Source organism: Solea solea, chromosome 15, assembly GCF_958295425.1.
Source record: "Solea solea chromosome 15, fSolSol10.1, whole genome shotgun sequence".
Lineage (NCBI taxonomy): Eukaryota > Metazoa > Chordata > Actinopteri > Pleuronectiformes > Soleidae > Solea > Solea solea.
The window spans coordinates 22,229,085-22,301,173 of record NC_081148.1 but is presented as its reverse complement, the minus strand read 5'-3'; the positions used below and the strand labels follow the sequence as shown (position 1 = coordinate 22,301,173).

At 41.0% G+C, this 72,089-nt stretch overlaps 2 protein-coding genes across 4 annotated transcripts; both read right to left on the bottom strand.

The window, feature by feature from the left end:
- Window positions 1-19,959: 19,959 nt before the first annotated feature.
- On the bottom strand, window positions 19,960-21,390 carry gnrh3 (gonadotropin-releasing hormone 3). Its single transcript, XM_058652160.1, has 4 exons — window positions 21,241-21,390; window positions 20,857-21,002; window positions 20,574-20,654; window positions 19,960-20,196 (listed from the first exon to the last, which is right to left on the bottom strand). Exons 2-4 carry the CDS (start codon window positions 20,992-20,994, stop codon window positions 19,960-19,962), a joined length of 456 nt encoding a protein of 151 aa, XP_058508143.1. The 5' UTR covers window positions 20,995-21,002; window positions 21,241-21,390.
- A 918-nt stretch (window positions 21,391-22,308) lies between these two features.
- LOC131474458 (receptor-type tyrosine-protein phosphatase epsilon-like) lies at window positions 22,309-47,617 on the bottom strand. 3 transcript variants are annotated; one of them, XM_058652318.1, is made up of 20 exons: window positions 47,386-47,617; window positions 40,898-40,969; window positions 39,435-39,531; window positions 38,946-39,019; window positions 38,365-38,501; window positions 38,108-38,198; window positions 37,857-37,933; window positions 37,729-37,765; window positions 37,531-37,628; window positions 35,092-35,211; window positions 32,440-32,603; window positions 29,508-29,643; window positions 29,185-29,334; window positions 27,943-28,036; window positions 27,591-27,667; window positions 27,243-27,377; window positions 26,541-26,666; window positions 26,251-26,402; window positions 23,557-23,692; window positions 22,309-23,439 (listed from the first exon to the last, which is right to left on the bottom strand). In XM_058652318.1, exons 2-20 carry the CDS (start codon window positions 40,962-40,964, stop codon window positions 23,365-23,367), a joined length of 2,043 nt encoding a protein of 680 aa, XP_058508301.1. In that variant the 5' UTR covers window positions 40,965-40,969; window positions 47,386-47,617; the 3' UTR covers window positions 22,309-23,364. The 3 variants fall into 3 exon arrangements, with proteins under 3 accessions (XP_058508301.1, XP_058508302.1, XP_058508303.1); XM_058652319.1 differs by having other exon boundaries at window positions 32,440-32,600; XM_058652320.1 differs by lacking the exons at window positions 39,435-39,531; window positions 40,898-40,969; window positions 47,386-47,617 and adding an exon at window positions 39,166-39,269.
- Window positions 47,618-72,089: the final 24,472 nt, after the last annotated feature.

Here is a 72,089-nt window from a genome sequence, read left to right as displayed (position 1 = left end):
TATGAAGTCAGAAGGACTGGTTGAGCCGGAGTCGTACTGGTGTGTACCAGCTGCTCCATTGCTTACACCGACCGCCCCCCCATCCTCCCCTCCCACCACCACCACCAGCCCCCTTTTACCCCATGCAAATGTGTCAGTGTGAACGTTCGAGTTCAATTACCTAGTGATGTTTTAAAAATGCACCAAAGCCAGACTGGCAGTCCGGAATTGGAGGGGATCCACCCCAGGTATGTTGTTTATTTAGTTGTTGTCTGTTGTGCTGGCTGTAACCCATTTGCCCTGATTGCAGATGTAAAGGATCGCAGCGATAGGAGGGACCGGGGCCTTCAAAGTGCCATGTGTCAGTGAACACCTCGCACCGGATGGCAGGGACAACTGGCATCTATTCCTCAAACCTTGACCCCCCCCATCTCCAATCTCCCATCTCCCATTACACTGCATCACTACACAAACATAAAATAAGAAGCTATTTAAGAAGCTTTTCTTTTAAAACTAAAATCTTTGTAAATTCATCCTCAAAGTGTCCTCTATTTTTTTAAGTCCTCTTTATTTGCACTTCTGTCCACTTCCTCTCCCCTTCTTAATCAGATTCCCTTGGTATGATAAATCACGGTCTATGTATTCCTTTTGGAGTTGCAGCAACGTATGTGTCCTTCCAGAGCATCTGCTTTGTCAATCTAAAGGACGAGTGAAAATATGTTTAGAGTGAAAGTGTGCGGTAGGACTCAAGAAAGGCACGGGTGAAAGAGATTAGAGACAGAGAGAAGGGGGGGGGGGGGGGGGGATTCAGGGTGAGTCACTCAAGGAAGGTTAAAGTGTGGATGTGTGAGGGAGTGGGGAAGCTGAAGGCGAGAGAGCTGCTACAGTCTAAGTAGAAGAGAGCGTATCTGAGAGAGAGAGAGAGAGAAAAGGGAAAAAAGTGAGAGAAAAACAAAAGAGGACAGCGAGAGGGAGAGAATGAGGCAAAAGTGAGAGACGGTGCAAAAAGGAAACTGTGTGAAAGAGAGAGTGAGAGAAAGGAAAAGTGGGAGCGGAGGAGAGAGAGAGAGAGAGAGAGGGAGTATGATTGATAACGGTGCTGACAGAACCCCTCTGGCCATGCTCTCTGTGGCAGTTTGGGGAGACGGGGCCTCCCCGCGTGAGACCGAGCTGCCCCTCGCCACTGTCCCAGCACACACTCCACATCTGGTGGGATCGCCCACGCTAGGTCAGGGGTCGCGGCACCATGGGGCTACTTTTCGGACTCACATCCCCAGAATGCTCGGAGAAAAACACTGGGCCTTTTGGGTTCGTGCAATAATCACCGTTTTGAAAGTACAAGCATGAGCGTAATCACTCCTTAGCAATATTTTCTCCCTCTGCACTAACCTGGGGAAAACAGGTAAAAATAAAATATATATATATATATATACAGATACACACACAATTTTCTTTTTTCCAGCGTAAGCTCTGTTGAAGGTAAGCAGAGATTAATGTGTTGATGTGCCATGTGTCTCAAGTGTGTGTGTGTGTGTGTGTGTGTTCACAGTCAGTATATGTGTGTGCATTACTGCCCGTGTGCAGGGAGACAACACTGATGAATTAGAGATAAATAATGAAGTAGCTCGGGGACTGATTTGTGATAGCAAGAGGCCCCATCAACAGAGAACACTAATACTTTTGAATGCTATGCCGTTTGATGTTGATCAAGTTCAACTTGGTTGACAGGACGGAGAAGACTGTGGGGAGCGCGGGGACCGTGCGAGAGAACCTACTCAGACAGGTGAAAGAGGAGAGGGACAATACCACTCAGACACACTCACGTAGGCAGCCACTCACACACACACAGGTTCATGCCGCTATTGTTTTAAGGACACCGCACTGACTTCCATTCATTTCGACAGCCCGAGCCAAAGCGTCGACTCTAATCTCAACTATAACCGGTTTAATGCTTCAATTCAAACATTAGCCCTAAACTTGACCACATCCTCAGAAATTAGGTTCTGGCTCATTAGGACCAGGTTTTGGTCTCCATGGGGACTGATGGTCCTGACAAGGTCAGCGTGTGCGCCGAAAGGTAACAAATACACACACACTGGAGAACCCTCATCCAGAGTTATTTAAACAAGAAAAAGTTACACATCACTCATTTATTTTTTATATATATAGGTTTTCCAATTTAATAAAATTCCTTAGATTCATCATCATCATCATCATCATCATCCTTTTTTTTTTTTCTCCCCCGTCTATAGACATTCATGACATGCCACTGTTCCTCCATCGCTCGGGGCACGGGTCATTTTGAAAGTGTCACCATTTAACCAGGGGGAGGGTTGGGTCTCCATACCTCCAGCATTAGCCCATGTGGGCAGAGTTCGGGTGTGTGGAGAGCGTGGCCTCATTATGAAGGAGATAAAGACCGTTAAGGCTGTTTGGTCTTGGGCCGGCTCCAGCCCCTATGGTGAAACACACCTGCTCCCCTCTTTAAAAAGCCCTGCTCCAGTTTAGCTCTTGGCCACGGACGAGTAATGACCTATCCAGGGGGCCGTAACGCCCGCTTCGTTTAGCCTGTCGTTAAGACCCAGAGTCAGCAGCATACTGCGGCACAGTACCGTGCCAAAACTCAGTACAGGGTGTCCTTGCCAAAGATCTAACATCAAACCTACTCTGTTAGAATATGGATAACTAACCAGCTAACCACATTAATGAAACGGCAGAATAGATTTGGCAACATTATTCCAGACTAAGAATTTCCTTTAAACATATTGTCCGCTGGGTTTGATACCGGGGTAATTTGACTGAATCATCAACATGAATTAAAAAAAAAAAAAAGAAGAAGAAGAAGAAGAAGAAGAGGGGAAAAAAAGCCCCTTGTATCTCAGCCAATAGGAGCACACTCAAGAATACAGTACACTTAATAATTAGAGAACATAAAGTTGCAGCTTGACACTGCTTGGTTTCCCCATTGTTGTCTGTCTTTGTTGTTACACGCGCACAAAAAGTACACATGCGTGCCCACACACACACACACGCGCACACGCGTTCTCACACTCACACACACACGTAAAGATTTCCCAGTTTCCCAGTTATGTTTTCATCAAAGCTTTTCTTTGGCACTACAGAGCAGCGTCAGTATGGTAATGTGTTGTGCTGCCTGGAAAGCTGTCAAAAAGCTCCCACCTTGGATGAGAGACCACGGTAATTCAACTGGGCTCCTGTCTTCTGTGTGTTCAGGTCTCCTCATTATTCCGCTTTGCAGGGTAATGGCGTCTTGCACTGTTTTATCTGTCAGCTCACAGCAAACTATAGTTTTTTAGCCCTGTATATTAGATGCTAACATCAAAGGCAGCTGTCTTGACACAGGAGAGGAAGAGAGAGAGAGAGGGGGGGGAATGGTTGCGTTAAAAAAAAAATGGAAACACTCTCCCGGTAGGCAAAAATTGAATCTCTTTACGTCTGGGGTGATGTGTGTATTGAGAATAGATTTGCTGGTTGGCATCTATGTGTTTGTTCTCGAGTAAACAGCAAGGCTTGTTTGGGTGTAACTGTCAGGTATGTGCGTGAGCCCCGTGTGAAAATGGGTTTGTTCGCAAAGTGGGAGTTAGGAGAGGAGGGGGAGAGAGGGAGGAAAAAAAGAAAAAAAAAAAACAGGAACACAAATTCACTCGAGCTGTCTGATCAATGGGGATTTAAGTTACCAGTGACAACTGCATCGCGTATGTCGAGAGAGCACTAGCCGCATATTCTATCAGCAGGTTTGTGACTTGTCTCTTTTCACTCCGGCGAACGCCTCGGAGAAGTGATTTGTTGATGCACTAGTTGGATCATTTGAGTAGACTTCTTCTTCTTCTTCTTCTTCTTCTTTTTTTTTTTTAAGTTTTAAGTTTCAAGAAAAGTGCGGCTCCAAAAACTAAAGTCTGGCACCATTCTGCCCCGCCCCACCCCCACCACTCACCTCTATTTGGGCATGAGGGACTTTTGGCCCCTTAGGTGGTGGCAGATTTGTGTACAGTGTCTGTTTATTACAAGAGTGTGTGTTAAAAAAAAAAAAAGAAAAGAAAAAACAGATCTGTGTTTATAGGAAAAAGGAGGGATGTGTGTGTGTGTGTGTCTTCAGAAGACGTGAGTAGAGCAAATTAAAACTCACCGCAGGAAATGAGCGCCCTTGGCACTCCTCTTCCCAAGCAGCTGCACACACCCCAACCATCATCTGCCATTTTGACACATCCACGGGGCGTAGCAGGCAGCGACAAGGGGGGAGCAAGGGGTGCCAACGCGACACCCACGGCTCCAAGCATCGCCGGGCCGCAGCCTCCAGCCAAACAGGTGTGTGACATCATGCCGCTGGTTCCTCTTCGGGGGCCCGGGGAGCAGGCTGGGGGACCGGAGCAGGGAGGGGGGCGGAGGAGGAAACAAAGGGAGGTTAGGTCTCTACCTGACAAGCTCATTGATAACGTTTGGGACACGAGCCCTGAAGTCGATGGCAAATTGCCTCTAATGTCTCCTGGAGATCACGGGCCAAAGTCAGGTGCTGGGTGCTAAATGGGCTCATTAGTTATGATTTTTTTTCCCGCTGCCTTTTTTTGGACTTTGTAAGGAGTTTTACACACACATGCACACACGTGTGTCAGAGACAGTTGAAGCCAGGGGGCCTTTGCAAACTTGGGACGTCATCATAACTCAAGACACGGTTATAGTTGAGCCCAAGAGTTCAGACCTTTTCCTTTCAGCGCTTGTAGCACATATAAAGCAGGACTTTTTTTTTTTTCCCCCTTTCCTCAGTTTGGAGTTTCCATTCCATTTCAGCGGCGGAGAATCGTCAAAATAATTTGGCAACGTGTCAGATCGACATGATCTGACTAACTAACTATGAGCATTTTTTTTTTTTCACAGCTAATCTGTAACCGGAAAGAGAAGTTAACAGAGAGACAACAAATGAAATCCAAACGCACCTATTTAGAATTCTCTGCACATCTCCCATATACACTCCTCTTCACACTTCAGTCGAATCCCCCAGCGACAGATCCTGTAACAGAGGAGAGGGAGGCTGTGAGTAGCCTGGGGGGTTCCTAAAGGCACCCGTCTGGGACCTGCTTCATAATCAGTGGACAGAGAGGATAGTGGTGGTACAGCTTCCCAGAGCCACTCTCTCCCCCTGGCTGCCCGAACTCTGGTAAGCACCCTAGGGCTACCTGTTAAGGTGTTCCCCGTGGTCCAGTCTCTCTTCCTGGGCAAAAAAAAAAAAAAAGAAGAAGAAGCCCCGTACACACAGTCTGCTGTCTCCACACTACAGTGAATATGATCTGGCTGCAGATCAGATGAAGGCGACAGGAGTTGTGTTTGTGTATTCCTTCCGTACATTTGTACACAAATTGATGTCGATGCACACATGCTTATGCATGCGTGGGCCCATTATGTATGTGTGAGCACGATCACACGTGTGCGCACATGCATGTGTGTGTGTGTGTGTGTGTGTGTGCATCTGCTAATGCGCACACATGTTGGTGTTCTCTGCATGAACAAATGTTGTGCATGGTTTCTCGCGTTGCTAAGAGGAGGTTTATTATTGTTAGTTGTCAAGGAGACATTGCAAGGGAGCTGGAATTACTCACCCACATGGACATTACTGTATGCCAAGTAACAGCCTGGACAATACAAGTCTCTCTGTAGACCTCTTTGGTCCTTATCAACAATAATACTTGTTAATAATGTAAAATGGCTCTAATTAGTCTGCAGCAGAATTAACTGCTGTGGTCTAATAAGCAATGATCTTCGTGATATTAAAGTTCTTAAAGAGACAGCAGCTCACGGATAATTGACTCTAAAGTTGATGTATGGCTTCCGATGTTTGTTGCTGGATTTTATTTTATGTGTGTGTGTGTGTGTGTGTGTGTGTGTGGGTTTCCTCTCTTGTTTTTATTCATGTATACAAATCAGACATATAGGAAAACAAACACAGCAAAACAGAATATTAAAAAACATTAAAAAAAACACACACTGGCATACAGACAAGAAACAAAGCAGCAACATCAACACAATATCCAGAGTTCAATAAGCATTTCCGATCATAAAAGCCCATCATACTGATGCTACTAATCATCTTTAAGCACTGTAGCTCTTTGACTGTTGAGATCATCGCTCTAACAGCAGAAACGTGATTAAAAACCATCTTTAAATTAGCAAAATATGACACATAAGCAGTAACAGTTAGTCTGATTGTTTTCGTTTCATTATCTACATGAAAACAAAGCATATTGTTTCATAAATAAAGGCAGAAGTTTGAATCAAATTCTATTTGTCGGACTGATTTAGTGCAGGAATGATCTAAAATCTGAAGCATTGGTGAGAAAAAAAAACATTTTATGACATGCTGTGTAAGATCTGTTTTATCTGTCTGAGTTCTTTATTGTAGTTAGTGTAAGTATATGTAACACTGGCTGTGTTTCTGTTTCCATAGTCAGAAACAATATTCCCATGACTGCGCCTCGGGGTATATCTCCTCCTTTCCGCTGTTCTACAGCAGACCTCACCATCACCACTGCTGTCTGCAGATGCAGAAAACACTGTAGTGGTATAAGCAAGCAACCAGGGAAGCAGGTCTGGGGCGGCTGCAGCAGCCGTGGACTTTCTAATTCAGGCCGCGGCCAAGGGATCTGGGAGACATAGGATTCTTTTTTAACAAACACACTGGCCATCTCCAAATCTGCCGTGTGTGCTCATCCGTCCATGGTTCTTCAAGATATCTCGACGAGAGGGGGAGAGGGAGAGAGGGAGGGGCGGGCGGGTGGGAGGCTTTGGGGAAGTGGGGTGTACAAGGCAGGGAGAGAGCCAGGACTGTGCCGTCTCTCCAGTTTGGTTTGGTCCGAGCACAGAGCCAGCTGGCCTCATTAGGACTTGATGGGAGGCGGGCTGGCATGAGACATGCACATGCATGCACACATCAACAAATGTAGTGTGAAGCGTGGCCTGATGCCCGTGAAAGACCCACACGAAAGTTTTTCCCCCCCCCTCCGTTCCTGTTTTTTTTCTTCTCTTCTCATTCAGTGTACTGTGGCTCATGGGCAGAGGGAGTGGATGATGTGGAAGAACATGATCATTAGTTTATGTCTCTCTTTAAGGTGCTGCCTTTACCTGGCTCACCTGAGCTACACCTCAGTGCACTTGAGTGCTTGTTTGAGGGAGGCACGAAGCATGAACAGGGGCGCCGAGGGTTGGGGTTGGTTGGAGTGGAGCGGGTATAAAGGGACGCGAGGATATGATTCATGGCGGGATGGGTTCATCACGAGAGACGGCCGCTGACCTACAGTCTGAGGGCTGTTGGACCGGAACCAAGGCCTTGTTCCGACAGAGCGAGTGCAGCGTGAGCTGTGACGGATGGCGCCGGTCTGTTTGAGAGCCCCCCGAGCAGGTGTGTGTCTCGCTCACATCTGCAGGCGAGCACAGTGAACCGAGACCAAATGGCAGACGCACGGGGCCCATCGGGTACCTGTGCACTGAGACACACTAATGATTATGGATGCAGGCCTATTAACGGTCACATCTGTAAGGGAGAACAACAACCAGCGTGCTGGGAGTGAGTCAGCAGTTTTAACTCCCCTCTGGAACATAGACATGCTGGTGTCAATGTTGGGAGAAAAACTCAAGTCAAAATGCTGCCGTTCCTTTTCGTTCAAGTCCAAGTATGGATCTCGTGCAGCTCCGCTCCGACTCCTCTCTCGCCTCCTCGACTGAAGACTTTAGGAAGTTGAACTTGAAAACTTGACAAATACTTGAGCTACATTTCTGGGGCGGAATCGGAAAGGACACTATAAAAAATAACGATAATAATAAAATAAGAAGAACTCGCAGCTCCAGCTTAGTGCTAAATTATCAAATGAGTTCATCAAATTAAAAACAGCATGAAATATTCATTCTAAGAGTATAGGTAATAAATTAAATATTACTCATTGACTCATTATTTAAAAATGTATAATATGATTTGCATAGTTTTATCCTGATAGGAAATAATAATGGGTAGTTGTCTTGTAGCGTCTTTCATGACGGATGAAGCCGGCGTCTTTTTGTTCCCTCATCATCCCTCTCTCGTACTTGCTTCTCATTAAAGTTTTAACAGAGGCTGTTTTAATTGTCAATCCTTTGACAGGTTGATAAAAGCAACTTGACAATTAAGTTCATTGGCTCCGCTATGCATATTAATTAGGTCTTATTTGGGTTTCCATTGTTATTGGAAGGAGCACTCATGGTGTAGCAAAATGTCATCCATTAACTTCGCTCTTCTCAGAACTTAATGTAATTAAGCTTGCTATTGTATGACTGCGAGAGGGGGCTCTAGAGAGAGGAACTTTTAGTATTCATTGTATAAATGAGTAATGCCATTCCTGTGACACCGCAACAACGCTATTTCTCCAACAAAAATAATAAAAAATCAGCCATTCACAACTTGATTATCTGTAACAAGTGCTGCCTGCTCTTGTTTGCTTAATGGACAAAGGAAGACTTTGTGTACTGTACAAGTGCTTGTATTGTGTTAATAAACACTGACCTTATCAGGACCAGGGATCCTTTACGGAGACCAAAACCTGGTCCGTGCGCTAATGAGGCAGGACCTCATTTCTGAGGAAGTGATTAAGGGTTAAGGTTAGGGATAATGCTTTGTTTACGCTGTCGGGAAACCAGTGGAAGAAAGTGCCGTGACCTGAAGGACAATATATGTGTGTGTTAGTTTATGTATGTGTGAAGCGCAGATGAGGCAAGACAGGGCGTGAGACAGGGGGAGGGAAAAAAAATGAAGCAGGACATAAAGGGTGGAGAAAAAGACTCAGCACTGGGAGGGAGGGAGAGAAAAAATGAAGAAATGCTGGTGCTGGAGCCGGGGTGGGAGTGTTCAAGCAGATTACCCAGTGCACCTTGCTCAACTCTGCAGGCCCACACACTCACATCAAAGTGGTACCCCCTATCTGCCCGAGGCTTAGTCGGCCCCTGTCCACCCCCCCATGTCACTCCATACATCCTCCTGTTCATGTTGAATAATTGACAGTTCTGTTTTACATGCTCAGCATTTGCCAGGACATGGAAGTGTGACTCCAAACAGGGCATGACTCGGAGATGTGCTGTGCGTTGGGTCGGGCTTCATTAGAATGTGCCCTGCTAATGCTCCGCACGCAGCCCGTCCTGAATAATGCCGCCACGCATAAACTATGGAGGAAGTGTCCGTCGGAAAAAAAAAAGAAAAAAAGAACAGAGATGTGGTAATAAATGCACTTTTTTCTTTTTTTTTTTGCTGCAGTTTTATCTGAACTTAATTGTCCACATAGCTTTAAGAGTTTCCCTTCCCCACATGTGACTTGACAGCAGGTTTAATCTCCCAGCCAGGTTTATGAAGGGAGCAACAACTCCCTTCATTACAATAAGACTGTTTTCAGCGCCTTCTTTGAAGACACTACGCGCTGTCTGGTGTGCACTTACATCCCAAATCTGCTGAACTTGTTGGATGTCACTCAAGATCGCCAGAATGGTCGTACATAGCAAAGGACAATGACTGCCATGGGTGCGTGAAGGGGGCCAGAGTGTTTGTGCCAGGGCGATCTCTAAAGTCAAATAAGCCATTATCAGTCTGTCAAGCCAGGTCTCATTTGAGGTCTCTTAATAACAGTTAGGCCGTTTTGTGAAGTCTCTATCAATGCACTGGTAATAGCTTTTTACAACTACTGAAGAGAAATTGGACAAAGAACTGCAGCGATAAAGTCAGGTTGCATCAGGGCACCGAGTTTATCCAGTTAAAACTAGTGATAGTGTCTGATGTGATCCCAGTATACTGTAACTTTCTTGACTATCTAGCATAGACCATATATAAATAAGTGGATGTAATCTTCTGTTTTTTTGAAGCCACGATATTTGTGAATCGACTGACGCATGACAGTTTTTTTTAACTGGAAGGTCACAAATGTCACCTGCAACTACAGACACCTATTGGGCGGGACGAGCTGTCAATCATGTGTCATACTGTATTACCACTACAGCCCACCACGTCATATTAAGTTATGATGACCTATTGATGCATGTTTTCTTTAGCAATATATTCATTTTTGCATCACAAAAATGTTTTTTATTGTGAATTATATACAAGTCTTTTTGAACGCAGACACTTTTATTTTGAAATTCTGCAAAACTGCCAATCCCTGAACAGTTGCTTTTTCATTTGATTGGCCCATTACTGACTAGATGCTCATTGGTCCCCAGGTTATTTGACTTTTTTGAGACCCTGGATCTAAATCTAAAAAAACCTCCAACATTAACATCCTGTCCCATTGAAGAACTGCTGAAACTAGTGATTGAGAGCTTAACTGGTCAGGAATATCTTTACTGATGCTGTAATTTTAAAGAAGTAGATTTTCATTTTCCCATAAACTTCCATCCAATAAATTCAATAAATCTTTAATTCCTTTTATTCCTCCTTAACCCTGGCAAGTGGTAAACTATATCCATGTTGTATATGTTCTACAGCAGTGGTTCTCAGACTTATTTTTACCAATGGAGAAAATACTGAGCTTTTGGATGAACACCATTATCACTGGCGTTAGTGGTGTAAATAAGACGAGCAAAGTCTGCTACGGACTTCTCACAGGAGGCAGATTTATTCCCAAAAATTCATAATTTGCTCCCTCAACATCCTCCTCTTCCTCACATATACTTCACACACTGGTATAGTGAGATTAGATTAAGATGTAGTGAGAAATAAAGTGACTTTTAAGGTGAATTTGATCTCTGATGACATACCCTGGTATATACAGAACTTTCCCCCCAAAAAAAAGCACAAAGCAACAACAGATACACAACAAGTCAACAGGCTAAGATCTTAAACTTGGGCAAGGATGCGTACTGGCAACAGACGCAGGCTAAATACCCAGGTGGAGGGGCGGGATAACGATGAACAGGTGAAACACATCAGGGCGGGGCAGGTAATCACAGAGGCGGGAAACTTTACAGGAAGCAGACACTGAAACGAGAGGCAATGGCAATTATTTCAAAATAAAACAGGAAACACGACGTAAGACCACTTTGCATCACTTTATATCAGACCAACACTGCTACTGAATCATAACATACTCATGTTTACGTGCTGGAATCACACACACAAAAACACATATACATTAAAGAGACTGGAGGTCTGCTTTAGTGTAGTATGGTCCGGTCCTTAAAGCGCAGGAGTGAAAAGGCCTGGCTGTTCATTTGATAGTTTACCTTGACCCCTGAAGTGTGTCGCTCGCACCCTGAGGGCTTGGGCTGGCAAAACCTTTCTCAGTCCCCCCCTGGGAATGATAATCTCAACGTGGGCGTTTACCACGGACACCAGACACAACACCATTAGCCACAGCTCCGCTGCTGCTCATTAGGGCCTTCCGATCGATACAGGCGGCCACAGGAATCGCCAGTGCTGCGGAACCAGCTATCACTCTTCAGAGTTATTATCGTAAACAGCACTGGCCAAGATTTAGGGCAGTACCCCACTTTCGCTGCGTCTATTAGGAAATAGAGGGTTGGAAGGGTAATAACTGACAGACTGAGGGCCTTTTTCTTTTTTTTTTTCCTCCCTTTCCAGGACGCTATATTGGATCACTTGTCCTGAAACTTTGTGCTGTGTGGAGTCATCGCCTGGCAATGAAATTAGAAGCAGTCAGGAAACGTTCCTGTGAACGCTGCTCCGCTCTCCAGGGTTCGGTGTTATGACACGGACGGAGCAGAAAAACACTGACACGGAGGAAGTTCACTCATTACTGCCGAGATATTCAAGTGCTGATGTCTCCCCCAATGAGTGTCGAAAACAAAGTATGATTACGTTTAAGCACAAGTACGCGCGGACAGCCGACGCGGTGATTTGCTGAAGCTGCAAAGTGACGCCGCGCGATGACATTAAAATGTGCTGTGGGGAAAAAAAATAAAAGATGCTGGAACCTACAGGGAATCTGAATGTGAGCAAGTAAATGCAGATGACAGTGCTATTTTTAAAATGTTTCAGTGCACCAGGTGACCAACCCCGACACCACCCCCCATGGATGATATCACCACGACTGGACAATTTAATTATTTTCCAATTCTTCCCCTCTGAAACATGAGGTGTGCAGACATTAGTCAGAGGAAACTGTAGATGAAAAGACACACACACACACACACACACACACACACAAAGACTAGTCCATCGGTTTCTGGCAGAGAAGAGAATAATATTGAGGCAAAATTGTGAAAATAAGAAAAAGGGGAGATGTATTGATTTTTGGTGGAGCCAGGGAAAGAAAAGAGAGGGAATAAAGAAGTGCTCTTTGGCCGATGTGTCCAAATGATGTCTCAGGGGAGGTTCTTAATGGTGGGGGGAGGGGCGGAGGGGGGTTATGGGGGTGAGGTGGGGGTGACTGGGGCAGGTGCCTACCCTGACTAAGGCATGGAACTGCCCTTAGGCTAGGGCTAATGGTATTGGCTGAGCTTACTTTAAGCAGCTCTTTCCTAATGGCCAACTATGAGTGTGCCACAGGATAGACAGGTATTGATTGGTTCAAATGCTCTTGAGTTGACAAGAACTGAAAGTCCCTCAAGCATATACAATCTCGCAGCAAATTATGTCACACGGAAAGGTGATTAAAAACAGAGGCTCGGGGCAGGCACACTCATTAAAAGTGTATATGATATTTCTCGTGTTGTCCTTGTAGCCTATTGCTCTCTCTCCCTCTCTCTCTCTCTCACTCGTCTTTGTGTGTTTTTGTTTTTTGTTTTTTTTTTTCTGCCAAAGCTTTTGTCTTTCCTTTCTGGTGTTTGTTTTTTGAGTTTTCCTGAGTGAGAAATGTCTCTTTGTGTATTCTATAGCAACAGAACACGCTGCAAAACTTAGTTTGGTGTAACTTTATGTTACTGTAGCAACAGGAAGGCAATAACCTCTTAATTATCAGGCAATTTCCTGTTTTCTTTTCCTGTAATATTACAGTAATAGCCTGTTAATGAGCATTACTACAGGCTAATATCACTTTCACATGAAAATATAAGTTGAAATTCATCCTCCCTCAGGCCTATGCGCATTTTCTTTTGTTATTACTAATCCATTAATTAGTAATAACTATAGAAATGAGAAGGTTTAACCCTAATATTTGACAGTTTTGCTATAGTATTGCATATCAGAATCTGTTTTATTGCCTAATATGTACTGACATTCAAGGAATTTGCTTGTGTATTTTGGTGCAGAACAAACACAGTAATTGAATAAAGATTAAAAAAAAAAGCTCAGTAGAAAATAAAGTAGATTGATTTATGTTAATAAAAGTGCTTCATTTACAAGAATGAGCAAAAAAAAAGGAGACTCTGTAATATAGAATTTCCTGTGGAGATTCTCATTCATCCACGTCACCGCTCTCCAGAATTAGCAGCAAACTGGACTCGTAGTAGATCATATTGTATCTGTACACTGCTAATGTAAAGTGATACCTTTATTATCTTTAGCAGGGATCAATTACATTGACATCTGTGCCCGCGTGCAATCAATCAATTGTGCAAAACAAGCATTTGAATGGAGTCAAATGCTCTCCTTTAAAAAAAAATGAATACTGGTTATAGGTATTTTCTCCTTTTTCTAAACAAAAAAAAGAAAAGAAGGTGCATCATACGGGTACACAGTAGTACAGAGAACAATGCCATATATTTGCTTTGTTGTCATGCCCCCCCCCCCCCATACACACATACAAAAAATGCTGTGTACAAGATTTTCTCTTATTCACAAGGGGCGCTTTCTAGACTGCTTGAGGCATCTGCTTTGATTGCATAATTCCCACGAGGCGAACAACACAAAACAAAAATACTGACTGAATTCAGACTTATAATATACCGAACAAATAACATACCAGCCTCACTCTTCAAAACCATAGTTCTCTAAAGAAAAGGAATTGGAGAGTAAATTCAAAGTTGAAAGCTTAGCTGTTTTGCGGTGAAAGCGAGGATGAGGGTGAGAGATGAAACAAACTTTTTTTTTTTTTCTTGCCCGGCTGAAAATGTGCAGCATTACCAAAAACAAATAGGCCGTAGCGTTCGCATTTACGTACACTTGAACTTAAGTGGCACGTATCTGAGGTGACTTACAGCTTTTTTTCTCTTTCTGAGGCATAAATGCTGCCTATATTTTCAGGGACGACCGTGTGTGAGGAAATGTTTTATTAAGCAGAGGTTCTACAGCAGGTCTCCCATGTCAACTGGTGCTGTGCCAAGTGTAGCGTGACAGTTTCCAGCAAAGTAAACAGCGCTGAACAAATGAAAGTTAAATAAAATGACGGCTGCTTTTCCTCAGGAAAACAAAACACGGGAAAAAAAGAGATTTTCTGCATCCAAATGATAGGGGCTGCACTCAAAGCTCACAGTTTTCTTCTCTTTCGATTAAATGCTCTTTCTCTGGCTGTTTGTGCTTTACAGTGGAGTGTGCTACATCGCTACTTTCTTCTCTACAGGGGCCCCTGGGCTCCCCAAGCAATAGGAGTAAATTAGAGTGCACCTGTTCCAGCTCCAAGATAAGCCATCTCCAGAGGATTTCCTCTGAGTAAAATGAAGTGAGTGAAGAATAAACAGAATATCACAGCATTACTCCGCCAAGGTGAAGTTGCTGCTGCTCTGGGGACACGGTTCGTTTTGCACAACACCCAGCAAAATATCCTCCATAAACCTCTGGATGTAAGACTGTAGGAATGGTCTCTGCTCACAGCGGAGAGAATAGGTGCTGCACTTTTTTTTTTGTGCGTGTTGCAACCGAGGCTGCGAGTGAGTCTGCTTCTCGTCTGGATCTGCTCACAACCTTGACTTGAAATGCTGTTATTTGTGGTCTGGGTTTTTTTTTTTTTGTGGGTTGTTTCCAACATGTTTTGACTCAGTGTCAACACATCTGTGATAGTGAAACATCAAACCATGTACCCCCCCCCCCCACCCCCAACACACACACACACACCACACAACACCCCCCAACTTTCTTTTCCTATTGCTGTACCACTGCCAAACATTTCTCAAAGTATCTAATTAAGTCAACTAAGAAAATTGTTAGTGCATCACTCTCCTCTTCCCATCAGCTTAGCCACATGACTAACTCCTTGTATGTTTTCTTAGAGGAAATAAAAGATGTAACCCCAGTGTGCTGCTCAAAGACCACTGACCGGAGATGTCTAGAATGCAAAATTCACTCAGTTGGTTCACACATAAAAGGCATGGATAATTAGAGGAATAATGTAATTCATCATACGTTTGATAATCAGTCTGATTTGGACTCCTGTCTGCACCAGGGCCTTCAAATAACCCCCCCTACTATTAGCACCCCACTCTCCCTCACACCAGTAGTCTGTTTTACCCTCTCTTTGTTTCCCTACAACACATTATCATTATTGTGGCTAATTGCATGCTTTGCCTTGAAGTCGTGCTGGAGACTCGTGATCTGGGGTTGAAACGTGGACAGGGATCCAGTCTTCTCCACAGCTTGCTTTACACTGCTAATTGCCGTTACCACAGGATAAGGCGTGCTCCTCGCTGTGGCCAGGCGGACGAGGCTGGAACGAGCGCGGCGCAGGGGTGGTGGGATGCTCTCGCGCGGGGGGCGGCAAGACGTGGGAGGGGGGAAACCGAGGGTGGCATGACTGAGGTGGGATGGGCACGCCAGATTGGGGAGGGAGAGGGTTGTGGTTGGGGGGTAAGCAGGGGGGATGAAACTGGCGTTAGATGTAGGTCAGTGGGAGTGGAGGACCCTAAAGATTACAGTTGGTTAGCGCGACCCCTCTCTGACAGGATCTGAGCCCTTCCTCCCAACAGAGGTGGACCCTGGCTTTTTGGGGAACTCAGCTATTAGTGAGGCTAATAAAGCCCAGGCAGAAAGTTTTGAACCTCTGATAGTCCAGAGACTCTGTCCTGCCACAGGTCCTGGCTGGATGTTAGTTAATATAGCCCTAAATGACTGGAGGAAGTCTTTAAATGATTGCTAATAAGACGGTGCAGCGCCGGTGCGGTGTATTAAACAGAACTATAGGCACCAATTTTCATTTTACAATCTCCCCTAATGATTGCGTTTTTTACGAGCTCATCTTTTTATTATCTTTGTTTATTAAAGAAGCGTAATGCGAGCGATGAGTTCATCTAACTCTGAAAATCTGAGATTTGTGCGAGCTCTGATAGTTCCCCAATTCAGCTGGGAGCGTTAGTTTTACGCCACAGTATCAACTTCCAACTTCAAAAAATGAGTCACAGCTCCCCGATGGGGCTTTAGGAGAGGAAATGGAATCACAGACATAACTAGTGACAAAACCTCCATCACCTCATATAAGATCTCATTCCATCTGTGAGAACTTTGGGTCTAGCCTAGAAAAATAATAAATATCCTCCTCTCATAGCAGGCGCTCCTTTTGTTAAAAAAAAAAAAAAAAATTGGTTTCAAGCCCAAACAAAGGAAATGGTGTCATTAATGATACATATTATGAACTAGGGCCTCTTAGAACGGTTCCCTACAAATGCATGGATGAGGGGTTGATCTCTTTCCTAACAAAGGATCTCTGAAATATGAAGTGAAAAGCTACCCAAGATGAAGCTGCTAGAGAAACAAGCGAGGAAGAGCCTATTTCCACAACACAAACAGATTTTCCTGGCCTTTAGCAGTCTCTTACTGGGATACTTTGAGACATATCCATCAAAACACAGCTGTAGTCATTCATATTTCATACCACCTCCTTCTCCCAGTGCTTTAACACTGTTCTTTGATCAAAGGAGAAAAGTCGGATCACAACAGGAAGGTTCCCTGCCAGCCAACAAGGAGATGGAAGGCCAATTCGCTGCGATGCTACTGTACACGCTAACGTATATAGCTCACTGTACTTCAGCCTCACTCCGGGAAAAAAAGGGGAGGAAAATTAGAATGAAATAAACGAACACCTTGAAAATACTAAACTATAAAAAAAAAATGTAATATTAATCACTTTCCACAGATGAAATGCTTTTGTGTGAACATTTCAGCGTGTTTTTTTTTACACTGTGCTTGCGTTCAGGGCCACGTGCTGCTCTGGTGCAAAATTGTACAAAACACTTTTTTGTTATAAAGACAAACTCCATCAGTCAGCATGCTGAATAAATTCATAATTTTTCCCTCTTTTTTTTTTTTGTTGCAGAGTTTGAGATGACTGATGGAAGTCTTTGTTGGATTTATAAAAGAATAACTGTTTCTGCAACTTAAGTGATGGAATCGCTGAGACCCGGGAGTCGGAGCGCGCAGCTCAAGAGTGTCACCATGTGGAGACGCGTGCACATGGCAAAAGAGTGAGTGAGAACTGCTCAGAGCAAATGGCTTCTTACCTGAGGACGCAGCTCAGTCAGAGCACTCACATTATCCTCATTTCTTCCCCCGACTTTCTCTTCCTTATAGTATTTTTTGGTGTTTTTCAATTAAGTTTAACATCAACTGCTTTACATTAGGCCCTCATCCTCACCCACCTTCACTGCATCAATTCCAAGACACAAGCACTTCCAAAGATCCCTTTTTCCACCAAGGCTCTGGGAGGAGAGTGTTTGAAGACCTCCCTGACATTTAGACTCTCTCTGAAGATGACTTTGCCTTCTACTATAGCCTGCGGGAACGTAGTAAGACCCACACTAAAATTCAATTGATATGCGGCGCCTGATTCCTCCAGGGGAAATTATCATTCTGTTCATAATAAGAGCCACAACAAGCACCTGGAAAATGACTTTATTACACACTATGCTTCAATAAAAGTTTCCCATGACCCACTGGAAGCGCACATGCTGCGCGGCGAGTGTATAATTGTGAGGAAATGAAAACTGTATTATGCATATGATAAGATGCTTCTTGGATGCACATCTGCTCGGGTGATTGGCAGGTGTGTTAATGCGGCGGTGGCCTTGGATGGAGCTTGCTCCGAGACCCCCTTCTTTTCTTTTTTATTAATTTCCCGGAGCCATTATCCAAATATGTTCTGTGTTTTCAGACAAATGAGTGGCAAAAAAAAATAAAAAATCAAAGAATCAAAAATGTATCGCCCTTCATAATGGAATTCCCTCAGAGCAAGGACACGTAACAATGGGCCATTCTCGGCTTCCTGTCCTTTCCTTCTCTCTGTGTGCCAGTGGATGTGTGACCTCCACACTTTCAACAATGGGGCATCCAGCAACACAAGCACTTGGCTTCTCGCCACGGCAACTCTAAGGTTGCTTTCATCGTTGTTGTTATATTTAAGGGTGACATCCTAGCCTTGTCGGCCTCGGCTATTGTCTCCGCCGTGATTATTTTCTACCGTTGTTTAGCCCCAGTTGCGGCTCTTTGATGAAAAGGTCGCCACTCAATTGGAAAACAGTCATTAAAATGCGGTGGGTACTATTCACCGCCGTTCATGGGGGAACCAACTCAACTGAGCTGGTTAATCAAAAGTTAATTATATAATTTTCATGCAGATGAGGGAAACATTCAAATGAATCCCCAACCCTACAATCATTACGAAAAATAAATAAAGAAATAATTCTAAAATGCTATAAAATGTTCAGGGACCGGGAGGCTGTAAACAATATGAAGTTTAATTTGAGGTAAACAAAGTGAATATCCACCAGGGGGTCTGGGAAGGAGAAAGTGAGGTTAAATCAAATTTGGAAACATAGATACCAGCAGGTTTTGTTGTCCTGATATACGTGCAATTAGGCGGGTCCTTGATGAGGACACTGGGAGGGAGAAAGTTGGCTTTCACAGCAAATGCTCTGGGATTATTTAAAAGGGAATTTATGGGATTTTATGCTTTATCTGTAAACATTAATTATCCTCGCACAAGTGAAACCAAATTGAATTAAAACCATATTTTAGGAAGTGTTATAAAAGCATAATTATCTTTTATGGGCGTGTTGTAATATTACCCAAAACTCCATAAAGATAAGTACAAACTGAATTAAATCAATTCACCGAAGGTCTCTCCCTCCGCGGTGACTTTTTGAAAAGGGAAAAAGCTCCGGACAAACATCTCCTTCTTCTTCTTCTTCTTCTTTGGAAACTTTGTCGAACACGTTTCAGTGTAACAAAAAAAATAAATTCTAAAGTCTTTCGCGCCCCCTCGTCAGAGGAAATGATTGTGTTATGCAAATAAGCAGCGGTGAATATTAAACCGACGACGACGAAGTTTCACAAATGAACGAGCATTGTTCTTGGAGGTGCAATGGAATGTGGTTTAATTTCTCTTTAATTCTATGTGCTTTATAACGTTCACCTTTTTATTTTTTTCCCTCCCCACACTTGTGCCGGTGGGTCGGGGTTCATTGGTGTGCATTACAACCACGCTCTAACAATGCGGGCCCTCCCCGGTGTCAGCACAGTTCATGAATCCCGGCCCCTTATGCACCGAGCGATTAGTATGGTGCTCCGTCTGTGGGGCTTTGCCAGAAAATGAGTTCTCTTTAAAACATATGCCCCCTGCTGATTCTTTCCCTTTCCTGATATGAAATTCCAATTTTTATAATGAACACCAATTTCCTTTAACAGAGAGGGAGGGAAGGGGGGGGGGAGAAAAAGTTTGGCACTTTTGTCTGTTTTGGATGAATGCAGTTATGAAAGCTGCTGTGGACATCACACACACACACACACACACACACACACACACACACACAAGACCAAATATTTGGATGAGTGTCTTTTTTAATTTTGAGGGATAATCAACGTTCACGAGCCAGCGACGGAAATCAGCTGGCGTAATTTTCCACATCGCGTGCGCACGTGACCGCTGTGGCAGAACATGGAATTAGCAAAAGTGCAGCAAATTCAATTAAGTCATTGATTTCTAATAAATTGGCTTAATCACCAGCTGTTGTCATGCTAGGATTGTTGTGTCACGAGTTTGTCATGCTTGTCGGTCGTGCGCCCGCTCTACAAAGACGCATTAATCAATTTAAAGTCATTAAACTGTGTTCTACAACTTAAAGAAACACATCAATTTGGCCCTAATGACCAGATGTAGAAGGGAAGAAAAAGAAAAATGCAATAATTGAATCACCTTTCAGGAAAAACTTTATTACAGATTCATATTTAAGTGTTACAGACACAATATTTTGTAGTAAATGTGATATTTGTTGAAGTTTTCGGTGTCCCGTGGGCGCTGTTGTGGAGGATTCAATTCCACTTTCTTTTCTCTCGTCCTTAAACTCGTTTGTGTTGTTGTCGTCGTCGTCGTCGTCGCTCTTTAATTGTTGGGGAGCCTTTTCTTTCGGTCGAACTGTCTGGAATCGCCATCAATCTGAGGAAATTAAATCTCAGTTAGTGGTTCTAACTGCCCCGCTTAAATATTTAATCCCACAAATATTTAAAATCTTCATTTATGGATACGATATCAAATCGCGCCGCCCGAGCAAGTTAGCTACACATCTGAGAAGAGATAAAAATTAGACGTGCGCACGCTCAATCATGCAAAATGGGGAAAATAAAAACAGTCATTGAGCAGTTTTGTATATTGTCATTGCTGCTGTGGAGCACGGCGGTGCACAGTGGTGTAGTGTACATTAATATTGTACAATTGAAGTAGACATTTGGTAATAAATTATGTATAATAAGCACTTACTACACTGTATGGTCGGAGTCTCTCTTGGGTTTGGGCACTCGCCTCTTCAGGAAGAGACAGCACTTCTCCAGTGCCCATCATCTAAATACAATAAAAGAGATTTTACCATGAATGACATTAAACCAAACCCAGCATTTACAGTATGTGCTGTAAAAAAAAAGAAAAGAAAAGAAAAGAAAAGAAAAGTGCAGGATCAGGTTGATTTGACAAGGTATTTCCGTTTAATTTCATAAAGGCACATTTCCTGAAACTGTAGACTTATTAAAAACACACACTCACTCACCCTGATTGTTGCCTCCAGCTCTCCCACACTTCTCTTTCCACCTGGTAGCCATCCATAGGACCAGTGCTGGGACAGAGTGACCTGACCCACCAACGCCAACAACAACACCTGCACCATCACTCTGCTGCCTGTTTCCATTAGAGCTGCTGTGGAGGAGGAGGACGAGGAGGAGGAGGAGGAGGAGGAGGAGGAGGAGGAGAAGGAAACCACATTTGTAATAAAAGAAAAGAAAACTGTAACGGCTCCACAGCCTCACACACACACGCTGGGAGTTATAAACCATCACCCAACATTAATACACAACATGTTGGGACAGTAATTAATGAGAAGAAGCAATTGTAACTTAATGAACGCTGAAGTCAACTTCGCCGACGACTCACTCACCTCTGTGTTTGCCTTGTTAGCATGTGGTGCATTAGCGGAGGAAAGGGGGTTTTATAGGTGTTGCACAAGGCTGCTGTCAGGATTATAATCCCCACTATGCAGGTGTGACACACTAATGGGACACAGAATAGCACTAATGGAGGTGGCTAAGTGCTCAGATATACGGACGTCAACATGGGAGCTCATGCAACATTTTACATATATATATATATATATATATATACATACACACATAGTGTGTACATGTACACACGGTAACATTAATTCAGGTTCTGCTCCAGTTTTTAGAGCTTTTCTTCAAATACTTGACACCTTCACCCTTATTTTAAAATAATTGAGAATAATCACACTGTACGGTCGTTATAGCGTGGCTAAAACAACAAATCTAATTGTGTGTGTGTGTGTGTGTGTGTGTGTGTGTGCTGTATCAAGGGAGACAAACAGAAGAAGAAAAAAAAAAGCCAAGATGCAATCTGACATTTACCTTCATCTATAATTTATTGGTATCAGCTTTTAGCAAACAAATAGTACTTCAAATCCATACAGATTTTTTAAAAGGCAGAAGCATCGTCGAAACAAGATGCTTGTGCGTTTATACATGAGCTGCAAGGCCTCTTTGTCATTATCCCTATGATGTCTTATCCCATCAGCATGACAATACATTTAAAAAAAGAAAAGAAAGAACCTTAGTGATGAGTAATGACCACAACCAGAGTTTATGTACAATATATAAAGGAAGAAACGATCATTGTGTCATATACATATATCTATATTTATATATCTATATATATATATATATAGATATATAAACCCATCTCATGACTTAATAGCAAGTATAAACACAGTCCAGACTTAAGACTCTACAGTCACCGCAGCCTCGCAAATAAAAAATACACGCTTTTGAAATGTTCCCTGTTTAAATATGAAAGTAAGACTAACTATCATAGTCAAAATATGTCCACAAAAAAAAAAGAAAAAAGAAAAAGCCTGCATGCATATTTTATACTTTTGGCTGAGCACTAGTTCTACTTCATCTCAATATTTGAGACTTTTTTTTTTTTTTTCATCTCATCTCATCTCATCTCATCGTCCCCGGAGACGAGCAAAGTTCGGCCGCATCAATTAACAGTTTCCATTCACTCCTCTGCAAACTCAACTAAAACTTATAGATGTGTATATATTACCCATATAATACTCTTGAGAGATGATCGTACAAACAATGAAGTAACCTTTTTTTTAAAAAAAAAAAATCTAAATTCAACATAAATATCTTGACTAAAAATGGTGTCACTCGGTGACAAGGATTTCATGATTAGAACGGCTCTCTAATCCTCATGGCACTGTTTTGTTGTTGTTGTTTTTTTAAATGCGAAACATGCAAAGTGTGTAAAATTATATGTACATTTTTGACACTTGTGGCTGCAAAACATGGGACACATATCATTTTCTGCCTGTTGCATTTTTCAGTCGTATAAACTCGCACCAGGCAGCAGCTGCTGAGTTATTCACACATAAAAACACACTGAAGGTAAATCACAAATATTATCCACACATGTCAGACGCAGAAAGGGGGGGGGGGGGTTCCTTTTTTTTTTTTTTTTGGAAAAGCATTAATGTTGTTGTTTTTTTTATTCTATATATCAAACATAAAATTTATTATCCTCATGGCAGTGACATAAGTTAAGTAAGCAGCATGAAATACAAATAATATTTACAGTAAAATAAACCAAAGGCATTGTGGTCAGTGACAGAATAAAGCAGCCACACAGTGGTACGAATGAAAAATGGAACACAAGTAAATTCAATGTTCCCTCTTAAACACTTTATTGGACCAAACCATAAAATTATTAGTTCCTATTTTTCTATTTTTTACATTATGACATTTGAAGGTCAAGACACCTGAAGCGCAGATGCTTTAAATTATATATTATATAGTTATGTTACAACAATTATTTCCATTTTTTATTATTATTATTATTATTATTGTTATTTTTAAATCTGTGCAAAAATGTAAAAAGAGCATTGCTTTTAGAAAACAACATTCAGGAAGAAGAAAGAAAAAGAATTTGCATAATAAGTTAATTTGACCCTAAAATGAGACAGCAGAACAGTAGATCTGGTGTGTTATTTAAAATTGGCGTAGTCGGAGAAAATGTCAACAAAATCCTGAACCACCCTGTAGCAGAAGTCGTATTGCTCCTGGAAAGAGAAGCGAAACAGAAAAGTGTTATTGTACTTGTGCAATAACACAAAGACGTGAACAAGCCGACAGTTTTCTGCACAGCGGGGTTCGACATTAACTTGTTTTCCACCTACCACAGTCTGAACCATGTGTGGTCTCTGCATGCGTAAACTCTTGACGGTCTGAAAGACGTCCAGGAGGCCCTCCGCCTTCACCCTCTCCAGAATATTACTGAGGGCGATGAAGGTGCCTGTTCGACCCGCGCCGGCACTAGAACACAAAAAAATCACATAACACTTGTACTTATAAAGAGTGGATATAAGTTTAAATGTCTTGCAGAACTGCACTATCTATACATTCGAGGCGCCTGTGTCTGTCTAACTGCTCACTGGTTCACTGGACAGGATTCAGTGCCCAATGTGACGAATATATCGCTATTCATCACTAATTTGGCTACTTTTTTTCCGATTTAATAACAAATCTTTCACATAAATTGAGGAAAATAGAGACTTTTTCTCTTTTATATGCAACAGTGTGCACAACGCTGACTTTGACATGGTTCGGATAAGAAATAAGGATGAGCCCATACAATACTTGTCGGGTCGATACTGGTCAAGATCAATTGATCGGATATTGGAAAGATACAAATGTAAAAGCCGATACGTTCTGATATACACACCTGTTATAAAACGTAAATATTTCAGAAATCTATTTAAAAACTATTGTTATTCATTTGGCAAAAAACAAGCTGAATTCACCTTTTTGTGCCCAAATTTCTTCTTCTTCTCTAGGAAGTCAGAAATGAATCATAAAGCATATCAAGAAGATATAATAATTAAAAAAAAAATTGTAAAGCAGTACATTTGAAAATTCCACAACAATAATAATTATAGTTAAGCATTAAAAATATAATTTCAGCTAAATATCTTCTACAAACTGGTGTATTAACCATTACAGAAACATGAGAAATGATGATTTTGATAATTACCATTGCTGATAATTTAGGGTTTTGCACACGTCAGGCTTCAAACTCAGCGTGTGCGGGGCTAATTGTGACGCTGTTTGGATAAGAAATGCAGGAGAGCATGTACGGGTACAAAGAATTTTAAGAAAAGAACAAAAACGCCTCGCTGAGACTCTTGCAATCCCATTTTTTTGGGTGAAAAAGTTTGCAAGAGAAAAAGGTGACCTTTGTTTCATAGTACTCATAATCACCCTCACTTAAAGAGAGGCTAATCCAAACGCTAACACTAATCAGTGTTTGACTGAGTCAATGTTTACAATGATGGCGGGATGGAGAGAGAGAAAGAGAGAGAGAGAGAAATGCACAGAGAGAGATGAGGAGCGAGAGCCGAGTGCGATGTGGAAGAGAAGTGTGCAGAGACGTTGGGGATTGCATCGGGTTAGCCCCGCTCCCCCGAGGCTGAGAAAAAGCTTTAAAAAGCCCCTCTTAGACAAGTGGTGATGAAGGAATAGCAGAGAGTGATGACACCATTTCCTGTCGTTAGCTCATCTTATCAGATTAATCATAGTGGGAGTCAGAGGAGATTTCACTTTGAGAGGTTTTAATTGACTGTGAATCAGTGGATTGGATCAATCCCACAGGGGCGCGCTGCTTTAGAATCACTTCACCTGAAGCTAGGTTCTGATCAAAGCTTTCACAGCTAAGTCTTTATAAGGGATCACAAAAATGGTTGAGGCACAGAACAGCCGGTCTACTGAGGCAAACTGTACCATTTATTGTAACAGGCGTTTTGGAGGAAAGAGAAAACGCATCCATTAAAACTCAGATTCACCTCCACTATCACAACGCAAGATGACGGCAATCCAGTGTGTATTGCAGAGTGTGTCATTTCTGCCCATAGGGGTCTCAAAGAAATGACAAAAGACAGCGTGTGATGACGTCGGGAGGCAGCGTGGAATCATGGGAAGTGTATTATTGGGTTTGCAGGGAGAACTTTCAGCTTCTTCCTTTAGAATGTCACTCTGGTTCGGCTATAAAAGCGCAGCTAAACAAAAGCATCCCTGAATTTTTCAAACTAAAACAGAGAGGGACTGGACGTTTGGAGAGGAGTTATAGTAAAGTAATGAACGAAATCACACAGGGACGAAGTCACACTGAAGCTGAGACACAGAGACGTCCCCCATCTGTCACACACGCCTTTTACTGCTTTGAAACACAGGGTTTACAGCACAGGTCTCAAACTCGCGGCCCCTCAATCGAGTACATATTTGTTTTTAAACATAAACTATACGTTGTTCGGCATCAAAACAGGGACTTTTATTTTGAAATGATGTGAAATACTGTCACAAATGTTGTTATTGCCCCCGTCAATTTGAGTTTTTGACGTCTGGTTTTAAAAAAAATAGGTATACTTGCTGAATGTATTTCAATGTAAAAGCTCTATATATATCCAGGAGCGTGTCGATGCACGTCACACATGGTGCCCATAAACACCTCTGTGTCAAGGTCTCGCGTCAGTATAAACAAGGCTTCAGTTACAAATACATACATATTATTTTTTAAAAACTAGTAGAATATTTCCTTCCTCCTTGTTTTTTTTTGCCTGGGAAGTTAAAGCAGATGCCGTCATTAAAATGTGAGCAAAATGACATCATCCATTACTCTGAATGGAGATACAGTGTTGGAAAAAGTTCTATCTAATGTAAACACCAACAGCACTCACTGTTTTTCCCTATTTTAATGCCAGAATGTTACGTACTGTATCTTTTAAGGCCAGTGAGAATGAAAAAGGGGCCGAGTGGTTAAAAAAAAACACCCTCTCTGTCTTGTCCATCTGCAGCAGTGTCAAACTGAAGGTCCTCACCTGCAGTGCACAATTATGGGACGGTTTCCAGACTGCTGCTGCTGCCTCTGCACAGCGGCAATAATGTCAATCATTCCTCTTCCCTCAGCTGGTATTCCGATCTCAGGCCATCCGTGGAAGTGGAAGTGCCGGACATGTTGTGACTGCTTCTCCTGGTGAGATGGAGAACTTACAGTTGACACCGGTACAGAGACGCAGTGGAATTTAATTACATTTTAAGTGTCGGGGAAAACACGGAGTATTAATTCAGAATGAATGCGATGTGTTAGGGTTTCAGATGGTTTACGCACTGGTCTGCAGGTGAGCACCATGTCTTTGAGAGTGAAGGTCTCACACTGCGTATCAGCCGTCAGCTCCACAGTATAATCTCCAAATGTTATACTGCCCTCTGATGGCCAGTACTGGAAGCACTTTTCCTGGTCGGCAGGATCACATGGAAAATAACAGTTAGGGTTGACTTGAAAATATGTATAACCTAATTTTTTTAATCTAATCTAGACCACAACAATATCTGTATGTTTACATACCAAGAGTGAATTTTGAGTCTTTATACAAAAGGGGAATATGTAAATGAAGTGGGGTAAAATGTGTAATTAATCTCTTAACTCTATTGCATTAGAATCAGCACTCATTTTTACGTTTTGGTCTGTTAATCAACTTCCCAACATCCTGATTTGCCTGCAACATCACATATTGTTTTTTTTAATATACATTTTTTAGTGTATTTACTTGTGTATTTTATCTGTTTCCTTCAACCTGCCTTGGGACAACAGATGTAAATTAGCCAATCATCTGGCTGCACGTTACGTTGACGTTCATTAATGTGCAGTGTCCCCCACTCGAGGAGGTGCCGACATAAATAAGTAATTATACGGCAACAACAACACGGCGCAATTAAAAAAAAAAGGCCAAAGAAAGCATGTGAAGAAGAACAAAACAAAGAGAAGAAAAATAAAATGAACTGTTAAAAAAAAGTGTGCCATATACTGTACCTGCTCCCGCTCTTTGAGCTCGGTGAGCATAACGATTGAGTGGCACCTCCACTCCCACACCATCCTCCAGAAGTCCTCCACTGTGTGAGACAGCGGGCCCTGGGTTGCGATAAAATAGTCCTTCTGCCTGTAGCCCTGGAGGGCAGATCATCCAGTAAACAACACTTGAGAGTGCAGCAAAACATCACATTTTTGCATTGTTTGTAAAGGAAAAAATAAGCCTTTTTTATATATATATATAAATATATATATATATATATATATATATATAAATATATATATATATATATATATATATATATACTTCTATGGGAAATCTATGCAGGAGGTCGTGTGGGGGTTGCTTACATCAATAAAGGAGGCATTGATGTAGTCGGTGAACTCCTGTCCTCTCTTCACTGACAGTATTACTCGGTTGAAATCATCTGCGGAAAAGACACAAACAAAAAAAAAAAGGGAAACTTTTCACAAGTGATCCCTCAGAAAAATACAAGCTAATTTAAACTTTCCTCTCCTCAAACTCAAACTTTAAGTCGAGATGTGAAGCCAATTTAAATGTCATTGATCACATGGACACGCACTGATTAGGTGGAGATCTGTGTACGTCGCCTGTGAAATCACCAGCAGTGTGATAGGACTTTGATGTGAGTGGGATGTGATGTATTATGGACGTGTTCGGGCGTATCGGAGTGATCCTTACACGGAATGATTTGAAGCACGCGGTTCTTCTTCATGTTGGCGGGGAGGTTCCCAGTCCTCATGTTCTCCTTCATTATGCGGACGTTGGTCAGCTTCTGATGATGGAGAGACACAGAGAGAGAGAAGAAAAACACGAGGTGGATGACGGGACGGGAATACATTCATTTCATTATTTCAAACATGGGAAATAAAGAAAAGTAACACACATGGTGTGTGATATGTTTGAAAAGCTTCACTAACATCGATTGTTAATCAACTACTAAAGTAATCGCCAGCTTTGTAAATAATAAGTTCATTTTTTTCCACAACAATTAAAACAAGCTCTTTCTTAAATATTTTCTGGGATTCTTTGCAAAGAAATCCTTAAAAGTTTTGTGAAACACTGACAACTTATAGATCAAACAACTACTGGATTCAACAAGAAAGTCAATCATTCATTAGTGAAGTCAATTATTGTCAAAAAAAAGACATTAGACAACATCATCGTCTCATTTTCTTGACGAAACAAGACAATAATTGACTTTTAATTAATCAATTATGATAATAATCATTTATCGCAGCCCTACTTTATACTAGTTCAACTGTTGATCTGTTAGTCAACAAATAAACGACACACTATGCTTTTGTTAGAGAGTTTGTTTGACTTGTTTCCAAACATGAATCTTCACCATCGTTTCTTCTCAAATGAACACTTCTCCTATAGAAATGTCTCTTTCTCTTTCTTTTTCTCCGTCTGTTGTTTGAAAGTATTTTGCACCCTCTTCGATTTTAACCAGAGCCATAAACTTGGAGGTATACGGTATATATGGACGTGTACTGTACGCTACATTATCCACATGATCAAAAAAGCATTATTTACATCCGTGCAGGGCAGTTATTCTAAGACGGGCAGTAAAACGAGAGATGCAGGACAAAAACACTTCATATCGGTCGGGTGGGGGGGGGGGGGGGGGGGGGAAAGAGGAGGCAACGGGGAATAATTATACTCCATGTTTAGGGAACTGTGAGAGACTCTTTGCAGCAAAAATGAGAATTTTTCACCGAGCCACAATAAATTCTACATGGCAGATGGCGGTGCCATATAAAGTTTTAGTTGATACAAAGCATTGTTATTTATGTTACTGCTGCCAAGAGCAGCACCCTGGGCAAGTTTTCCGTGAAAATATACCCGTGCAGGGCGCAGGCCGATGGGGACAATTCATTACTGACTGAAATGTTTAAGAGTGAGCTTCTGTCTCCGTACCCTGAACTCCTCCTCCAGGCCCAGCCTGTCGTGAGGAGCCCTGGTGTTGTGAAGCCTCTGCAGATGGCCCTCCAGAGAGCACACATCCAGCTCTGTGTCTCCATACAGGTAGTACTCCAGCAGAGCCTGGTAGATGAAGGAGTACTGCATCTGAGGAGAGGAGAGGAAGTAGAAGTTTTTTATTTCCTGCTTCTTTTTCGCATCACAGGCGCAGGTTGTTTTCCACGTCCTCGGCTCGTGTTTGCGCCGCGACTGGAGCAGCGAGTTGAGTTGAGCTGTCAAGTCCGGGGGCGCACAACAGGTCGGCAGGGGTCAGCACTTACATCTGTCTGGATGAGTTGACAGCGCTGCTGTCGTATTCTGCTCACGGAGCCGAAGACGTCCACCCTCTGGTCCGTGTGCATCATGTCGATCATGCTGTCAATGACAATGAACGTCCCGGTTCTTCCCACCCCGGCACTGCAGCAGCACAAAAGCAGAACGTCTGGAGTCAGACCTGAAGCAAAACAGCCTGACTAAAAGAACTAAATGTGGTCAATTAAAATTTGATTTTTGGAATTACAGGTTTCAACTTAAAATTGTGTAAAATGGTGTAAAATGTATGAATTATGGAACCTTTTCAGTTTTTGGAGGTTTCTTTTGAGGTCTTTTTTGTTGTGCATCAGGGTTTTTTTGAGAAATAATTTAAGATTAAACTATTTTGACAATCGATTCAACCGATTTGAGTCTTTTTTCAATGATTATGTTTCGTAAAATGTGAATATTTTCTGGCTCGTAACAAAGAAACAGTTCAAACTGAGAACTTCTCGATAGTTGATTGCAGCACTAAAATATTGAAATTGTTCTTCTGTTATAGAATTAGTTTGACTTATCTCAAACCATATGAATCTTGTTTAGTAAGTTTTCTTATCGGGACCTGAAAATTGCTAAAATATGAATTGTACTGCATGGTCCAAACCGCCGTTGTTTCCACTGTGCACAAAATAAACTTACATGTTCTTGTATCTGACACATTCTCTTCATATTTAAGTGATTGAATTATTTTATTTTTTTGTGTCATGCATAGAAAATATGTCCAGCTCGGCTCAGAGCGGAACATAAATCACACGTCATATTAAACACATAAACCTTCCTGACATTTTTTTTCCGGCCTTTTCTCGACACAAATTTATAGACGCACAATAAACTCAACATTTGTGGATTTTTTGAGGAGACATTTCATTCTGGAGGAATTCATTTTCAGGGACATTTTTTTCTTTAAAATCTGCCAACTTCCACTGCGAGGTGAAGGATTCCTGATGTTATTTGAACAACGTGACTTTTTCTATTGATCTAAAAAGTGCAAGGAGCGTCTGTCTAATCATCACATAACCGTCGGTTCACTCGACAGGCTTCACACTTTGGCAGGTGACTTAATAACAGCACCAGTGTAGTGTGTCGTGTATGAATGAACGACTGAATTATTTTGTGTATAATTATTCTGAATTATAAATAAGCATATGCTGAACGCGTTCGGCACTCGTTACATAAGATTCAGCACAGTAATTATTCTTTATTTGAATATATATGTATTTTTTTTGCCATTTTTCTCAGGTATAGCCAATAACTTGCTTCTTACAAGTCTCATACTAAACATACCATGAATTGACATCAACATAATTGTGTATGATTTACTTCAAAAGTAATTTCCTGACAGATGGAGCAAATGATGCCACAGTGATATACACAGTGAGTACAATGATGTAAAAACCACATTACAGAATAACCAGCGTGATATAACGGTATCGCAGTTCCATTGTGAACGCGGACGCTGAGCAGCGAGCACATGTGAAAGTGCTTCACCTCTGAAGCCCAAACAAACTCCTAATAGATTTACAAGAGTCATTTGAGCGGACGACGCCTGTGGGAGCGCGGAGCGCTGGGATTCCACAGTGGGGTGTTGAAGCCTCTTCAGTGGGGCCTCATCCAAGAACAACAACAAGTCCCGCTCCCCGAGCACCTGTTGCAGCAGCATCGATTGTCCAGACAAACGTACTGTACTGTACAGAATGTCATATTTACTGTGTATACTGGGAATAGTTTGGTACCACTCTTTTATTACGGACATTACAACCTGACAAATACTCTTATTATCAGTCTTTCTTTTATGTTTTTAGCTTCTAAAACTGTTTCTGAAAGCTGAGAAGTTGCACGTCAAAACCAACGGTTATTACGGTAATTTCACTCGCGCTGAAGCTGGAAGCCGGCAAAATCAGCGTCTTTGTCAAAACGTCTGCACATAGTTTCCATTTTTTGGCCTGTTTTTGCACACTGAGACAAAGACTCAACCAAAAGTCATTGTAAATATGTTTTTTACTGTTCAAATTTCAGATTGAACACGCAAAATCTGGTGTTTGTGTACAACTACTGTGTTTTTTCCAATTAATTAACGTTTTGTTTTTCTTCATTTAAAATTGTTAATACACCATTTTAACATGCAGTAAATTGTAAATAACTGCCAGATATTGAAAGTTACACTTACACTTACTCACAGGACATTTTCTGGCCCTTTTATGGTTAAAATAAGTTTATGTTTCTTGCTTTTTATTTGCATTTCTACAGTGTGCTAAGTAGAGCATTTTTGAGAGATTTGCACAATGTTCATAGTGCTTTTTGCTCTATTTTTATGTATTTAAGCTTTAATTTTATATTACACTGTCTTCTTTTGCCAAGTCTTGTCAAGTGACTGCTTTATTTTTAAATCTTTATTGTATTTTCTATGTTATTGTGCTTGCTTTGTACCAATATACCAAAGCAAATTCCCTGTATGTTAAAATCTACTCAACAAAAAAACAGATTTTCGGTTATTCTGGTGAGTATCATACCTGTACTGTATATAGTGTGTGTTCTAGAAGGGCTTCACTTATTTATATACATTTTAACCTTTACTTTACAATAAAGTCACCATATTAAACGTTTAATCTTGTCTTTTACATACACTGAGTGGATAAAAAAAAAGACGTTATTGTATTTGAAACCAGGTGCCTCTGACATAAAGAGTTATTTTAACATAACTCATAGAATTTACTGCGAAACCAGGATATTTATAATCTCCAAAGTGTTTCCACCTCTTAAATAATAAATAAGCGCCAGTATCATAAGGAAAAAAGTTCTGCACTCCGGCTACACTGCAGAAAAAATGAAGTGAACTCAGACTCCATTTATATTTCTTCTTCTGGGCTCGCGTATTTATATTTTATATACTACACGTCTCACCTGCAGTGCACAACAACGGGTCCAGCATACGATGGATTGACAGCCTTGACCTTCTTGAGGAATTTCAGCATGCCTATGGGCGAGAACGGCACCCCGAAGTCTGGCCAGCTGGTGAAGTGGAGCTGAGTGACCAGTCGTGGAGCTCGGGGACCGTCGCTGCCCTGCTGTGACGCACAGACACACACAGAGTTCACACTCTCCTCGCTAATGACCGAAAAGACAAATGATGAAGACGGTTAATGAAAAACCTTGCATGTGCAACATTTATGGAGGGATTATAGTGATTATAATTATGGTAATTGAAGTGTATAACAACTTAGTTCTGTTTTACATACAATCTGTGTTAGAAACATACTTCTGTCAACTCATGATCCGCATATTGGATTTGGTAGAGAGTAGATTTTTATCCCAGATGCCCTCCCTGACGCAACCCTCCCATTTATCCACAGGCTAGAAAAGCCCCCCCCTATTGTGGATTGGGTACCTTGCTCATGGTTACCCCAGCCCTTGACCTGGCAGGGAATCAATCCAAGCCAAGTTCTCTTTCCGCTTGACTATGGGCTGCCCCACAAAGCAAGTAAATACTCATTTAACTAAATACCAGGACTCTTCAGTGTGAAGACACATATCCATCAGTCCTGCACATGTTAAATTGAAACGCTAGGGTGCTTTTATTTTGAATGTGTTGTGTTTATGACATATGTGACAGATGTAGATGCTAAAACTGTGAAGAAAGATCATTTTCACTGACTGTTTTTGTTGTGATATGTGAAAAAAGAAGTCTATTTCCACTCACAGGTGAGAGACTGAGGCTGTCATCACCTAACGTGTGTCTTAATAAAGAGTACAAGACGGCCCATGCTGCACACACTTCCTATGTGAACCTGGCGTATGAATTTAAGTCAAGGGCCTTGCTGTTTCTACAGCAGCCCGAACTTTGTATTATATTTGACTATAACTATGCATTTAAATACTTATGGATAAAGGGGAGGAGTCCTCTGTTTGTTATAATATTTGTTATAAAGTGATTGAATTTTTTGAATTCTCACTAATTCTTACACACTCAGGAAACTGACGTTATAAATCAAGTGAGAAGCAGAAGTTTCCCATAGACCTTCACTATAAACTGAGTTCAGTTTCATTTTTGCAACCAGACGAGTTGCCCCCAGTGGCTGATATATTCTTCTCTCCTGGTTGGCTAAGTATAATTGATAACATTTTATCTCCTCAAGAAAATGTTTCCTGGCATAAGTTAAGTGAGATTTAGGATGGTTTTCCCATAGACTTTTCTATTCAAATGGGGTTCAAACCAGTGCCCCCCCACCCCCATGGCTGTTAAGTACATTTGTAAATTCTGCCTCACACTGCAAACCAGAGGATTATGTCCAATGTTTTATTAATGGTCTATAGCTGTCTTCATGTCTTCTGACATTTTGATGGATTTTAGTATAGTAGTATACTTCAGTAAATACTAATTATATAAGTATAAGTATTATACTATAAGTATTATACAAAATACTTCATTATTTAGTATAAATGATAAATAATAAATCGTATTTAGTATGGTATTCAGTCTTTTTTTGGGTCATTTTGTTGTCAAACTCTTGTTATGGTTTCTGCACTTGCTTCCTCTGTGTTTGGCAGTGCTGAATATAAACGCTGCAGCTGCTCTGTCAGTTTGCACTGCAGTGCTACAGCTCCAGCTCCAGCTCCAGCCTCAGAGTCAGAGTCAGAGTCAGAGAGGATCTTCTCTGGCTGCAGATGAAGAGGGAATAAAGGGATTTTTTTTTTCAATCAGAATGCTGCGCTGCGCTCTGAGACGACAGCGAACTTAGCAGTCGAAATCGCACCAAATGAAACACAGACACTGCCTGTGTATGTAAGCGTCTGATATGGAACAATCCACAGTGTTTACATTCAAATACACAAACACAGCCCTAATTTCACTCTGTGTTTATTACATACACTACATCTTGCTTTTCATTTATTTATCATTTTGTATACTATAACAGTTTACTAAAATGTTCTTCTTCCCCCGTGGGGATCATTACTGTTTTTGCACAATCTCTACATGCAGTTGTGTTTTCATTTAATTTTTAATAGCAAAATCTAACTATTATCATAACACATGTTTATAGCGACTGAGAGCATTCAGCATTCAGACCTCTGTTGAAAAAGCACGCTATTATTGTCCGGCAACATGTGTGTGTCTCAGTAAAAGCAACATGTATTTTAATGTTGGGGGGGTCATCTTATTAGATACATATTTCTTTGTTATTACAGTTCACTATTACAGTAATTACATTTTCACTGACGCGCTGAGATTAAAGTCAAACAGTAATGTGTTTAAAAACAATAATACAAAAAAGCTGGGTGTAAAAATAATAATAATCATTGCAATATAATTGTTTCAATAGTAGCGTAGTAATAGCATACATAAATACAATGTTTACGCGTTGTGTAAGCACACTTTGAGACTGTCTATATGTGTGTCTGTAAATAAGTGTTTTTCTTTGTCAGTCCATAAGTGCGTTCATTTACGTTTTAAGTTTAACTTAGAAGCAAAAGATCGATCTTCAGTGATCTGACAGCAGAACTATTCCTCGTTCATCTCGTTAATGATGATTGACATCAGTTTTTTGTTTTACTTACATACTGCACACAGAACTTTCTGATGGTGTAGTCCACCAGCACAGTGGAGTCCTCCATTGCCACGCGGACATTTCCGTACATCCAGCAGCCTTTCTCCGGCCAATACTGATAACATTTGTCCTGGAAAGATGGAAAACAACACTGCTTACGCCTCAAAAAACACACACAACGGTTTGTTCATACGTTCATGTTGTATAGTGTAAATATCTAAGTATTTAAGCTTTAATTCTATCTTGTATTGTCCCCTTTTTGCCAATTCTTGTTAGGTGACTGCTTTTCTTAATGAATTCTGCATTGATCTTGATTCCTGAGTTCTTTTAATCTTTATTCTGTTGCTGTCCTTGTTGCTGTGTTTGCTCTGCACCAATAATCCAAAGCAAATTCATGGTTATTTAATATGTACTTTATGTACTAAGTTTTCCTTTTTATATCAATCCAGTGAGTTTGACCTGTATGACCTCCCCAGTACTGACACTGAGCATATATGTATATAATGTAAACAACTATTAATCGATTGCTAAATGAATTGTTAACAATTTTGATATCCGATTAACCAGTTTGAGGTTTTTTTTCCATTATTAAAGCAAGTTTTCAGCTTCTTAAATGTGAATATTTTCTGGTTTCTTTGCTCTGTAAAACAAAATGTTTATTAAAACTGAGTAATTTTGGTTTGTGGACAAAGCAAAACATTTAACAACACCATTTTTCAACATTTTCTGACTTTTTATGGGCCAAACGATTACTCGATTATGAAAGCAATTCTTTCATTCAGCAACAACAACTTCCTTTAACGTTTACAATTTACAAGCATTGACATTCACCTAAATAAACTTGTTGAAATAAGGAAGGTCACTTTTTAATCCTATTTTTGACATAATTACATTTTTCACTCTATGAAAACCAGCTGTTTCTGACACACAAGAACCACAGCAGTTTTTATGCCTCTGCAAACATTTTTTTTTTTCTTTATCATCATCATTATAACTTATGGAGGCGATTGTGGGGCTGCTTCTGTTGTGTACATTTTATAGCAACGTGTGTATTTTCACAGTCCAATTCAAAGGCAATCACGGCGAGTTTGTGCGACTCCGTCAGTCAATACTCTTCACAGCGACGTTTCACCTCATTAAGTAGATTCTCAGACTAATTATCATCAGGCCTCTCAGGATCTTATCAACAATTATTCCGTCATTGATCCCCGATGCCTGTATTCTGCCCTATCAAACCGGCTGTTGAGCTCTCAATTGATCATCCCTTCGAGGCAAAATTTAATGCGATGCTAACGTAATCTGTCGGGGTGACACTTTGTATAGATTCTCAGTTGGAGAAAGAGGTCAAATAAATTATGCCCATGACTTTGGTTCATGAGAACACAAAAGGGGGGGCGGGGGGTCCACTAATGGTGTATTGGAGCCACATTGATTGCACAGATTTATTCTATAACATATCCTTCATGGATGGATGGATGGATGGATGGGGACAGGTAAAGGGCCCGGGGCCAGGCGGTGAAAACCCAGGAGAGAAGCCTACAAAACTCACTGCAACTGTCATTCACAAACACAATGATACCACGCTATGACCACAGGCCGTAAATAAAACCCAGTTACATCATTTTCCAGTTGCGAAACAACGTCGGGGTTGGCTTTACAAAACTGACGTCATGTTCTGTTGAAAAACTAGTGATTGAGAGCATTAACACGTCATAAATCAAGAAGCAGAAGCTAATTTTCCCATAGACCTTCATTATAATTATATAAGTTTTTTCATTTTTGCAACCAGAAGAGTATATATATATATATATGGTCTATAATTGATAACATGTAATCTCCTCAGGAAAATAAATACTTGCATAAGCTAAGTGAAAATTCATTGTTTTCCCATAGACTTCCATTGAAATTGGGTGATTTTCCATAGACCCTTTATTATTATAAACTGAGTTATTTCATTTTTACAAGCAGCAGAGTTGCCCCTAGTGGCTGTTCAATATATTTTTCTTTCCTGGTTGGCTTCAGGAGTAAAGTGTAAGTATCATTGTTTTATATATATATAATAGATAACATTAACTCCTCAGGAAAATGTTTACTGGCATAAGTTAAGTTAGATTTAGGATCGTTTTCCCATCCTGCTGTCGACTTCCATTCATATAGGGATATTTTTGCAACCAGTTGTTCGCCCCCAAGTGTCTGTTCAATACGTTTCTATATTCTGCTTGGATTCACCCTGCAAACCAGAGTATTACTTAAATCTTTTATAAATGGTCTGTGGCTATGACCACCGCGTCTTCTGAATTTTTCATGGATTTTGTAACATGGTTACAGATGAATTATGCCTTTACAATGTTACTATCAGCTGTTAGTATCCACTCTACTAAACCTGTCCTACAGAAAGTGCCTTTATTTGAGGAATGCAGTAGCAGAGGGAGAATGTTCTCAAACAAACCTCCTTTCTTTCTTTCAGATTCGTCAGCATCACTATAGTCGACGTCTTCTGTTCCCAAACCATCCTCCAGAAGTCGGCAATTGTTTCCAGTTTCGGTCCTGAAACACAATCACGAGTGGTATTAAAAACATGCTGCAGAGGGTCATAAACTGAGAGGGTTATCTGCACGAGCCAAAACAAGCCGAGATGCACATTTACCTTGAGCTGCGATGAATTTGTTCTTCTCTTTATAACCCTGTGCGACAAAATGCGCCATCAGTTAAAATTTGTAGGCAACCCAATAATGATCTGCATTAAAAAAAACAACCATTGTGTCTTTGACTCACATCAATGTAGGACGCATTTATGTAGTCGGAGCACAGATGCCCATCGAGGTGACTCATCACCACTCGTGAATGATCATCTACAGAAGAAGAAGCAAAAAAAACAACAAGATCAAAACCCTGTAAATAAAAAGTTGCCTCTTGTTTTTCATTTCAGCCCACATCACCTTTCCTTTGGATTTAGTGATCAATAAAACCGCAGCTCTAAAAGTTATATTAACATTGTTTATGGCAGAATATGGATTCTCACTCACATGGCAAAATGTTTGGGTATCTGTTTTTCTCTCTGTTGTGCTCTCTGCTCGCCTCCTCAAAGGACCCGTGGTGGTAGTAACACGGCAGCGACTATAACGAGAGAGAGGCCAATTCTCGTGAGGTCGGAATAAAAACTGTGGGTACACGGCCTACGAACATAACTTTTTTATGACTATTTTCTTGTTCTACGGTTGCAGGACAAAGAGTGTTAGACGCACACTTGTGCCGCGCTGCCACAAACACTCTATACTCTTACATTGAACTCTTCTCTGAAGAGCTTGCCGTCGTCTGCGGAGCGGATCCGGTATTCCTCCTCCAGCGAGTCCAGGGGGATTGGGAAGTACCTCTTGGATGGCGAGGGAGATCTGGGGAGAAGGACCACTGTCTGCTCTCCTGTGTTTAAAGGGATATATGGCGGTCAGCCTGCTAACGCTTCCCAAAGGAGAACATTACAAGCCGCTGTAGCCACCTGCGAAAACAACCCTGACGGCCATTAAGATTTCTACTTTCTCCGGGTAGACAGAAATGATTTCTAGAGTCGTAAACACGGTTCTGCTGCTGCTGCTGCTGCTGCTGCTGCTGCTGCTGCGGCATGAAACAGAATTTGGCCTTTGTGTTTATTTATTTATTTTTTACTTGAAGAGAAAGTTTATATGGCTCCCTACGTGCTAGGAAAGCTAAAGAACCTTCCAAAACCTCGCAAGCCAGCAACCTGGACTCCAGATGGCAGAAACTCTCCACGTCCGTGGAGATTGTAAATCTACAAATCAAATAAAAAAGAAATAAAAAGTAAAAGACTGCATTACATTTTCATGCACTGGTGGTTATATTGAGTACCTTGTTCTTCCAAGAAGCCATTGGGAATCTTTTTATCCACCGAGGTAACTAGAGCCTTCCTGTGGTTTTTGAACCTGCAGTAATGGCAGAGAGAGCGAAGTAAACAAAGCAGAACCGTCGGAACACAGAAAAGGGGGCAGAGATCTCTGTTGAAAAAGCAAAAAAAATGGAAAGAAAATCCAATAACATAGCGTAAGGCAGGCAAAGAACAAATATCAACCATGTGAGTGAGGTGAAGCTGTGTCTCCTCATGTTGTCCTCTGAGCAGGTTTGTCAGTGAATGAGTGACTGCGGCCCACTTGTTTTTTTGTCTACTGTCTTTCTTGAGGCGCAGCTGTCTTACCCACAGGCCACTGCTCGCCGCCTGTTTCCCACACCAGCCCCCACCCGCACCCCGACGCCTTGACCCCGATACAGGCGCACACAAAGAGAGTGAGAGAGAGTGAGTGAGTGAGTGAGTGAGTGCAGCGTACGTGCGGACTCATTCACCTCAGACAGTAGACTGTCAGCAGGACAATGATGATGAGAAGCAGGGATATGATCAGCGTTGAGGGCAACACGTGAGCACCCTCATGGGTGGGGTTTTCTGGATAAAAGACAAAGGGGATCAAGTTAGTTTTTATCCAAGTTAGAAGTCGCTGCAAGAAACCACAGCTTATAGAGACATGTAGATATGTGGCCTGGCTCAGCACAAAGACTTAAAGCAGGTGGAAACATTTAGTTTGACTCTGTTCAAAGGTGAAAAAGGTTAAAGGAGATCATGTGTTGGGCTATTTCTCTCTGACAGCTACCATGTCTGTGTTTGTGACCTCTTTGGGACCTTTTCTGGCATGAACACTGACCAAAACCTGGTTCTAATGAGGCAGAAAACTTTATTTCTGATGAACTGCTTAAGTTAAGGGCTAAGATTTGAACTGTGATCAGGTTAAGGTAAGTATTAAGCATGAACTGGTAATGGGATAACCCTTTGTTTATGCCTGTGTGTGTGTGTACTTGTATTTATATCTTTGTGAGGTCCAAAAACATGTAAAACCTGTCTTTGTGGGGACATTTTTAAAGGGCTTTTTCAGGGTTTAAGACCTGGTTTTAGGGTTAGAATTGGGTTTGGATAAGGGTTAATGGTAGGCAATTAGTTGTGATGGTTAAGGTTAAGGAAAGGGGCTAGGAAAGCCTTTATGTCAATGATGTGTCCTCACTAACACATAAAAACTATTGTACGTGTGTGTGTGTGTGTGTGTGTGTGTGTGTGTGTGTGTGACCTTATAAAGAAAAACTGCTAACCTGGCTCTTTTTAATTCCAGTCTTTGTGCTAAGCCAAGCTAAGTTTACTCTGGTACAAACTTTAGATTTCATAGACAATAATTACTTTTAATGATTTTATTTAATGAAATGTTTAATTCAAAAACGATGAAGTGTGAAAAACAGCCACTGTTTTATCGGCAAAGTCACCATGACAGATAAAATGATAGTATAAAGTCAGTGAAGTGACTCAGTGACAGAATTATATCTCTTAAAGAAGCTTCTTTCAGTTGCTTAGAGCTGGGATATTAATTCAATAACAAAAACTGCACGGTATTTAAGATGATCATGGATAACCACTTTGGATTTTTACCCTCAGATTTGAGAAATGGTTCATTTTCTTGACAATATTTCAAACTACTATTAACTGTTTTTCATTATTTTCCAAATTGAACTCATCATCAAAAATCACATCTGACATGTGATTGTCATTGATGAAGCTGGATTTGAACATCGTTGATCTCCCAGCCCTCAGTGAGTCTGAATGTATGATGAAAACCTGTAAAAACGTCATTACGAGTGTGATTCAACACCAATAAAATATACTTTTGATGTGCGAAAACCCCCCTTTTCATCTTGTAAATGTTGAAGTCATGCATTAACATGTAATCTTGATACATTAAAGCAGCTCTTCAGTGGTGGAGAACAGTTACCTGCAGTTTGGTTCCCATGGGATGAATTATTCACAGCGATAGAGATCCCGATTAGAAACAACACCATTGTCACTGCAAATAAAGGAAGACAGAACACTTTTAAAAAGACACAAAGTCCGTGTGATTCTCCAAAGATGCCACTAGAAGGCGCCAGACGAACATGAAAAGCTCAGCGCCACAGGATGGAGAGCTCATCTTTGATGAGGCTGGAGTGTGATGTCTGTGTCTCGCTCTCTGTTGAGCAGCTAAAGTCCTTGTGGGAAATCTGCTCGCAGCCTTGTCCTGTCTGGCAGACTTGAAAGAGCAGCCGCATATCAAATAACCTGCTATTCAGACATCAAACCGGAGAGGAGGCTCTAAAGCCCAGGTGACACCAATCACGTCCCCTGTGGATCGTGTGGATTTCACCATGGAACCGAGCTCAAGTCTGTGGTTTGGTTTTTTTTGTGTTAGAAGCCGGCTCATTTTTGCTGTGATAACTTTGATGTAGAAAAACTGTTGGGCCGGGCAGAGCATCCTGCCCAGAGAAAACAAAGATGTTTGCACTGATCCAAAGTGGTGGTGGTGCCCGTCAGGGGAGGCCAATTCATTACAAATCAATACATCAAGTGCAATATCTACAGTGAAAGACGAAATAGATTGTTATGGGGAAATTCTGAACGCCCAAATGAGAAAATATCTTTTAATGGTGTTGAGGAACATTTATCAGGTTTCTGAGAACAAAAATCTCTAGTTAACAGGCTCAAAAAAAGTAAAATCATCATAATTTAAATGTAAATTCTATTTAAGATAGGAAAACTATTTTGAATCATATTGCAATTGCAATATCTATATAATGCAACTCTCTGTATTTCAATACATTGGACACTATGAGATTGTTTTTTATCTTATATTGAGACAAACAAGCAGGTTTAAACCATGTGAAATTTAGCATATAGAGGTTTTATGTTTGGCTTTCTGACGAAAAAAGCACAATTCCATTTGCTTTTAGTGCATCTTCTTCCCTTTTGGCCCCCCCGTGTCCCTGCAGTGCAGCAGCATCACTTTATTCTAAAACACATTCTCACTCCACTCTTGTATTAAATTGCTGGGAGCGATTGGTGATTTATTTGGGGCAAAGCTGCGGCGATGTCTTTCCAAAGAAAAGGACAATGACAGCTTCCTCTCACCCGCACCAGAATTGAACTGATTCTGACACATTATCCTCGCGTCTTATTATCTCCAAAATAAAGCCGCCAATTTCTCCAAACTCACTTTCATTTCCTCTTTTCTTCTTACCCCCCGTCTTCCGAATGAGAGGGTAAGAAATCACAGAAGAAATTGGGCAAATAGGGGGGTGATCTGTCTTAATGGCTTTGAAGGAATAAATGAGAGAGGCAAATATTGAGTAACCTAATTTATCCTCTCTGCTAAGTTCCCGTCTCGTTATAGAGGCCACAAGACTGGATGGAATAATTCATTGTGTCAATTTAGTTCTTCCAGAAATGGGTCATCTTGGGGCCCAATTTGTGATCTTTGAGAGAATCTCTTGCAAGTAACCCCAGGGGTTTCACACTGCCATATCTTCCACAGCCTTTGTAGAGAACAGAGCTATATAATAGAGCTCTAATAACGTGCTCAAAACTGAAATTGACGTAAAAAAAAAATGTATAAAGCTGTATTTAAACAACAAATTAGGGGGCTGTGTGTTGCTCTCTATGGTGTCACTGCTGCACGGAACAGAGAAACACATTTGCAAATGCTCCCTTTATTTTACTTTATTTTATTTTGTGTGTAATGAAGCTGAACGATGTGGGGAAAATATCTAATATCTGTGGTATTGTATGTAATGTTTAATATTCACTCTGTAAATACGTGATATATCACATCATCACAGCATTAAAGGGCCAATGTATAGGATTTAGTGGCACCTAGGGGTGAAGTTACATATTGCAACCAATTTGATGATATGTGTACGCAATTGCTATTTGAAACTAAACATAAAGGCTGCAATTGAACTCATCTACTTATGACTTATATTAAAAAAAATTACTCAGTTCATATGTTAAAGTTACTGTTTTATTGGTGACATGTGGTAATGCTCCATTCTAAATCTGTTATACATAAAATATTGAATTTCACCTTGATTTAAAAATTGTCACAATTACATTCAGATATGTTATATTCCCCAAAATCAGGTAATTAAACAATTTTGATTAAATCGTTAATATATGGAAAGTTTTTTGTAGTTTTTTTAACAATGTTGTATAATTAGATCTTTATAAATTTCCCAACAAAGGTTTAGTAACTGGAAGATATTCAGTATGTACAACATTTTAATTTGCAAAGAACATGGAACAACCAAACATAGTATATTAAAATGGCAGCCTTTGCCATTTTCAAATTTTTCAAGTTGTGATATGAAAATAATAATACATATTTACATTTCAACCTGCTGTCTATTTTTTTTCATTTTAAAATCCATTTTAACCCAAGAACAAAGATCACGGTGATCTGGAAAACAGACAGACAGACACACACACATTTTTCACATATGCATGCCTGCACATATGTCCAACAGCCAAAGGCTATATGTTGCATATGTGCCTCTCGCTGCTGGAGGAGCACATTCTGTGTCCGGCGCTAACAAGCTGACAGTGTCAGCACCTGCTCCGTGTTCTAACCCACTGGGCAAGTCACATCCACTCACTCTGACCCGTCCTACTGCTCAATGCCGAGAGGCGTGCTGTGCCCATGGGTCACTGCACAGGCCACCGCATATCTGTCATCTCTTGGCAGGCAAACGTATATAACGCGTCTATATCTAGGAAATGGAAAAATGGAATTGGAATGAAAAATATGCCAAATGCCATGCCACTGTAAATGACTCCATCAAATATATATATATAAAAAAAAAAACAGATAGTCAGATCTAGATTGACTGTTTCCCAGGGCGACTGAGGGGAAAAAGGAACTGGTGCAAATAAATATATAGAGTTGAGCCTTATCTTTTGATACAGTATTTGCTTTGTGACCCTCTGACCAACAGAGGGAATTTATAACACAACTCAAGCATATGCGGTCATGAAATATAGGTGACATTGTATTGCGCAGGGGAGGCAGGACACTCACCAATCAAATTATTTATGGAGGGCAAATTTTTTTAAATAACTAAATGGAAAAAAATAGTTGCAAAATCTCTGACGTGGATCAGGGATGTGACTTTATTTCTATGACATTTTCATATATTTAGTTCTTTAACGGTCTACATCCCTCATCTCCTGTCTCATTATGACCCGCGATTTGTGCCATTTACTATAATTAGACATTATGTCGTCAATTAGCACACGGTATCATCTGACCCCCATATGAAAGACGAGTCGCTCGCTGCAGAGGTTTTCTAAATGAGAAAGAGATGCTTTGATATAATTGGCGCTGCCGTCGCCACCAGCGATGACATCACTCACTCCAGACCCCTGCTTTGCTGCTCTGTTTAATGAAATACTAACAACGGCGCGCTTACCCCAACCTCCAGCACCTGCTTTGACGCAAATGTGCCCAGTATATTAAATTATACTGCATCACTTGAACTGGGAGCGCTGAAGCAAATCTCCTTCCACTCACACAATGCTATCGTTGTGCTTAAGAACAGAGATGATGAAGTTCTGCACCTGACTGTGTATAAAACATGATACAGCTACAGAAACTCGAAACTCTCAGTGGGGAGAGAGGGAGAAAAAAACTCAATGAGATATACTGTACAGCCCATAAAATCCCAAGAGTCACAGCACCTGAAAATGAATATGTTCTGCTTCACTTTGACGTTTCCCTGAAACCTGAAAACGAGCCTCAGAGAAAACCGACATCAAAAATAGAAACACCAACCAGAGAAATCTCTCCCTTCCTTGTGGCAAACCAGCACCATGTTCACTCATCTTTATTATTAATTCAATATTTGCCCTTTTTTTTCCTCACACCAAACTTTGCAGAACAAAAAGGTATCATCCAAAAGAATCAGAAAAAATATAACTTTTTACTGACCTCCAGCTAAAACGACATCGAAAACGAAACTCTTATTCATCCACTTAGTTTTCTTTCATGAATCCATTACTTGTTAAGGCCAAAAAAAATCAGAAAATGTTGATCAGTATTTCACCACTTAATATCAAGTTATAATGAGTTATTTATGTACTGTTTTTAAATTTATAGATTCATTTTGCATCATAAATGCATTTATATTGTGAACTATTTATCGTTCAATATCAAAACAAACACTTTTATTTGAAATTGGGTGAAATATCGTTATAAATATTGTTATTTTGACTGAAACATTTCCCGTTTCATTTGAGTTTTAAAACACCTGCTGTACTGACAAGTAAGGAAAATCACAAAATCATGACTTTAGCTGTTAGCGTTAGCTGCTAACAGGAGCGTTTTGGACTTAAATGTTATTTACGGAGATAAAATGTGATTTATTTTCACCCCTTTAGTTGAACAGTGCACTGTTTTAATACAACATAATAAACTCCAGGCAAATATGAGTAGCTCATCTATTTTATAGCTGCAAAACCTCACAAGTAGTTTACTACTCTACAAGACTCATATAAATCTGTTTTTTTTCAAAGGCGTATGGAGAAAATATGTATATATGACATGAATGACAACATGTTTACAACTTTATAGAGGCAACACAGAGGGGTGTCAATGGGAACCAGCTGGCAACCATTATGGTTTTTTATAGGAAGTCTTAAAAACTGTAAACCAGAGAAAAATACGTAAAAGCAAAAAGGAAACACTTAGAGAGCGCAGAGCGCTGCCAAGGCTATAGGCTTCCCAGTGTTAATACACTCAAGTGAGCAGCCATATCTAGGTCACCACCACAATCTAATAATCACTTCCTCCACTGGCTGCCATCCAGAAGATGTCATCAAAATCAATTGACGCTCAAACAGAGACAACAAATGAGATTTGTTTGACATTTTATGGACAAACATTTATACTGAAGATCATCTTACATCAGCCTTACATGTAAAAGGCAGAGAGGTAGATGTAATGGAGGTTATCTGAGGTCATATTTACTATCAATGTTGGTACAATTCTGGTGATATGAATATCGGATATTGAAAAACAAGAAACATTTGTTGTGGAAGGAGAATTTTGATATAGCTATTGGACAAGGAAAAAAGAGATACTGAGTCATCCCTTGTATAATGCCTGCCATATTTAGCATATCTGCAATCATCCATCATCTATAACATTAATCCTGTGACATTTGGCAAGAGGTAAAAACCCTGGACCGGATCCTAGTCCATCATCGGGCCAACATACAGTGTCCAAGCAACGATTCACACCCTACGTTCACTTCAACATCTCCACTCTGTGGAAAGACACCCGAGTACAAACCCACACACGAGAGGCAAACATACAAACGGCCCTGTGACTTTGTTGAGGTTGTTGCACCAAGAAACCAAAACAATGCAAACCCACTAAACCACAGACCACATGTTTTCCATTACTTACAATAGCTGTTTTAACATGACATATGGCATGTAAACAAATTGGAGCGCCTCAGACTCCCCGCTAAAAGCCTGGTTTCTGAATTATTCAGCACGTTCCATCAGTGACACTGTGCATTCACATGATTTCTGACTCGGAAAAATAGCAAATCTACCTCCGAGTAACAAAAATAACACCTCTACAAAGAGTAATGTTAACAATATGGATAACATATGTCCTGTAAGATTGAATTCTGCTTTATAATAAAGATAAGAATGTTGTTTTTAAATTATAAATAGATATAAAACAGGCAGTACATCAAAAAGATAAAAAGGTATCACATCCTGTCTCAGATTCTTTAAAGATCGATTCAGCTTCAAAGACTGATCCAGATTTGTGCCTTGGCAAAAGACGGATCTTGACAAGAGAAAGATAAAAGTTGTTTTTTTTTGGTGTGTTTGTTTCCACAGAGAGAAGGAACAAGACAAAAAAAGAAAAATAACACAAAGAGCCACCACTTCCACTGACAAGAGCCAAGGCAGAGAATGGAAGGAAGGCACAAACACATGTCAGTACAGTGTGAGGCCGAGACGAGAGATGAGAGGGAGGATAGGAGCAGGAAGAGATGAATGTCAAGATTCTGGGTTCAGAGATAACAGCCGTAATGGAAGACATCCTTGCTACACAGAGGCAGTCAAAGGGATGAAGCTGTGCCGTCTGCCAAGTCGCTGCAAAACTGTATTTACAAACGCCGAGGCTTCTGTGACAAGGGTGTCTTTCAAAGCGACACTTGTACGAGATTGTACGAGAACATCATATGTTTCCTATCAAAAAAAACACACATCGCACAGAAACACTGTCGCTTATCTCCTCCACTGCGTTTACCATCAGCTGCACGGCTAAGAGGAAAACAATCGATCTGAGGAAGTGATTTGAAATCCATTTTGGATTATTCCCATTAAATAGACCTGACGTGGTCTGTTGTCAGATGGATTCATGAAAAACAGACTTACATTTACGAGTGGAGCCAGGAGTGTCTGGTATCAGTTGACCCGTCTGTCCATAGCAACCGTCTGATCCTGATGTTCTGGCTGGATTTACTGGGGTTTTCTCTCCTCAGTCATTCTCCTCTTCACATCCTCTTTAAAGGAATCGACAATAGCACAGGATGGAAAGATAAATGGGTGCTGAGGTGCTTCTTTTTCAGGCTCGGCAGAGATTGAGATCGAGGCTCAGTGGATCAGAAGAATCTGCAGAAATAAAGCAAAAAAGGTAGATATTACAAAGCTTCTCGACACCTTACGTTGTTCATAATGAAAAAGGGAGGATATTTCTTTAAATATACATACAGATGAGCACACATCACAAAGATTTTAAGGTTTCAAGTTTGTTTTATGTGGATTAAAAGCACAATGCAATTACACCCTGGCACCAAAATTATTACACATATCTAAATAAATCAGTGAATAATACAATTTATTTTTAAAGAATCTGTATTAAAATGAAACACAGTAGCATCTGATAAAAAATGTATGAGGAAAAAAACTCCTATCATCGAATCACGACAAGCGTATTTTAAATATTTCATTATATCTCATTATATAGCAGGATGGGATGTGAATTGATCCTTATGCTAGATTTGTTATGTGATACTAAGTCTAAGTAAAGGCCCAATCATGGTCAAAACTACTGGATCAGAAACACAAAAACCAACCAAAAAACCCTACATATCATGTACAAACTGTCCGAATCCATCATTCCTGTCCTTGTTTTACCTCGTTCCCTCTGGGACTGGCTGATTACACGCACCTGTGTTTGATCACCACTAACTACCAGCTGCAGAGAGACCTCAGCTGTACAGTCATAGTCACATTGTGGCTGCTCAGCATAACTTTTTTCTTCCCCAGACTTTGTGGTTTGCTTCAGAGAGGTAACTCTCATTGATAGATTACACACGCTGTCACAAGCACACGCTGTGAAAGAGTAAATAAAAAGCAGCAACAACACTGTAACTGAGTCATGGTAAGAATGACTCAGCAGAATACTCCTCTTACACACATGGAGCATTGTGTTTTTTTACTTCTTTATTTTAAACAATTCAAGTAATAAGTGTTGTTTTTGACTCCCAATGTCAAAAACTTACAAACAAGTCAGAGAACACTGTATTTGTTTAATTATTGCAAGTCCTATCATTATTTGAATTAGGGCTGAAACGATAATCGATAATCAGGTTCAGTTTGAGTGTTTTTGTAAGCGTTAAAACAAGCGTTCTGATTTTCCAGCTTCTCAAATGTGAATATTTTCCGGGTTTCTTTGCTCCATGTGACACAGAAATCATTCAATCTGAATCCTTGTGGTCTGTGGACAAAACAAGACGTTTGAGAACATCATCATAACCAGATTTGAGGAACACTGATCGATCAATTATGAACATTAGTCGCAGCCTCGATCTCAATATTCAACAATGTTCTCCTCAAACTGTGCAGCCCTACTTGAGATGAATTCAGAGCAGCGGAGTGGAATGAGAGGGAGTTTTGTGTCTGTGAACACTGCTTGTGTCTGAGAGACTGACTCTGCGCTGCATTTAATTAACCCAACAGTGAGTGCATGCGGGGGCACGTGCCGCCATCTTTAGCTGCACATGCCCCGATGTTTGTTTACTGATTAGTTCTCCCCTCTGCAACAAGCTCCGAGAAGTCACTCTTGCAAAGCAGAAACATTAACAAGCTATTTATCTCCAGCCGCGCAACAGTAATTTGCTTCAAATTAAAAAAACATGTGCAATCTCCTCTTGTTTACATGAGGAGTTTGTACAATTTCACCGCTTTCTTCTAATAACATTATAACAACAGTCCGTTTAAATGTTGTGAACACGAGAGCAGCGTTTTCTAATTAAAGCTAATGTGTTCATGAATGTGACACGGACACATACTGTAAACTAGACTGGAATTAATCTCTCACTGTTTGCACACAGACGTGACTGTGATGTTATCCTGTCACCCAAGTTTGAGTCAAAGAAAGAAAAGCCTGGCTCTTTTCGCCCACTCACTCCCACTCGCTCAGAGTCCCACCACCCACAGGTGTGAGACACAAAGACATATTGTTAACACTTGGCCGCTGTGACGCGGCCGAGCAAAGAATTAGTCATTGGACCCAACTCGACGAGTCACTGAGCTGTGCTGAGGAAAATGAATGAGCGACATATGGGGGGGAAAAGTAGAGTCAGTCAGGGCTCTGCTTTCCAAACTTTGACGAAGTCTTTTGGAATTTGAACAAAAACATGTTTGCCATTAAAAAAAAAGGCACTGGCGTTTAAATGAGAACCGTAAACCTGGTCAAACGAACCTTTCAAATGAAGCATTAAAAATGTGCTCCAATGTCCATAAAGGACTTCTGGGACACAAGTTACAGTGGTTCCATTCTTAGAAATGAAAATGACATAGTGTAGGTCACTGCTGCGGGACAGCAGTGAAGGCAGCAAACTAAACACAATCTGGAAGTTGGTGTTTTTATATAAAGCTACAGTATGTCACTGAAAGAATCCTCATTAATAAAATAAATGGTGTAGCACCAGAACCAATAAAAGGTAAATAAGAGTAGAATAACCTAGATTAATACAATTGATTTATTATAAAACTATTAGACAATAGACAACATACATTATAGACAGTATAAATGTGACAGTAAGTATATTTTAAACATCGCTTTCTCTAATAATTTATGATATGCTTTCAGTAAAGTACATTCATTTTACATTTACCCACATTATCCACTGCTGAGGAGTGATTTTTTTTCCTTCATAAAATCATTTTTAAGAGGATTTGCTTTCCAGTTTTGATTGTGCAAGCAACATTTAAAAAATAATGTAAGTAAAGTGCACCTTTACACAAATGTCTTTGGTTCACGTGGCTCAAATGTCAGCAAATTTAAGCAGCAAGACGCCAAAGCTTTAGCTCCAGTGCATTTATTCCATACAGGTAAATGTAATAAATGTAGAGCTGACATGAGAGGGTCAGGTTAAAAGCAACTACTGAGAAAAGAAATCCCCTCATTACTCATGTCACGTGACCTTTGCCTTGGCCAACAAACGTAATCCTGTTACTGAATCTGTCAATCAAAGACGAATGACATAGTAACCAGGCAGAAATGGTAATATTAGCCAGCAGTGCTCTCATGAATCTGAGCGTGTCTGCGGTTCCCAGGTGAATTTATCCACCATCTTCCCCCGCTGTGGCTCTTATTTAAAAAAGTAAAGTTGTGGGTTTTAAGAAAATTCTAGTTAAGGCCCTGGCACAAAGATATTAATAATAGATCAAATGGGTAATGTGCCGTACTGAAGTAATAATATGCTTGGCTAGACTTCTGGCAGAGATAATATATTACTATTAATGTTAAAAAGCCTGAGCTAAATGATAATGTGTATAAAAAATGTATAAAATATGCTAATTTATTTATACCGCAGTTCACTTGCTCTAAAGGTCCTGTGAGAGACTTTTTATGAAACCATCATATCTTCTCACAGGGAGGATTGTTCTCCTTTCAGCGCGTTGCATTCAATCCGGAGGAGAAGGAGGAGACGCGGCTGCTGACGGCACTTCCTGTCTGTGCCACTCTGACCATTGACTAAGACGAGAAACATGCAGGTCATTAAAGTTGGACGGGAGCACAGTCATCACCCGGCATCAACCTCTGTGGTTCAATCGTTAATTCAGAACAAAAGAGGCAACCGTCCTGCAGCTGAACACAGCCATGTGAAGTCAACTTACTGATTTTAACTTTACTCGAGGAAAAATGACCTCATTATTATTAATATTACTGTTATTATTATTATCATTATTATTATTACCAATAGAAGTCGAAGAAGAACTGGTAAAAGTAGTGTAGTAATAGAAGTAGTAGTATGAACAGTATAAATTGTAGCAGAATAAGTTGAAGTATAAGTAGTAGAAGACTAAGTAGTAGTACTTGTACTTTTACTCAAGTCTTTGTCTCTAGTACTTTATACATCTGAGTAGATGTAGTAGTATTAATAGAAGAGTTATAGAAGCAGAAGTAGTTGTATAGTAGAAGTAGTAACACAATTACTATAGTAGTAGTAGTACAAGTAGTAGTAGTAGTAGTTAAAGCAGAAGTAGTAGAAGTAAAAGCAGAAGAAATAGTTGTATTTCAAAATACTTTACAAAAACATTTAATTAATTAAATAAAAAATCTATGGTAGTAGTAGTAGTTGAAGTAGAAGTCAAATCAGAAGTAGTAGTAAAATAAGTTGTAGTTGAACAAGAAGTAGTAGAAGTAAAAGCAGAAGAAGTAGTAATATTAGTAGTAATAGTAGTATAAGCAGTATAAGAAGTTTTAGTAGTGGTAGTAATCTTAGTATTAGAAGTGTTGTAGTAGTTGAATAAGTAGTAGTGGTAGAAGTAGAAGAAGTGGAAGTATTAGTAGTATTAGAATGAGAAGTAGTAGTAGAAACAGAGGAGTACTGGTGGTACAAGCATACATCGTAGTAGTGGTAGATGTAGTAGTAGTGGTAATAGTGTTAGTAGTATTCACTGTATTGGTGCGTTTCAAAAAACATTCAAAGTTATGTAAGACTTTCACACGCTGCCTTCCTGACACATTCATCCAATAGTGATGACTTTCACTCCTCACTGTCACTTGGTTTCCTGATATGATGAAGAAACAAGTCTAATGAGAGAAAGTAGGTCTCCACAAACCGTCAGTGTGGCGTGTTGTTAAAGAAAAAGAAAAGGCTGAGGCTGTATTTTGACAGGCAGCTTAGAAAATGGAATTGAACACTTGCACAGACTATGGTGAGCATCTGTGTTTGTACATGTAATTCAGTCTGTGCAGCTGGATGCTGAGGAACTGCCTGGACAAGACCCTCAAAAAGCCAGTTAGAGACTTCATATAACTTCATCTTCACTCCAGTCCAGGACTTGAACTGACTGACCGCAGTGGAGCCTCAGTCTGAGGCGTCAGTGCTGGGGAATTAGGGGCTACTGCCGAAGGGAAACAGCTGAGAAATCGTATTTTTATGTCCTTACATCAGGAGATGAGTAGAGTAATTGCTAGTCTCAAGTTTGGAGGACTCTGAAAATGACACTTCTGGGCCAGAGTGTAGGTGAAACGAGGGACACGAGTTAATAAGCAGCACAATTATAGCACATTCTGTGCAGCTCAGCCAGTGATAACAAGTTTGCTTCAGTCACTAGAGTCTAGTATAGACTGTATGTGGTATATACTGTGAAGCACATAACACAAACCCTCCTATAATAAGGCTTTACAGGTCCACTGCGTAATTTGGAAGGGTTAAGGAGGGTTCACTGGAAGAAATGTAATATATGTCGCATAAGTAGGGATGACTCAGCAACATTTTTCACCGATACAGCAGCCTGCAGTCAGTCCACATACTGATATGAGCCTGATAAAGACTCTGTACCAAATTACACTCATCAGTGTTGCTCCTTTCTTCTTCCATCTTATATATATATATATCTCCACATATACATATATATCTACATATACACACACATATAGATAGTTTAGATTAAGATTACAGTTTTAGATTAAGCACCTTAAGGCCTTATAGAGGCATTTTGTAAGTAAGTAAGTGAGATAACATTTACTACACAAACAACATCCTTTCCAGTATGTGAATGTCACCTTATTTACCTGATGATCTGATGAGTGCTTCCATTTGTTACAATCTGCAGTCTCACCATTAGATGTCACTAATTCATACACACCTCTAATGCACTTTGCTGTGGGTTCATGATATACGACGAGCAAGAGAGTCAGAGGATAAGACACTTTTCAAATTAAATTAAAATTGGGCCGTGACATTACGCCGGGCGCTTCTTTATTGCAAGACGTGGATGTTGAGACTGGAGAAGAGCAGAGCTCCTTGGCCCAAATCCAGCACCATATACTGTAGTGAAGTAACACAGTCATTATTATCCAACATGCTTTATCATCATCGAGACAGCCAGAGTGCAGTCCAATCAAGTGTTTTATGAGCTCTTTCTCCTCTAACTGTTTCACCAAATAACTGACACACAAGTCAGCGTGTGTGTGTGTGTGTGTGTGTGTGCGCGTGTTCGCAGACTATCCAACAGGATTAAATGTAACCTTTATCCACCCAGTCACGACCATATATTTCAATGAAAAGCAGTAGAAAGTGCAACACAAGAGTAAACGAGTCGGTCATAAATACAGAGTGTAATCAAGATAATAAACTGTTTAAGCATAAATCAGAATTCGATAAAAAAAGAATCACTTTGCCAACTCATTTCAGAGCTGGACTGAAGTTGGCTCCCCTATAATGACGAGATTTAAGTTGATTATTTTCTCTCTCCACTCCCCGATGTTCATCACCAGTGTCATATGTGAGGTACTGAGTGAGGTTTTTACGACTATCATCATCATCGTCCATCATCGGTGGCAACCTAGGAATTATCCCTCAAGCAGACGGACGTCATCCTAAGCAAACACTACCAGAGTTTAATCAGTTGTGTTGACTCAGCGACTCATGTCTCTCCTCACAGGCTGTTGTCACGTCAAACAGACACAAAAACTCCAGTATGTAAACGTACACGGTGGCCGACATTGATGCTAAAGCAGTTGAAATAAAGAAAAACAGGGCCAGTGTGCATGCATTTAAAATAATCTCCATCATTCTCACCCTAGGATATTGAAAAGTCATCATCAGGAAATTAATTTGTGTCTAACTATAGCACACGTGTTCCCAGCGGGGGGGGGGAAAGATGTAGGTTATGAAGCACAATATTCAGATCACACACACAAGGAATGTGAGATACTTCTAAAATTAACAGCAGCTTTTTTTGGGGGGTGGGGGAGGATATTTAATCAGAGCAGGGATTGAAGGGGAAGTTTTTGTGAATGAGGGACATTTATAATTCATGTATGAACATATTGTACATGAGCCGGTGACATTTTTTTTCCCCCACACAGCATTAGACACTGAGGTTGTTGTTTTTTTTTTTTTTTTCAAACCACTCACTCTGATGCACCAAAGTCCTTGGAGAAAATCAGTGATTTTAAATCACAGCATTTAGGAGTTGCTGAACCACTGCTGCCTTTTTGGATGGCACAAACTTAAGATGAAGCAGCAGAAACCAAGCACTTCCTGCATCCACAAGAGCTGAAAACGCTGATTTTTTTCATGGACTTTGGTGTGGGAGAGTGATCGGATTACAGACATACTTCAGATATCAAAACAGTCTTTTGTTTAATGCTTTAAATCTGTCTGTGTCATGGTTTTCCATGCCATACAGTATAGCACCGTTCATCTGGGGGTACCTATGTGTCTCTAGCTCCAACATGGAGGCTGACAGAATTGAGAAAAACAGAAAATGGACCATTTTTAAATATTCCATGCGTTATACTAGAGAGGGGATTCAAGGCCTGTCACGCTGGAATAATGTCATGCTATTAACTTCGCTGTTTGCTTCACACCCTGCACTGAAAACACAAGCCAAGCAACGGGTTTACCATCACAAACTGCACCATGGTGATTTAAACTTGTGGAAATCAAATCACATAAATATCTATGCAAATGTCTGTGTTTGTGTTGTTCACTTGCATTATGTGTCAGCCATTAATATAGAATATCACATCTGAGCAAAAGGAACAGGGGTTTTTTTATCTTGGAAAAAGATAAATCACACAATCTGTCACTCTGGAGTCTGAAGTGATAAAACATTAAAACACACGGACGCTGTGTAAGCATCACTATGGCACCCAGCATGGTTGTTTAGTATTCAGCCCACAGGCCTGTCTACTACATGCTTCTTACTACGTGCAGCGTTTTCCATCTAAAGCAGTCAGGATGCTGCTGCTGCTGCTGCTGCTGATGCTGCTGCTGCATAATATCCAGCATCCTTGTAGCAAAATGCACCGACATCCATTTCTCACATGTTTCCTCAGTGAATCTACACAAATGCATATTCATTATTCAAGGGGAAACAATCCCATGCAGCATCCCCGGTGGTCGCAGGGTGCGTGGATTTGCTCCACTAACCCACATTGACGGTAGTGCATGTTGTTGAGAGGCGAGAGCGTGGACAGAATAGAGACCGTGGTTAAATCTCCATCTCTCCATCAATAAAAGCATCTTGTTGTGTTTAAATACAGTAGGTTTCATGTACAGAGCCTTTACATGACAGAGTGCTTCAATAATCGGCCCAAACAGTCGATGTTTACGCATAAACAGCGCAGAGGGTAAAGTAGTGCACCTGCTATTTTGGGCTTTTATTTATTTTTACGCATCTTACCGTGTTTTGCTTGATGACCTCGCCTCACACGGCGCAGCAGCAGCAGCAGCGGCGGCGGCGGCTGATGATGATGAAGATGACGATGGTGAGGCTGGCGTGTGTTTTCCCTGCGCGTCGCGTCTTCTCCTCGCTTCCTTCTGAGAATAACAGAACGCGTGAAGCTGACGACTCATCGGAGCTTTAAGGAAACGGCTCCCGCGCAGACAGACAAACAAACAAACATGTCTCCTGCCGCGCTCCCTGTGGATGTCCCTCCTCTGACTGCCTGTTCCTGTGCCGAGCCGAGCCGAGCTGAGCTGAGCCGTGTGATGGCAGCCTGAGTGGAGTGGAGTGAGACTGGAGACCCTCCTCCCTCGGGCGCAGAGCCGTGGATCAGGTGGACACTCAGCATCTTTCACATTCCTGCACTGCTGCTCGATAAAGGGCCCTCTTTCCTCTTTTTTTTTCCTCCCCCTTTTACATAAGTCAGTATTTCCTCTTCCCCTATGGCCATTTTCATGCTTGACATTTCAGCGCGTGACGTTTGTTCAATACATTAAGACAAAAAGGGGCTTTAACTACAACATTCCTCTAAAGGATTACAATAGAAGAACTCACATTGACCTTATCATCAAACCCTGTGGGTTTTTTTTACATCATGTGATGTTACAGTACAAAGTCATGTTTTGGACTCCAGATAAGAAAAAAGGTTAAAAAGTGTGGCTTTAGTTTAAAGTTCACTGGCATCATAAAATCAATATGGACATCTTTGAATATAAAATAAGAACGGGGCCAAAGTGTAACTTCTTTTAAACCTTACTCTTAGATGGAGATGCCTGCTGTCACAAACATATAGGACACATGAAATGTAATGTTAAACATAGTTTTTGACCTTTTGTTTTTGCTATTTTTGAAGAAATATGAAATTAAATGCTGCCGGTGGTCAGCTATAATGTGTGCAGTCACATTTTATTACCTACTGTAAGCAGGATTTCTACAGCAATATTGATTATTATTACATTTCCGCACCAACACTTCTGCTTCTCTGTCCTCTGGGCTTTTAAATCAGACCACAGGACCACACAAGGAATGACAGGACACTTTGACCTATCAGAGAGCAGTTCAGAGAGAAAGCCCACGCTCCTACTGGCCGTATGCAGGTCCTATCTGGTGCTTCATAATAAACATACTTAATATGGTGCAAAGAAATGTAAAAAACAGGAATGGGTTTAACAATAAATGCAGGAAAATGTGTCATCACTGGCAGAGAGTTTCCCAAAAACAATGTTTCAGAACGGGCTTCCACACTGGCAAAGCAGTGTGGAACTGGTGCGTTCACACTGAACTTAAACAAGTTCACAACCTGAGAAGATGCTTTCCTGGAGACGAAAGAAAGGAGGAGGAAGGATAACATACTGGTGAAAATGGTAAAACCAAGAACATGCATTGGTCGTCATTATCTTTCAGCTGCTCCCTCAGATCTGGAGTGATTTGAAAATCAGATTTTTTTATGAATGTCCTTCATGATGCAACCCTCCCATTTATCCGGGCTTGGGTCTGGCACAAGGAGCACATTAGATGTCCCCCCCCCCCCCTCCTGTGGCTGGAGTCAATTTAGAGTATCCAATTAAATGTGAGGACAATAAGCCCTTGCCCTGACCTGGCAGGTACTCAAACCTTTAACTCCTTCGGTAACAAGCCAAGTTCTCTTGCCGCTTGACTATGGGCTTCATATTGTGCATTACCTGCCACTGTATGATGTAATATGGTGGATCTGTGAACATGGGCTGGTGTCAAACTCATTTTAGTTCTCATGTGGGCACATACAGTGCAATTTGATCTCATGTGGGCCGGACCAGTAACACAAACGCATGATAACCTACAAACAGGAGCTCCAAATGTTTCCCTTTGTCTTACATTTATGTAAGTATCTTTTTTACAAAACACACGATGAACCACGTGAAATCTCGAGAAAAATAACTGCAATTTCTACCATTTTATGCCTAAGTTTACAACTTACAGATCACAGTAGATCTAAACAGGCACAAAACAGTTAGTCACAGGTACGTAGACCTGAAAAATATAGCATTTTTCTTCAGAAATTCATCCCGTGGGCCGGATTGGAAACTCTGGTGGGCCAGTTCTGGCACACGGGCCATATGTTTGACACCCCTGACTTAGAGCATCATGGTTCTGAACAGAATTAAAGCCTCTCTGGCTTTTACTGACATGGAAAAAAAAAAAAACTCCTGCTCTTTTCTGTTGACCTATAATGTGGGAGCCACACCGAGTTAATGGACTCTTTCAATCTATAGATAACGACCAAATACATTGATTTTCCAGTTGCAATCTTGGACACTTTGGCGCGGATTGATTCGGTGAAGGCAGACGTCATTGGTACAAGTAACATGTTAATAATACTGTACTGCGATACAGGTTTGTTTGTATCATCAGTACTTCATGTTTCAGGAGAGTTTTCCCCTGACATTGGATGATGCATCCTCATTTGGTCCAGATGTGCTTCCCGAGAAGAGTAGGGGACTCGGATGGAGTTAACGTCAGGGCAAAGGTCAGCATTTACCACGTTAAATCCCCAATGGACCAACCTCCATCTTCTTCTGGAGATTGTAGTAGTAATCTACAGTAGTAATTACCAAAACAGTGCGGTTTCCATGACCCTACAGAGAGAAAACAACAGCTATAAGAGCACGTTATTGTTCAGGCAGTGCAAAGAAAAAAAGTCAGATGAAGAGACTTTATCGTCTGGCTGGAATTCACTGATGTGTGTATGAATGTGCAAATCTAGCATGTGATTCAGATGACATCACTGCAACATCAGCTGAATTTGCACAAGTACTGGAGGAAACCGCATGCTTGTAGATAAAGATAATCAATACGTTTGTCTCAGAAATGAGAGTATGGCCTATTTAGCAGCCCTAAAGTCATCTGTATACCACTTTGCATACACATGAAACTAAAAGGACACAAAGACACACACGGATTATTACATATGATGCAAACGTTCATTCACAGAAGGCCTGAAAATATGAACAACAATAAAAAGTTGCATACACAAAGAAATGATATACATCTAGAGTTATTTGTACTGTCCCTTTAAAATGATAAAGGTGAACATTTTTGAAAATATTCCAGTTGCACACACATGGGCCAGCAGGGGGCAGTGCTGCTTTATAAATTGCCTTGTTGCGCTGAACACTGTCCTGTCTGTGTGTTCTGTGCATGTGCAACAGCCACTTACCTAATTTACCTCATCACATACAGTGGTTGAATTATGATAGTTTCAGTCCATTTTACACAAAAGCTGATGATATTTGGAAATATTTAAGTTCTATAATGTCATAAATAAAGAATCTTCATAGAACATCTCCCCCCCCATCAACAGGCATTTAAATCATGAATACAACACTAATCGCTTCAGCCCTGAAGCAGATTTAAGCCTTTCAAAAATTGTTTTTATTTATTTATTTATTTATTTGTAGTCCCTCCTTTAAAAATACAATAGTTCATTACACCGGTTTGATTCACCAACGCCCAACACAAGCTATAGAAATGCCCCATCAGCAAGAGAACGACAAGCCTGTGCTACACACATCTTGAGCTGCGCTCCAGGACTCGTAGCATCCAGGTGTATTGTTCTGAAATATAGGCCATGATGACAAGTTGTTCACTGGTGACCGCTGGCAATGATAGAAATTTGTCTTTCTGTGCCTCCGATGCCAGAACCGAGAGGAAAAGGGAGCTGCTGTAAGCTTTATGACAAAATGCTTTATCCTCCATTAACCTTCACAGAGTGGGTTCCGGGAGGGGATTTCGGGTGGAATAAAGCACTGGTGTCAATAGGCAAGTGTGTCACTGAGCTCAAAGGAGGCAATGGGCGAGCACGAGGCGCCCTCCCGTCCTTCATTTCTCCTCTTCCCTTTTCGGGGTCGCTCCTTTGCCGAGCTCCGACAACGACCACTGATAAGGAAATGATTAAGTATCACCGACTGGAGCGCGATCTAATTCACATTTCTGGTTTGCGCTGCAGATTACAGAAAAGAGCTGCGTCGGGAGCTTTTCCCCTCTAATCGCACAGTTAAACAGCTTTTTGATTACTCTTCATAAAGGCCATGTGTGTGTGGAGCTGAAACTAATATGACTTACATTGTGCCCGCCTGAAATCCATTTACACTACATTGTGTTTTTCGGAATGTGCCACATGGTGGAAATTTCAAAATACGGCGGAGTGGAGATCCTGACTCAGCGAGACGATTCACGCTGAAGTGAAACTGTGAGTGAAATGTGTGGGTCGTGGTTTTACAACAGTCTTTACTGTTGATTTAACATGCACATCAGTTCTCAATGAACTGATAATCTGGAGGGTGGGATAGTTTGTTTTGTTTCTATCTTCCCTGAGAGTAAAGACGTCGGGTTTCAGGTGCCAACACAGTTATTTAAAATATCAGCACAAAATTCAATAAAACAATTCACACAATGACATTTCAAACACTGAAAAACAGCCACATTAAGTTTGTTCAAACTAACATTAGCAAATTATATGAAGACAACTCCATCAATTAAGTTAATACATGTAGGTATTGCCAATTTAAGTAATTTTTTGTTAGTCAACGTCTTCTTTTTCGGTGTTCATTAAAAAAACATTCATAAAAGTGGCAGTAAAGTGCTTTTTTTGCATATATGGTTTGTTTCAATTCATTTATTTCAGTGGGTTTTTGAAGGGGGTGAATGTGGAGCCTTGTCATAGTGTAGGCACTAATGCCGCTCAATATTTTCACTTTATTTATTTAACTGAAAGCACAAACTGTCTGAATGTGGTGTTTGCATGACATGGTTGATGTGTCACTAAAGGCGATGGTTTGAGACCCTTTTGTATTTTATATATTATATATTAAAAGAAGTTAACAGGCAGATTTAACTCGCAGGGCTCAGCAAACAGCCATGAAATTCCCCCCAGGATGCATCTGGGCACCCATGCAAATGGAAATGACAGTCAATAAAGACCAGTCTGCTGTTCATTAAAGTCAAATACTGTCCATTAGCTTATGTAATCCTCCTCACCATTACCACATGTGACCTTGACATGCAAGTCAGTGCCCACTATTGAACATTCCAAAATCTTCTTTAACCCTTTAACAGCTAAGTCTGGACTTTTTTGCTTATTTTTGCCCATTTTTCCAGAATAACTTTCAATATGTGGCAGTTATTTACAATTCACTACATGTTATAGTAATGTATTAACAATTTAAAATGAAGAAAAACACTGTAGGTGTACACGAACACCAGATTTTTGTGTCTCAATTGTCCAAAAACAGGCCCAAAAATGGAAACCACATACAGGTGTTTTACCAACTCTTTCCTCTCTGGTGACATTACCGTAATAACCACACGTTGGCTTTGACGGGTGTTAAAGACCCATCTCTTCTCCTTTGCTTACTTGTATTTACTGTGTTTTATGTTCTTTTTGTACATTTTTTCCCCCCAGTGGTCAACCCCAGTTTTCAAACGTGCCATAGAAATAAATTTGATGTGACTAAAACCGCTGCACAAGTTCTCACAGAGGTGTTGTAAAATGCACTTAGGCCACTTCTCTAACAGCCAGTCACTGTATGTGTATTTAACTCACCTTCAGGTTGCAGTCGTCCGACAGTGTGACGTTCCGCTCTCAGTCAACCACGGCATGTGATCATTCCTTCCCCTCTCTCGCTGCAAGTCGCTGCTTAATTGAGCCGGATGCACATCAGTGATTTCACTTAGAAGAAATCATCAAGATTCAGACAAGCACCTGGTCTTTTATGTGACCAGAGAAGGCTGGCAGGAAAAATGATTACCGGCCTCATTTCTTCTCTACAGATAGTCGTGACCTTTCCGACTGGCACGTCCCACCTCACAGATATGACAAGCTTTTCTTTTCCAAACCAGCAGTGATCTTCCAATTAATATGCACATAAATTGCATGTTTGCCCGTTGCATTGATTGGAGTGAGAACATACTGTACAATCAGTGTGGTGGTGCTTTTGACATTCTATGCATCCATTGTTCCTTATAGTCTATGATGTGAATATAAATGAACTTTAATTTGATGTCGGATATTAAAAAGTAGAACAAAGAATACATTTTTCTCCATATACAGGGATACATAGTGAGCACTCTTGGCATGGATGAGATGATAGCTGGACTTTTAAAACACCAATATCGAGACCTGATCATAGTCCTATATGAGAACTGCAAGAAATGCAAACCATGAGAAAATATATAAACAAGGGATGAACACAAATACAGCTTTTACAGTGCGCAGCAATAAAATCCGTTCTCTTCAATGTGGTTTGATTGAGAAAAGCACGAGGAGTGATTGCCTCAATCGTTGTTCACTTGAACGGATTACCTTTCAGGGAAAATGTGAGGATGTGCAATCAGTGGGGAGTAATGGTGCAAAATGAAGTGACAGCACGATCAAAACAAAATGCTCCAATGCATATAGTGTGGCTGGTATTCCTCGCCAAAGAAGTTCCAACGAGTTGTGGTAATGGTCTGTGATTTTTCACGGCATTGCAGATTCACAGCGTTAACTGCATTTATTCAGTCGATTTTCTGGTGTCGTTTTTGTCTCACAATCCCTGTTACTTGAGCACGAAAACACTCGGGAGAGTTGGAATGATACTGTTCTCAGCTTGTGTGAAAAATGCACACTCTCGTTAAACAACTATGAATGGCAGAGCTACAGCAAGGAACACGTGGTGTGAGGTTGACCTACCAGGCACAGCTCAGCGTATGAGCATTAATGAAACGCTTTCTTACTTTTGCATGACACAAAAGGGAATCATTCAATTAGAATTTAGGTTATGGAGAGGAATTCATCATCTGACTGCAGAGGGAGAGAAAAGGGCACAGAGAAATATATCCCCGGCACTTTATCTGTGTCTCACTCTCCATGGGAGACTTTAAGCTTTTTGTTCTTGCCTCGGTTTGTTGTGTGTTGTGAGTCGATCAGTGTCTGAGTGTCTCACTGTCTCTGGAGTCCGTCTCTTGTGATTGTATCCTTGCCCACACATTCCCACACACAAATGCAGCAATGCCCCTACACACACACACACAAACATAAACAGTATACTACTGTGCAAACTCAAAGTAAAGATTTCACAGATAAACTCAAGGACACTCACAAAAGCATGCACACTGTGTTTGTGTACCTCTCACTCTTGCCTCCACAGTCGCTCACACCACTGGTTCAAGGTATAAGCCAAAGGCCTTTTAAATCATTTTTTATTTGATCCGAGGGCTTCTCTGTCCAGGGGTGAAGTAGCAATTTTTATAGTGTCAGTCAGGGCTCTGAGGGTGGGACGTGAACACCACCTGCCTGTAGCTCTATACCAGTCTCCACAAGATGCCCTGCCATTCATGTCTGTTTTTCTTAAAACTTCTCCATGAAGGAGCGACACTTTTTGCCAAAAGATTAAACAATCTAACTTAAGTCACTTTTTTTCACCTTCTCTACATAGCTCCCCCTACAGTTTCATAGTAGGTATTTTTACATAAATATCCCTCCATTGTCTAAAGGGCCTGGTATACTTCCACGCATACAACGTGCACTGTGTGCATAGCGCGATTTGAGCCATCAACGGATTTGAAATCGCATGGGTGCGCATGGACAGTGCATGCGCAAACTGAATCTCCACCTCCACTGGTAGGTGGAGCATTAGGCCCCACCCACCATGCAGAAAAAGCATTTTAACAGAAGAAGTAGTCGTCAAGGATAGTCATCGGACCCTTGAACTGGCTGAAACCCGACTCCCCCTTCAGCTGATGAGCTACTCGAACCAGACGTGTCCGAGGGAGCTGTAGCATCGTTCCCTTCTTTGGGAGCAATGTGTCTCATTCCCGGTGTTTAGACTTGTACTGCCACCCAATGATGAAGTCAGATAATACAGGACCATGATGCGCGAGTATACCAGGGTCAGCGATATGCAACACACACTTTGGTGCCTGTGGCATGTGCGTGAAAAAAGTATACCAGGGCCTTTTTATACTTGCCATCACAGGCTGTGGAGCCATCCTCGGCATCCATGTGTTAGTGTTTTTTAATTCTGGAAAAAAGCCGGTCCTATGTTTACTTGTGTGGCTCCTCGCTCGGCTGGTTTTTCATGATGACCATCTAATATAAAGCTATCACTGCTTGGCTCTTGGCTAGGGTGTGTGTTTGCTGTGCCAGGAAGGCAATTTGTGTTTCTCATGAGACCCAAGACTTCGCGAGACCTCCTAATTCTGAGAACTCCGGGTCAGAGGCCCCGATCTTGCAAGGCTGGTTTTCTGCTAACAGATGGTTGGTTTCTCCACAACAAGACATTTAACCATCATGATGACTCTGGGGCTATTAAATTAGGGTAAAAAAATCCTGCATAGTTCCACTTTATTCCCAACTACAACAAAAAGCTGATGCCTATTGTCAGCCTTTTGGTTTTGTACTCAACTGTAGGCTGACTTCTTGTGTTCTTTTTATAAACATTCCCCTTCTTCCATATGCCAACTCACGCAAGCTTGGTGAGGGGGTGAGCATTTCTTCACTGGCAAACAGCCTTTTCTGTGGAGTTCTGGTTCCAAATTGGATAAAGGGTTGTTGTTTTTTTTAGGAGACCTACTTCACAGTATGAACCTGACCTAGTTCAAAATTGGCAGAAACATCTCAGTTAGAAAGAGACATTGCAGTTGCAGGACATAGCCGAACTAAACAACAGCATGACAAACAGTGAAGGCAAGTCATGATAACAGTTTGCAGTGGTTGAGATTTTTAGTTTTTCTTTGGCTGCTGGTTTCGTTAGGACTGTTTGTGGAAGCTAAGATATATGTACTTTTCAACTTCGTGGACTGTGGGTAACTTGTATTTTTAGCATGAAGCTAAATTATCATGAAGTACAGTGTGTGTGTATTTTTTTATGGTGACAAAGCTGTGCTTTGTTTGGGGGAAATTGGCTGAACCATGTTGACATGCTAGTGGCAGATGCTGGTCTTTGAAACAGGGGACGCTCATTTCAGGCCCAGTTATTTATACATAAATTCCACCATAAATTCTGCAAACCAACAACCAGAGCAAGGAAATGCTATAATAGTGTTTTTATTTACACAGTATATGTAGAAATGAAAATGGTCTATCGCCAAGCCAATAACACAACGACCAGCTATTCGTCTACAGACTTACTCGCAAAATCCATACAGGACTGAGGCAGGAAAGGCTCCATTGATGTTGTATATGGTTCTGCAATGCTGTCATTCAAAAACTGATTCCCTTTTCAGACGGTTCCTCCAATCATCATGCAGAATGTCTGCGTCTGCACACGCCCATGCTCCATTGACTCCCAGAGAAGCTGACTTTTCCTGAAAGTGACGTTTTTGCCACATTTGTCCAATCACCGTTGAGCTCACTGCAGTGGAAAAAAAACTATTCAGTGTCATCCCATAGAGAACGGCTGAAGCTGAGCTTCAGGTGGTTTTAATGCGGAAGCTGCTACAGGAATACGAAAATCCCGTAATCACGGTTATCCGTGATAAACAGCCGAGTCTGAACAAACTAGTGATACGTTCTAATCGGGTTCTAGCATTGAACTGTAAATACAACACAGTACATATTTGACAAGATTTTATGCTGAGCTTCCCTTGCTGTCTTATAGCAGTCGCCACTGTGACATGTGTTGGTAATCATTTGGAACCAGAATTGGGTGTCTGGTGACACTGGCTACGTAAAGAGTTGTTAGCTGAGAAGAGACAAAGGACGGCCCAGAAATATTATTTACGAGCTGTTATTCCCCTAAACTGGCAGCCAGCAGTGAGTGACAGACATGATACTATCAACTATTTGGCAGGTCGGACAAATGACTGTCTGGCCATTCCGAATCATGTTTTCTTTCTTTCTGTTGTGAAAGTGCAGGTGTTGCAACATCGTGACACCCACAGGTGCAAGGCAACTATCTCTGTCCATCACCGCTTTCACACCTTTAACAGGAGCACGGCTTCGTCTAAAACCTGGGCCTTAGTAATGATGACCACAGGCACAACAGCCATCCGTAATGTGTCCACTCCTTCCTTCAGGGAGCTCGAGAAGGATCTGCTGTCAGTCTAGCGGTGGAAACATCTGTTCCCATTAAATTAGTGTGGCCCTGCTGCGCGAGTTATCTCAACTGCACTCCGTTTTACCGCCTGAGTCCTGCGTCTGTCGACAAGAGGATAAAACAAGATTAGTTAAATGACTGGAAACTGGCGAAGTGGTAAGGGAGGGACCAAGGGGTAGAGGATAGAAAAAGAGTCAGACATTTCTCCTCTTGTCGTCTGCTCTCTCTTTCTCCAATTAGGAACTGGGGACTGTCCTCGAGTGTAGCGAAAGGGCTATATAATCACCTCATCCATCAAATAACTTGTCACCCCACAGCTTAAACCCACACAGTATTACACGAGTCACTGTGCGAGTGGCCCGTTACAAGACGCTGATACAGAAGATTTTCAGACAAAAAAACGCTCCGCTATTTCTCAGAATCACAACTCTCTTTTAAATTTGAAGTCATTTTCAGGAGCAAACAATGAGGTGTTCATTTAGGACTGATCGTGGAATTAATTCATGAACACAACCTCAACATCTGGTATTATGTTTGTAGAAAAGACAAAGTGCAGTATTATTAGCTTGTCAGTATGATTTAAATATAAGGTCTGTACAGGTTGGGTGGGGGAAGTGTTCTTTCATGATTCCAACCTTTGTATGACTGTACTTTTGGCCTTCTTCTTTGAGGAGTTGAAAAGAGAAGCAGAGCAATCTCCATAGTTCTGCATCAAAGACGGGTGAAGCAAAGCAGAACATTTATCAGCGAAGCTGTTTTTTATCATGTAAATGTCTACTTCTGTTCCTCCACGTTTAGATGACTGCATTTGCTATTCAGCAAATACAAATGTGGCCACATCTCAGGGCTGCTGTAGGCTACTGATGGGACACACCGGTCCAAAAAGCCTTCACAAACATTTACACCGTCGTAAAATATCACTGTGCTTTTAGCCAGGGGAAGAGTTTTCCACCGTTTTCAATGCATTTTTAACAGCATGCGTGACCATATGTGCTGCAATCACAAGCACTAGTAAGCTTCACAAGAGCTCGAATATTGCAGTGCAGCTTTAAAATGAAAAAAAAATATGCTTTGCTGTACATCACAGTTGCTTAGGGTGCAGGTGAAGATGGTGTGAGGGATACAGGGCGAGGACAGATGGGAGGTAAAGGCGATATCTGGAGGGGAAAAGCAGCTGCAGAGGAGAGAAGTAATGGAGAATTCTCACAGAGAGAAAACCCTGCTGAGAGTCATGACAAGAGAGAGAGGTGACAAAGGAACGCCTAAAAATAGAGATCTTTAAATGGACAGACAATCAAGTGACATTTGCTACATCACACATTTGGGTTGAAGGAGAGAGAGAGCGAAACAAACCAATGCTGCAATTCACAGCTTTGCACCCTTGTGTAAAGTTCTGAGGCTGATAAGAGGCAACAAATAACAAACTAATGTCTATAAAGTCCATAAAGACTCCCTGTGGAGGAGGCAAGTGCAACTGGTAAAGGGAATAGTATACAAAATGTAGGGTTCATTCTTGTTTTAATTTCTTTGTTTTTAAAAAAAATCCTCTCAGAGCTGCATGTATTGAAAGTATTATTTTATACTGATATTTTAGTGGCGGTAGCAGTAGCTTCTTATTGAAAATAGGCATCAATTTACTGCTTTAATTTCCCCCAAAGAAACTTAATATATTTCCCACAATGTTAAATATTCTTCAAAGTTGCTCTAAAACCATCAAAGTAACGGTGTGTAAGAATTGGTGACATCTAAGAGAGCCCACACCAGCCCTTCTAAATCAAATCCTAGTTCATTTGCAGGAAGCAGGTACAGCGCAGAGCATTGTGGGTAAACGCAGCCAAAAAATGCGCGTGCATAGAACGATAGCCGGGAGAAATGGCTGAGCCCGTAGTTGCATTGTTTGCTCTTATGTGGAGGAAACAGAAGTTGCCATGGATTAAAACAATAGATGAGTTTTCTTATTCATTGTTGTCTTGTCTTCTCCTTCAGTAATTCTTGATGCAGCGCCACCTCAGGCGAGGAGTGGGAGAACACGCCATTCAAAAAGGCTCGGTTGAACCGAGTCCCCAATCCTACCGAGCTCTAGCGGACTATTAGGTGTCAAAATAACCCAATTGTGAGATTGTAATAAACGGAGGACTTCTCCGCTTCCCCCGTCCTTTCCCAAGCACCTCAGAGATACAGTACGGTGGCCATGGAATATCAAAAAAAAAAAGGATATTGTTCTTTTACGCATAGAATAAGAGCTTCACAGTAAACTTCCACTTGTGAAATGTGAAATGCCTGCTCTGGCTGGTTGTCTGTTGTCTGAATAGCATGAGCCGATATCTTATCATCTGCAAATACAGGTGAAATGTTTCCATGTGCAGGTGAGGTAAGGCGTTGACACAATGTAATTTAACACAGCGCGTAACGATTCAGCCGAGCTCAGCAGTCGTCATAAACGTAACAGTGAGAAACGGCGGCGGCTATCATCTCTCACCCGGAGAGTTTCATTCTTAGCTCTATGAGTCAGATTAAAGCTCGGCGGCTCATTGCTATGCTTCTCAACACAATGACTGCAAGCTGTGATAAACAACTTTTTAATTGCAAATGCCTGAAGTGTGACCAGTGTCAGAAGTTTGTTTCTCGGTGCAGTGTGGTGCACTTGCCTCACTCACGGACACCCAGTCTATTCAAAAACTCTTAAATGCTCCTTTATGAATGTAGAGTATGTATGGAAGCTGCACTCTGTGTACGCACACGTTCAAAATCCTGTTCGACCACTTCATTTATTCAATGGCGAGCTGATGCTGCAGAGCAATCAATCAATGAATATTCATTATAAAGTAATCATTATCGTCCTCAACATGTAATACATCACAAATTATCCTTCCTCTGATGAGGACATAATTATCCTTAAGGGTTTGCAAGGCTTACAAAGAGATTCTCCCTCTTGTCTTCTCTCTTCTCTTGGTCATTGATAATCAATGTGTAATTATTCTTTCAATATGAAACAAAATGAATATGCAAAGACACAAACACAGAGGCTTAATCTTTCCATTGAGTTTTAATCACTCTGATGAAATATTGCTTTTCTCTCATTTCCATGTCTGAATAAATCACTGACATTAAACGAGATAAGAGAATTTGTACTTTACTCTTGCGTCTCCCCCCCCCGCTGCTGCCTCTTCCTCCTCCTCTCACTCATAAATCTGCGTCTGCATATCATTTAGACTCCGCTGTACAGTTAACTTTTACAAGCGTGGTATTCCTGGCAGGAAATGTGACAAATACACATTTTTACAAGTCTATGTGGCTGCGCCGCTCTCCCTCTCACTGCTGTGATAAACAGCGCTTTTTAATATGGCTCTCGTCTGTGACAAATGTTTTCCTGCATCATCCCGGTATCATAAATGATGATTTCCCAGTCTGCAGCAGCCATGAACACACTTAATTAAAAAAGTAAAAAACAATCTTGCCTTCAGCTTTCAACAATATTCAGAAAACAAAACCCAGAAAGCTTTACTATTGTGCAACACAGGCACACAATGCAACACAACTACCCTTTTGTGTACTTTATGCCCCATTTCACGGCGTGAGACACGTGTAAAGCACAGACTTTAAAGCCTATACACACAAAAAGAAAGGAGAGACTCTCTCGCTCTACACACAAAGACACCATCATCGCCTCTCTTTGTAAACCGTTCCCTTTGAATTATTCATCACTAGTCTATTTGTCAGAGAGATCCTGGTGTGCTGCGGAGGGTTCTAAACACTAAATGGCTTTCACATCTAATAACACCGGAGAACACCCTAAACTCCATAAAGTCTCCGGGAGGCAACGGATGACTCACTGAGACTGAACGTGTCAGCTGAGCTCCGACAGCAGAGGAGAATCCTGCCTGCATGTGTCACCGTCAGTCCCAGTCAGCCTCCTCTGCTCCGTCTCTCATTGAATCTGCCTCCCACTCACACTCACACTGGAGCGTACGTCGCTAACTGAGGCTCAACCCGTGGGAAAGAGGGGGGCGGGAGTCGGAGGCACACTGCCCCGGTACTCGAGAGGCCTCAGAGTTCACGAGTAGATTTAACCGAAGGAGACGTTAACCTTGACGTATTTGTTTTAAGTCAGGCAGCCACCCAGTGAGAAATCATTAAAGCTGCAGTGCATAACTTTAACCATGGCCTTTCTGTTTGTTTTAGGAGCAGTGGTTCTCAATATTTTCATACCAAATACCAGCTGAGAAAATACGGAGTCCTTCAAAGTGACACCGTTATCACAAACGTTAAGATACAGTGGTGTAAATAGACTTTTCTCATATACTTCACACACTTACACTGGTATTGTGAGATTATTATCTCATTTATTCTTATTCGTTTCATTTTCTTTGCACCCCGGTCAAAATTCCTCAGCTCCACTCCAGTCACATACCCTGGTACAAACAGTAGAATAGAATTTCTGATTTTCCTCCAAGTACAACCTGAGGAAGCTTCAGACCAGACTAAGGGAGTCTTTGTGTGTATACAGCAGCACAGGGACAAAAAGTGTTTATCGCATCAAAATAGTGCATGACTGTTTTTTTTAAGCAGGAGAATTTACTTCTGAAACTTTCTGTGTACTTCTTTGCATTTTCAGTCAAAACTGTCTGCAGCTGGTCGCCGTTGGCTTCATCTGTCTCGACTCTAATGACATCACATCCTGTGGGACAGTGTGCGAATGTTGCCGGTTGACACTGGATCTAAGTCTGACTTAAGCAGCTCTTGCTACTACAGTAGACACAATTCAGACCGTAATGGCTGCTTACAGATCAATAAACTTAATTGCTGCACACATACTGTACACAGTACTGTGCAAACCTTTAGATGTGTGGTTTTCAGCACTGCTGTAATGACCATACAGTGTAATCAATTCTCAGCCACTTTATTGGAACACTTGTCAGAAGTGTAACACGCTCTCAAAACCCGGAGAGTATTAATGTTACTAGTAAAAACCTGTGTTTGTTTGAGCATCATGTACACATTTGTTAATATAAAGGACCAACTTCACAGTCACATCAACCCAACCCAAACGCAGATGATCACAGAAGAAACAACAAAGCTGACAGTTCCCCAAGACTCTTAAAACCTCCCCTCTCTCATGTGCAGCAGTCCCTCCCGCGACGGTCGGCACACTGCTGCTTATATAGAGGGAGAGCATGATTACAAGCAGCTGTGGCAATTAGCTCACCTGCACCTGCTCTCATGAGCCACGCCCACACCTGCTAGCCACACCCACCTTCACCACCACACCACTCTACTGAGAAACACAGGTCAGGTGGAGCGGATCAGTTTAATTAGCAGTGCATGAACTCATTCGACATTTGTTTGAAATCAAAGAAATACACTTTATTTGTTGGAATCCAGCTCCAAACTATCTCGTATCTTTTAATAGACACTAATATTAGTCACATACACAAACTCACACCTCACTGTCACAGAAACAGAGCAGATTTTAGTACAAAACAAGTACGATTTGAAACAAATTTGGATCACAATTAGATATTTACTTTACTCAAATGTGCAATTTTCTGTAAAAAGTTGTGACTTAAGCAACATTAGCAATTTATTCATGGTTTAATATTCCAGTGTTTAAAGCCCTTTAAAAGTCACTGAACGTGTTCAAGGTTAAAGAGCAGGTTTTTAGTCTTTTTTTTTTTGTTTCAACATTTATTGAAAATTATTGGATTTGGCTGAAAACATCTACATCAATTATGCCACAGCTACACATAATAATTTGAAAATGACATACTGCTGAATACAAGAGCACATGCTAAATGATGATGAATAGGAGTTTTAAAAAAAGAATAATAAAATCTTGCCAGCAGCGGCAGCAGCAGCAGCAGCAGCAGCTCTACTATTACAGCAGAACATTCGTAATATGTCATTAAACATGGAATGATTTTTTTTTTTTTTCATTTTCCTGTTACACACTGACGGTCGCTGACATCAGCATTTTTCAACATGTAACACAATGAAAGGATTGATCAGTTGAGGCCAGTGGAGCGCAACAGTAATCGATGTAAACTGACCTCCAAACATTCCAGCAGCTCAATACAGCCACACGTGAAAGCTTTGTACCAGAGCACATAATCATCATCAGTCAGATTTTAGTGCTGTGTTTATGCCACAATCGCATGACATGATGACAGTGTCAAAAGGGTGAATTTAGTGGATGACCCAAATAAAGCAGGTAGTTTAAATGTAGAATTTAGTTCCAATGTCTATGGAGCTCTGGTAGTGGATTTTGTGCATTATTTGGAACCAAAACTATGCCATTTTGGCAGGAAGCTGCACTGTTCAACTGGCAGT

Excerpts from the sequence above, each read along its gene's own strand:
- gnrh3 (XM_058652160.1), bottom strand. The coding sequence starts at position 20,994 with ATGGAAACAGGCAGCAGAGTGATGGTGCAGGTGTTGTTGTTGGCGTTG. Across the intron at positions 20,655-20,856 it reads AGCTGGAGGCAACAATCAGG|ATGATGGGCACTGGAGAAGT; the intron begins GTGAGTGAGTGT and ends TATTGTATTTAG. Across the intron at positions 20,197-20,573 it reads GACTCCGACCATACAGTGTA|AGCGACGACGACGACGACGA; the intron begins GTAAGTGCTTAT and ends CAACAATTAAAG.
- LOC131474458 (XM_058652318.1), bottom strand. The coding sequence starts at position 40,964 with ATGGTGTTGTTTCTAATCGGGATCTCTATCGCTGTGAATAATTCATCC. Across the intron at positions 38,502-38,945 it reads TGGCTTCTTGGAAGAACAAG|GAGAGCAGACAGTGGTCCTT; the intron begins GTACTCAATATA and ends CTTTAAACACAG. Across the intron at positions 37,629-37,728 it reads CAAATTCATCGCAGCTCAAG|GACCGAAACTGGAAACAATT; the intron begins GTAAATGTGCAT and ends ATTGTGTTTCAG.